Source organism: Octopus bimaculoides, chromosome 6 (genome assembly GCF_046866305.1).
Source record: "Octopus bimaculoides isolate indiv1 chromosome 6, ASM4686630v1, whole genome shotgun sequence".
Taxonomy (NCBI): Eukaryota; Metazoa; Mollusca; class Cephalopoda; order Octopoda; family Octopodidae; genus Octopus; species Octopus bimaculoides.
In genome coordinates, this window is record NC_142933.1 from 35,347,312 (window position 1) to 35,419,400 (window position 72,089).

Below are 72,089 nucleotides of genomic sequence, written 5' to 3' on the forward strand. Positions count from 1 at the left end.
ATATATATATATATATATATATGTATGTATATATATATATATATATGTATGTATATATATATATATATATATGTATGTATATATATATATATATATGTATGTATATATATATATATATATATGTATGTATATATATATATATATATATATGTATGTATATATATATATATATATGTATGTATATATATATATATATATGTATGTATATATATATATATATATGTATGTATATATATATATATATATATATATATATGTATGTATATATATATATATATATATATATATATATGTATATATATATATATATGTATATATATATATATATATATATATATATATATATATATATATATATGTATATATATATATATATGTATATATATATATATATGTATATATATATATATATATGTATATATATATATATGTATATATATATATATATATATGTATATATATATATATATATGTATATATATATATATGTATATATATATATATATATGTATATATATATATATATGTATATATATATATATGTATATATATATATATATATATATATATATGTATATATATATGTATGTATATATATATATATATGTATATATATATGTATGTATATATATATATATATATATATATATATGTATGTATATATATATATATATATATATATATATATATATGTATGTATATATATATATGTATGTATATATATATATATATATATATGTATGTATATATATATATATATATATGTATGTATATATATATATATATGTATGTATATATATATATATATATGTATATATATATATATATATATGTATGTATATATATGTATATATATGTATATATATATACATGTATATATATGTATGTATATATATATATCATCATCATCATCGTTTAACGTCCGCTTTCCATGCTAGCATGGGTTTGACGACTTGACTGAGGACTGGTGAAACCGGATGGCAACACCAGGCTCCAATCTAAATTTGGCAGAGTTTCTACAGCTGGATGCACTTCCTAATGCCAACCACTCAGAGAGTGTAGTAGGTGCTTTTACGTGTCACCTGCACGAAGGCCAGTCAGGCGATACTGGCAACGGCCACGCTCGAAATGGTGTCTTTTATGTGCCACCCGCACAAGCCAGTCCAGGGGCACTGGCAACGATCTCGCTCGAAAATCCTACGGAGGCCAGTCAGACGGTACTGGCAACGGCCACGCTCAAAATGGTGCATCTTATGTGCCAACCGCACAAGAGCCAGTCCAGGGGCACTGGCAACGATCTTACTTGGCTTGTCGGATCTTCTCACGCACAGCACATTTCCAAAGGTCTCGTTCAGTAATTATCACCTCGGTGAGGCCCAATGTACGAAGGTCTTGCCTCACCACCTCTGCCCAGGTCTTCCTGGGCCTACCTCTTCCACGGGTTCCCTCAACTGTTAGGGTGTGGCACTTTTTCACGCAGCTATCCTCATCCATTCTCACCACATGTCCATACCAGCGCAATCGTCTCTCTTGCACACCACAACTGATGCTTCTAATGTTCAGCTTTTCTCTCAAGATACTTACACTCTGACGGGTATTCACATTGACATTACACATCCAATGGAGCATACTAGCTTCATTCCTTGCGAGCTTACGTATGTCCTCAGCAGTTACAGCCCATGTTTCACTGCCATGTAGCATGGCTGTTCGTACACATGCGTCATACAGTCTGCCTTTTACTCTGAGTGAGAGTCCCTTTGTCACCAGCAGGGGTAAGAGCTCTCTAAACTTTTCCCAGGCTATTCTTATTCTAGCAGCTACACTTTCAGCGCACCCACCCCCACTACTAACTTGGTCGCCCAGATAGTGGAAGCTATCGACTACCTCTAGTTTTTCACCCTGGAATGAGATAGAAGTTGTTTCCTGTTTGTTTACAGTCTTTATTGCACCTGAACATCTGCCACAAACAAAAACTAACTTCCTAGTTAACCTGCCTTTGATGTTGCTGCACCTCTTATGTGTCCATAGCTTGCACCGGGTACATCTTATAGAGTTACTACCTACTCCTTTTCTACATACTGAGCAGGGCCATCTACCTGAAGGGGTTTGTGTTTTATCTACCTTCCTACTTATTAGGATTTTGGTTTTAGCTAGGTTGACTCTAAGGCCCTTTGATTCTAGACCTTGCTTCCACACCTGAAACTTCTCCTCTAGTTCTGATAGTGACTCCGCAATTAGGGCAAGGTCATCAGCATAGAGGAGCTCCCAGGGGCAACCTGTCTTGAACTCCTCTGTGATTGCCTGGAGGACTATGATAAATAAGAGGGGGCTGAGGACGGAACCTTGGTGGACCCCTACCTCTACCCGGAATTCATTGCTGTACTCATTTCCAACCCTCACCTTACTGGCAGCATCTCTGTACATGGCTCGCACAGCTCTCACTAACCATTCTTCTATCCCAAGTTTCCTCATTGACCACCAGATAAGGGATCGGGGGACCCTGTCAAAGGCTTTCTCCATGTCAACGAAAGCCAGGTACGGAGGTTTATCCTTGGCTAGGTATTTCTCCTGCAGCTATCTTACTAGAAATAAGGCATCAGTAGTGCTTTTACCTGGCACGAACCCAAACTGCATCTCATCTAAATTGATTCGCTCCCTAATTAGTTGGGTTATGACCCTCTCTGTAACTTTCATAACCTGATCTAACAGCTTGATGCCTCTGTAATTATTTGTATCTAAAGCGTCACCTTTACTTTTGTAGCAGTTGACTATGATGCTGCTACACCAGTCATTGGGTATGACTCCTTCGTATATCACCTGGTTCGTAATACGGGTGACTAGGCTATAGCCAACACTGCCAGATATTTTGAGCATCTCTGCAGGGATTCCTGATGGGCCGGGGGCTTTCCCGGTCTTCATACTCTTAATTGCTTTATCTACCCTGGTACTATCAACTCGGATAGCTGGTCCCTCTATTGGGTCGACATACGGCAGGCTCTCTTCCTCCCATTCATTCTCTTTATTAAGCAATCTATCGTAGTGGCATCTCCAGACCTCTTTCTTTGCATCCTCATTTAGTGCAAGCGTACCATCATCCATGCGAACACATTTCTCTCCTACGACATCACTATTTTCTCTCCTACACTGTTTTGCAACCCGAAATACCTCGAGTCTTTGGTCCTCACGGCGCAGAACATTGGCAAATCTTTTCTCATCTGCTTCCCCTCTGGCTAAATAAACCTGTCGCCTAGCCTCCCTTCTGGCACATTGGTACAATTCCCTGCTACCACCGTTCTTCCAAGCCTGTTTCTTTTGTCTAATAGCCCTGTCTACCTCCTTGTTCCACCACCACGTTACTCTGGGTCGAGAGGGGACTTTACACCAGCCACAGATCTGGTCGGTGGCTTTCAACAGGTTGTCCAGCAGAAATCTCCAATTGTCTTCCACGTTGTATGATGCTATATCCCCTTCTATTTCGTTAAATGCTTCAAATAACTTGTCTCTAAGTCTCTGTCCATTTGCAGGGTCTTTAAGCTTCCACACCCTTCTCCTCCAGGCCGGTCTAATTCTGGGCACCCATTTTGCCTTGATCCCAAAGTCGCTAACTACTAATCTATGTTGTGGGGTACATTCTTCGCCAGGGTAGGTTTTGGCATTTATAAGCCGCCCTCTTTCCCTATTTCTGGCGAAGATGTAGTCGATTTGGCTAGAGTGTCTGCCGGAGCGGTAGGTGACTAGGTGACTGGCAGGTTTCCTGAAGTTGGTATTGCAGACCATAAGATCGGTTGCATCACAGAACTCCAGCAGTCTGGTTCCCTCCTCGTTGCGGGAACCGAAGCCATAGCCTCCATGTATGCCATGGAAGCCTCCAGCACGACCTCCGACATGACCATTGAAGTCTCCAGCCACAAAGAGAAGGTCCCTGTCACTCGTCGATGAGGTAGTTTGCAAGAGGGTGTCATAGAATTGGTCTTTCAGACCATCTGGTAGCCCCGGTTGAGGGGCATAGGCTGAGATGACAGTAGCTAATCTATGATGAAGCACTAGTCTAATCTTAAGTACTCTGTCACTTACTCTAACTACCTCGATTACCTTATCCACCCATTTCTCTGCTAGAAGTATTCCTACGCCCCCGACCCCGTCAGTGTTCCCTGCCCAGAAAATCTTATATATATATATATGAAATTTATAAAGAATATTTTATTGAACTTATATTAAGTGCTCTATTACTTTGAGCAAATAGATATATATATGTTTTTATATTATTAATAAAATTATTAACAATATTCACAGGAAATCAATATTCAAATTTCTGAAAGATATATGTTTTATATGACATATGTGTCATATAAAACATATATCTTTCAGAAATTTGAATATTGATTTCCTGTGATTATTATTAATAATTTTATTAATAATATAAAAACATATATATATATATATATATATATATATATATATACATATATATATGTATGTATATATATATATGTGTATATATATATATATATGTGGCCATTGCCAGTACCGCTTGACTGGCCTTCGTAGGATTTTCGAGCGAGATCGTTGCCAGTGCTCCTGGACTGGCTCTTGTGTGGGTGGCACATAAAATACACCATTTTGAGCGTGGCTGATGCCAGTACCGCCTGACTGGCGTTCGTGCAGGTGACACATAAAAGCACCCACTACACTCTCTGAGTGGTTGGCGTTAGGAAGGGCATCCAGCTGTAGAAACTCTGCCAAATCAGATTGGAGGCTGGTGTTGCCATCCGGTTTCACCAGTCCTCAGTCCAATCGTCCAACCCATGCTAGCATGGAAAGCAGATGTTAAACAATGATGATGATGATATATATATATGTATATATATATCTATATATATATATATATATATATGCGCTCCCTATCCACCACCCCCCACTTCGTTCTCTCTAATTATACATTTACGTCTTGAATTCATGATTGTTTATGTATTTTTTCTCTATCTCACGCGATCTATCGTCTTCGCATCTACTTGCTGAAGTTTTTGCTCCTTAGCCCAAACCTGACTGAAATTTGTCTCTAACTCCCTTTAAAAATTACGATTTAACTCTCATTTCTGTTACCGATCTAAACATTTAATCTCACGTTAAACACTGCTGTGTTTCTTTCAACTTTTTCCTAAAAACCTAACGAATTGACCAGCATGATGTACTGCTGTCGGTTCTCCCTATTGTATTCTATCTCTCTCTCTCTCTCTGAATCACCACTTCTTCCACCATTCCCTCTTTGACTCGCGCGCGAATCCCAAACATATAACCAGCTCGCTTTACAACTCCACCACCATTTCGTACTGGAATCTCTATGCTAATAGAACCCACGACGAAACTCCATTAGCCCGCGGTGCGCCCGCCCTCCCACCCCCTCCACCAGTACCGGAAGTCTTTTTAGATCATCTTCCGCGAACACTGCCTGTGACCTTATACCCCCCCCCTCTTATCGACCTTATAGCGCATAAAGATTGGGTGGTATATGAAGGTTGTAGGTATTGTTTTTGTGTATGAACTCTGCCAAATGCAAGCTTTCTTTTCAGGTTCACGACACTGCTTACCCCCATCCCAGGGTCACACGGGCCCACTCCTCCCACACTGTCAGGATTGGCACTCTCAACGTCGGCACACTGAAAGGTAGGTCTGGTGAGATTGTTGAGATGCTTGAACGGCGACGCGTAGATCTGTGCTGCATCCAAGAAGTAAGATGGAGAGGACGTTCTGCGAGGTTCCTCACAGGCAAAGAACACAGGTACAAGTTTTTCTGGGCAGGGAACACTGACAGAGTCGGGGGCGTAGGAATACTTCTAGTAGAGAAATGGGTTGATAAGGTAATCGAGGTAGTTAGAGTATGTGACAGAGTACTTAAGATTAGACTAGTGCTTCATCATAGGCTAGCTACTGTCATCTCAGCCTATGCCCCTCAACTGGGGCTCCCGGATGGGCTGAAGGACCAATTCTATGACACCCTCTTCGAAACTACCTCGTCGACAAGAGACAGAGACCTTCTCTTTGTGGCTGGTGACTTCAATGGTCATGTCGGACGTCGTGCTGGAGGCTTCCATGGCATACATGGAGGCTATGGCTTCGGTTCCAGCAACGAGGAGGGAACCAGACTGCTGGAGTTCTGTGATGCAACCGATCTTATGGTTTGCAATACCAACTTCAGGAAACCTGCCTGTCACCTAGTCACCTACCAATCCGGCAGACACTCTAGCCAAATCGACTACATCCTCGCCAGAACTAGAGAAAGAGGGAGGCTTATAAATGCCAAAACCCTGCCTGGCGAAGAATGTACACCCCAACACAGATTAGTAGTTAGCGACTTCGAGATCAAGGCAATATGGGTGCCCAGAAGTAGACCGGCCTGGGGGAGAAGGGTATGGAAACTTAAAGACCCTGCAAATGGACAGAGATTTAGAGACAAGTTACTTGAAGCATTTGACGAAATAGAAGGGGATATAGCATCATACAATGTGGAAGACAATTGGAGATTTCTGCGGGACAACCTGTTGAGAGCCACAGACCAGATCTGTGGCTGGTGTAAAGTCCCCTCTCGACCCAGAGTAACGTGGTGGTGGAACAAGGATGTAGACGGAGCTATTAGACAAAAGAAACAGGCTTGGAAGGACTGGAAGAACGGTGGTAGCAGGGAATTGTACCAATCTGCCAGAAGGGAGGCTAGGCGACAGGTTTATTTAGCCAGAGGGGAAGCAGATAAGAAAAGATTTGCCAATGTTCTGCGCCGTGAGGACCAAAGACTCGAGGTATTTCGTGTTGCAAGACAATGTAGGAGAGAGAATAGTGATGTTGTAGGAGAGAAATGTGTTCACATGGATGATGGTACGCTTGCATTAAATGAGGATGCAAAGAAAGAGGTCTGGAGATGCCACTACGATAGATTGCTTAATAAAGAGAATGAATGGGAGAAAGAGAGCCTGCCGTATGTCGACCCAACAGAGGGACCAGCTATCCGAGTTGACAGTACCAGGGTAGATAAAGCAATTAAGAGTATGAAGACCGGGAAAGCCCCCGGCCCATCAGGAATCACTGCAGAGATGCTCAAAATATCTGGCAGTGTTGGCTACAGCCTAGTCACCCGTATTACGAACCAGGTGATACACGAAGGAGTCATACCCAATGACTGGTGTAGCAGCACCATAGTAAACTGCTACAAAGGTAAAGGTGACGCTTTAGACACTAATAATTACAGAGGCATCAAGCTGTTAGATCAGGTTATGAAAGTTACGGAGAGGATCATAGCCCAACTAATTAGGGAGCAAATCAATTTAGATGAGATGCAGTTTGGGTTCGTGCCAGGTAAAAGCACCACTGATGCCATATTTCTAGTGAGACAGCTGCAGGAGAAATATCTAGCCAAGGATAAACCTCTGTACCTGGCCTTCGTTGACATGGAGAAAGCCTTTGACAGGGTCCCCCGATCCCTTATCTGGTGGTCAATGAGGAAACTTGGGATAGAAGAATGGTTAGTGAGAGCTGTGCGAGCCATGTACAGAGATGCTGTCAGTAAGGTGAAGGTTGGAAATGAGTACAGTAATGAATTCCGGGTAGAGGTAGGGGTCCACCAAGGTTCCGTCCTCAGCCCCCTCCTATTTATCATAGTCCTCCAGGCGATCACAGAGGAATTCAAGACAGGTTGCCCCTGGGAGCTCCTCTATGCTGATGACCTTGCACTAATTGCGCAGTCACTATCAGAACTAGAGGAGAAGTTTAAGGTGTGGAAGCAAGGACTAGAATCGAAGGGCCTTAGAGTCAACCTAGCAAAAACCAAAATCCTAATAAGTAGGAAGGTAGATAAAACACAAACCCTTTCAGGTAGATGGCCCTACTCAGTATGCAGTAAACGAGTAGGTAGTAACTCTATAAGATGTACCCGGTGCAAGCTATGGACACATAAGAGGTGCAGCAATATCAAAGGCAGATTAACTACAAAGTTAGTCTTTGTATGTGGCAGATGTTCAGGTGCAATAAACACTCTGAACAAACAGGAAACAACTTCTATCTCATTCCAGGGAGAAAAACTAGAGGTAGTTGATAGCTTCCGCTATCTGGGTGACCAAGTTAGTAGTGGGGGTGGGTGCGCTGAAAGTGTAACTGCTAGAATAAGAATAGCCTGGGCCAAGTTTAGAGAGCTCTTACCTCTGCTGGCGACAAAGGGACTCTCACTCAGGGTAAAAGGCAGACTGTATGACGCGTGTGTACGAACAGCCATGCTACATGGCAGTGAAACATGGGCTGTGACTGCTGAGGACATGCGTAAGCTCGCAAGGAATGAAGCCAGTATGCTCCGCTGGATGTGTAATGTATACCCATCAGAGTGTAAGTATCTTGAGAGAAAAGCTGAACATAAGAAGCGTCAGTAGTGGTGTGCAAGAGAGACGATTGCGCTGGTTTGGACATGTGGTGAGAATGAATGAGGATAGCTGCGTGAAAAAGTGCCACACCCTAACAGTTGAGGGAACCCGTGGAAGAGGTAGGCCCAGGAAGACCTGGGCTGAGGTGGTGAGGCAAGACCTTCGAACATTGGGCCTCACCGAGGCGATGACTACTGACCGAGACCTTTGGAAATGTGCTGTGCGTGAGAAGACCCGGCAAGCCAAGTGAGATCGTTGCCAGTGCCCCTGGACTGGCTCTTGTGCGGGTGGCACATAAAAGACACCATTTCGAGCATGGCCGTTTTCGTGCGGGTGACACGTAAAAGCACCCACTACACTCTCCGAGTGGTTGGCGTTAGGAAGGGCATCCAGCTGTAGAAACTCTGCCAAATTAGATTGGAGCCTGGTGTAGCCATCCGGTTGCACCAGTCCTCAGTCAAGTCGTCCAACCCATGCTAGCATGGAAAGCGGACGTTAAACGATGATGATGATGATGATATATATATATATATATATATATATATATATATATATATATTAATAAATTATAGGGCAGCAAAAAAATTTTTAGAAATCTTATTTACCACCAGTGGTCTAGCGAGAATAAAAATCAGTCAATAGACTATCTCTCAACTCAATTAAAAATACAAAGTCAATGCCTGTGGAATTTGAATCCAAGATGAAACTAAATTTTACATTTAACTCAGTGTCTCAACATCTTTTAAATGTTATTGCAAACATTCCATCAAATAGAAATGACTACACAAGACTGAAGGAAGAAAGTTTGCATTAAATTGTAATCCAATGCTAATTTTCCTGCTTTACAAATTTTACAAAAAAACAACACATTAGAAATTTTTGACTACCACTTGTAGCTAACAACAAACAAAAAGTTTTAAGGAAAATGTTAGTCTAACCAATGCTAAATTTTATTGCTAATGCTTTAAGTATGCTAATTAACCCATTATCATCCACAATGACACGTAATCTAGTGAATAATTGTCATGGTGACACATGTTGTCTTCTGATAACTGCCTTCGTGACATTTTCAATGTTCTTTTTTCCTGAATTTTCAAGAGAAAATTGCATTTTGACATAATTTTGCATAAAAAATTCAGCAGCAAATTAATCTTTATTAGTTAAACTTGGAATATTTTTAAAAAACAGATCCAAATAAGTAAGAAGCTATGGATATAAATTATATTTTCCTTTTTGTTGTCAACTAATTTTTTGTATATAGAACCTTAACCATTTTTTATATCAATTCACTCTGGTATGCCAATAAATGAAAGAAAAACATCTGTTTTAAAGAGTAGATATTCAAATTAAAGCCTTAAAGAGTAATTTTATGTAAGAAGCTCTTGCTATATTATAAGAAATTGCTTGATACAGAAATAAATATAAAAATTAGTTTAACCAAGTATACAAATGCAGAGGTAGAACATTTCAATAAAAATATAGCTGTGAAATAGTTAACATTTCAGTATGTTACCCTTGCAGTAAAAAAAAAAACTGCAAAACTTAATATTTGGAAATTGAATTTATATATATATATATATATACATGTTAAAGTAAACATATCCTGAATGTTTTAAGAATTTTGTTACGGTTTATTATCAGCTTGTTTCTATTGTTCAGGAGTTGTGTACCTGATAGTAGGATCTGGGTTTTCCCCCTGCGTGCACAATCAACAAAGCCTTCTTCCTCCAGTGTATGGAGTTGCATGCTTAGAAATAAGGAGTTCATATACCCATATGGCCCCATATAGATAAATATACATGAAAAAATGGACATATTCTGACTATATTAAGAGCCTTATGGACTCCTCATTTCTAAGCATACAACCCCATACACTAGAAGAAAGCTTTGCTGATTGCACACCCAGGAGGCAATCCAGATCCTATTACTGGACACACAACTTAAAATATTCAGGATATGGCCATGTATCTATACGGACCCACATGGGTATATGGACTCTTTATTAGAAATACATTACATTGCTTGAGAAGACTAATCAAGCAATGTGAAATCATAGTTGTGGTCAATACTGGTGTCACATGACTGGCAGCCATGACAGTGGCACATAAAAAGCTCCCATTACACTCTTGGAATGGTTGGCATTAGGAAGGGCATCCAGCCATAGAAACTATGCCAAATCAGATTGGAACCAGCTTACCAGTTTCAGTCACACCCTTACCAACATGGAAAGCAGATGCTAAAATATGATTATGATATATATATATATGGTCTGACAATCATAATCATTTATTGGTAACTTGTGAGAATGTTCTTTTCACTACAACATTTTTAATTAGCGTTATTAAACTTGTAAAGGTAGAGGTGGATGGCTCCTTGAATGTTTGATGTATACCAATCCAAGATTTTCAGTGACTGTAGAAATTCCAGCTTTCTTAAATGGAATATTTTCCTGTACTGACTTCAATAATGTTGACATTATTTTCAGTAATGTTTAAAAAGGATTGCCCTGAAAATGCAGATCTTGAAACTTTTTAAAATTACATTGTGACTTAATTTTGCAGATTCCTAAATATATCTCTTATCAAAGGAGATCTACATTTTATTTGTAGGAGATCCTTTTTGAGTATCTCTCTTTGATATTTTTCATCTCAATAAAGGTTTTAATGTTGGTCTTAGTTACTGCTAATAATTAGAGTTTTAGCATCATCTTAAACCTGAAACAGTTGTTACAGAAAAAGAAGATAATGCAATAAAAAATTGATACAGATCCTGAGCTAACAGTATGTAAATATTGAAAGAAATATTAAAAATCATCAAAATATATTTGCAAATCGTATAGTTGTTCATATGGGTTTTGCTGCTGTGTACAGCACTGTTCAAATTAAGTAAATGTTAATTGGTTCTGTAGTTATGCTTAATAATTTAAAGATAATTTCATCTAATTAAACAGACCAAGTCAAGCTATGATAGCATGAGAGAGAGATTAAGAACTGACAGTGGAGAAGGATAGTGATAATTTATGTTGCTGAAGTCTGTTCAAGAATCTGATGAGCAAACATCAGCTGACAATTGTATAGCCACTGATGTAAACACTGGTTGTGTCAATTTCCCTTCTCCTTTACGTCTTTGATGAAGGTGTGTGTATCAAGGTTGAATTTGGAATATATGAGGAGAAAATATTTAATGGCTTTTTAATAATACATATTCCAAAAGTCAGATCTATTTATTGCTAATATCCTCAGTCTATTTGATGGATATTCCGGAAGCTTTATCACCTTATTGCTACTGTCATCAGTTTATTTGATATATTCTGTTCTTATTTATTACAAATAAAAAGTTCAGAATTAGCATAGAGGAGATACAATTTGGATTTGTACCAGGTAGGAGCATGACTCATGCTATATTCCTGGTTAGGCAAGTGCAGAAGTATTTAGTCAAAAATAAACCTCTGTACTTGGTTTTTGTTGACATAGAAAATGCCTCTTTTATAGGGTCTCCTGCTCCCTTATCTGGTGGTCAATGCAGAAGCTAAAGATAGATGAGTGGTTAGTGAGAAGTGTACAAGCCACGTACAGAGATGCAGCCAGTAAGGTGAAGGTTGGCAACAAGTATAGCAATGGATTCAGTGTGCAGGTAGGAGTTCATCAAAGTTCAGTTCTCAGTCCCCTTCTTGTTTATCTTAGTCCTCCAGATCTTAACAGAGGAATTCAAGACTGGTTGCTCTTGGGAGCTACTCTACACTTGTTCTTATAGCCAAATTACTACCTGGCCTACAGAAGAAATTGGAAGTAGAAGATAGCTTCTGTTACCTAGGAGACCAAGTGAGCAGAGGAGGAGGAAGTTCTGAAAATGTAGTCACTAGAATAAGAATGGGTTTGACAAAGTTCTGAGAGCTTCTACCTTTGTTGGTAGCTAAGGGCCTGTCCCTCAGAGTGAAAGACAAATTGTATGATGCCTGTGTATGTACAGCTATGTTACATGGCAGTGAAGCATGGGATTTGACCACAGAGGATTTGAGAAGCCTTGAAAGAAATAAAGTTAGCACACTCCACTGGATGTGTTAGCGTACACAAATGACATAGTGTAAATAATTTAAGAAGAAAACTGGGTATAAAAGGCTTCAGATGTTGTGTGCAAGAGAGAAGACTGTGTTGGTTTGGTCATGTGATGTGTATGGATGAGGACAGTTGCATAAAGTGCTGAGCTCTAATTGTGGAGGAAACTTGTGGAAGGGGTAGACCCAGGAAGATGTAGGACAAAGTGGTGAAAACAGATCTTTGGATGTTGGGCTTCATTGAGGAAATGACAAGAGACCAGGAATTGTTGTGATTTGCTGTACTTGAGAAGATGCATCAAGCTAAGTAAAACTGCTGTCATCCATACACACAGGCTTATCCCTTGTAGATACCAGGTGCCACATAAAATGCACTTGTGCCAGTGCTAGGTAAATGCATCTATGCTGGTGGCATGTGAAAAGTACCCAGCATACTCTGTAAAGTGGTTGGCATTAGGAAGGGCATCTAGCTGTAGAAGCCATGTCACAACAGACAAATGGAGCCTCGACAGCTCCCCAGCTGGTCAACCACATGTCAAATTACCCAACCCATGCCAGCATGGAAAACATGTTATATGAAGATGATGATGACTTTCAAATTCAGGCAAGAACATACTATAGAGTAATCAACTGTTGGCATCTGGTGGACAATGTGATGTCAGTGGCTAGGAAACAGAATGGATGGGAATGAGAATAGAATCAACATCTGATACAAAGGAAAAATATGTACTTCTAGATGTGCTACATGAAAAGACTTGTTTTTGATATGCAACCATATTTTTCATATACTTTATGGTTTAAGTTTGAAAAGCTAAATTGATATTCTAAAGCCATCCAAGTAAAACAAATTCCAGAAATTGGTTTGAAACCAAATAAAATTTACTATCAACATAGAATAAAATGGAAGAAAATGTAGGAACTATTCAAATAGAAAAAATTTCCAGTTACGAACCAAGGGAGAATACTCGACCCTTCGTTACTTTTGCACACACTTCAAAAACAAATATTTTCGTCTCTTACCAGCAAAACTAGAGGAAGACGTCCGGCACATTAGGACGGCAAATTAAACATGATCACGATGTAAATAATTCACAAAGGACATTTATATAACATAAAATACAATTTATAACTGAAGGTTCAATATAGCATGTACAAAAACTCATTCTAACGGCTGTTAAGTTAACAAAATGTAGTTCCATCATCTTGACATAACATTTATATATATATGGCTGTATAGTAAGAAGTTTACTTCCCAACCACATAGTCATATAAGTGATATCCTTCATTTCCTATCATCCAGGCAAACATTTGGTCATAGGGAATATTACATTACTAGGAAACAGGCAAGGGTTAGCAACAGGAAGGGCATACAGCTGTAAAAAATCTGCTTCAACAAATGTTGTCCATCCCATGCAAGCATAGCATCCAGCTGTAGAAGCCAACCCACAACAGACTATGGAACCTGGTGTGGCCCCTGGCCTTACCAGTTCCTGTCAAGCTGTCTAACCTATGCCAGCATGGAAAATGGACATTAAATGATGATAATAATATATATACATGCTTGAGATATGGAGAAAGAGCAGCAGCTGTCTTATATAGATATTACCTTAGAACCAAACAAAGAATTTCTTAGTGCAACCACACATCATAAACAAAGTTAGAGATAGGCTCTGGTTGAGTAAACTACAAGATACCACTGCAATAAGACAGCTGCAGATCCTTGGTTACATGGCCCACAAACAGACTCAAGTGGAAGCAAGGTATACTTAAGATCTGGCTGAGGACTGTAGAGGAGAACTCAGCATATGTGTCTGGCCTGGGCACAGACTTGTGGTAGAACTTGCAATCATGTTGGGTGGAAATCTCTTGGTGTCTGACACTCCAGCTAAGCCAATTGCTAATTCTGATTTGTATTGTCTCTATTTGGATTGAATTTTGAATTTGAAAAAAATATGGAATGGTTGGAATACTTTCATTCTTAAAAGAAAACAATTTGTGAATCCATGAAGAGATGCAATGTTCACAACTCAAAGATTTGGAAGAAAAATTCCATCTGTAAAAGATGAAAACACACAAAGCCTGCCATGTTCAAAGATATTGATAGGACAGATTTTGTCTGGTTTACAAACCAAACAGATATAAATATTCCATTTAGTAAGATGCTCATTCAAGAAGCTCAGTATACTAGTAAAAATTTTAAGTCATTCAATTTCAGACAAGTGCCTCGTGGCTAAATCTATTCTGTGATCATTACAGGATAACAGCTTCAGTTATCTATGATGAAAGAACCTTCCAATGCAAAAATCAAAATAAGTAGAAAGAAGGGGAAATAAAGAAACTTATTTCTTCTTACTAATAAAACATATTCAATGCCAATGAGACTGGTGATTTCTCTTGGTTGTTACCTCACTGCACACTGACACCCAAAAGGACACCCTTGCAATGAAAAAGTGCAAACAACTCTTTAACCATTCTTGCTTGCTGCAACACAACAGGAACTAATAAATTATTCCTTTCTACTCTAGGCAGAAGGCCCGAAATTTGGGGGGAGGGGGCCAGTTGATTAGATCGACCCAGTACACAACTGGTACTTAATTTATCGACCCCAAAAGAATGAAAGGCAAAGTTGACCTTGGCAGAATTTGAACTCAGAATGTAAAGACAGACGAAATACCGTTAAGCATTTCCCCGATGTGCTAACGTTTCTGCCAGCTCACTGCCTTGGACTAATAAATTATTAAAAAATGTGAAAATTTGAAGATGCTTCAATAATGTAAAGAATAAATCATGTGTAGTTCAGGAACCCAGTGACAGTTGCAGTTATTTGTGGTACTGAACTTTTAAGAGTTAATAAGATGATGATGATGATGGTTAGAACCAACTTAAATGGACAGGCCAAGATACAAAAGAGGAAGGCTTAGGCCTACTTGGTCAACAAGTAAAGAGAAAGATTATAATAGGGTGGGAACTGAAACAGAAGCAGAGAATATATGGAGGCTCTTTGTGTCAAAAGGCCTTGGAGATAGTAACAATATTTAGTTGTAACCTAACTTTACACTGATGTTATCATATCTGATTTATGAGAATATATTTCTTAACAATTCCTCTATAAAGTCAAATAAATCAATAATAAAATTACTGGTGCATTCACAGTAATATTGCAGAATACATCTTAGGTTTTTAGCCAATGCTGTGAACACCTTGACCCTATATATATAACTTCATGAACAAAGAGGAAACTGGGCTAGTTTCATCGATGACTGAGTACTCTCCCTTCAACAATCCACAGACACACTGCTTACAAACCTAGTTTGTAGGTTTATATACCTTCATGAACAAAGAGGAAATTGAGCTAGTTTCATCGATGACTGAATACTCTCCCTTCAACAATCCACAGACACTGCTTTACAAACCTACTGTTTGTAGGTTTGTAAGCTAAAGTAAATTGAGTAGACCAAATTGTATATTTTACACATCTGCGTAATAACTGGTGCATTAGTAGTGTTTTTGTTTCAATGCTTTACTGTCTCTGCATAGTGTTGCCCCCATCCAAATATATATATATTCTGTAATACAGGGATGGCTTGCATGGCTCTCATAAACCATTCATCTCCACTAAGATTTCTTAATAACCACCAAGCTACAGTGTAGAACTCAAAGGCTTTCTCCAGTCAACAAATGCTTGATGTAGTAGCTTCTCATTCAGCTCTGAATACTTTGAGTACACCATTACAATGGTATTTTAATTATATCAGAAGTAATACATTCAACTACAGTCACTTTCCATATGAATATATACATATATAGTTAAGTGACCTGTTTAGGAGAATGATGTACCACAGATATAGCAGCAATATTGTTTTTCTTCTGTATGAGCATGCTTGTGTTTAGTTAAGTGATCCTTTGAAGAAAATGATTTACCAAAGATATTAGCAATATAGTTTCCTGTAAAAATATATGTGCAGTAAGTCATCATCTTGAGAGAATGAATCACCAATTATTACAGCGATGCTTCATCTCTTGTATGGATAAATCTGTGTCTAGTCAAGTGGTTTATTTGAGAGAATGATTTACTACAGATATCACAGTGATAAGGCTTCTCTCCTGTATGAATACGTTTGTGAGTTGTTAAGGAATCATTTACAGAGAATGATTTACCACAGACATCACAGTGATATGGTTTCTCTCCAGTATGAACACGCCTGTGAGCAGTTAAATGACTTGTTTGAGAGAATGACTTTCCACAGATATCACAACAATATGGTTTTTCTCCTGTGTGAGTACGTTTGTGTCCAGTTACTGCACTTCCAACAGAGAATGATTTACCACAGATGTCACAATGATATGGCTTCTCACCTGTATGAACATGTTTGTGCTTACTTAAGTGACTTGCTTGAGAAAATGATTTACCACAGACATCACAATGATATGGTTTCTCTCCTGTGTGAATGTATTTGTGTGCAATTAAGACATTTCCATGAGAGAATGATTTACCACAGATATCACAGTGATATGGTTTCTCACCAGTATGAACACGCTTGTGAGTGGTTAAATTAGCATTTCTAGAAAATGCCTTACCACAGATGTCACACTGAAATGGGGTTTCTCCTGTGTGAATGCGTTTGTGTTTAGTTAAGTCACCTTTTTCAGAGAAGGATTTACCACAGATATCACAGTGATATGGCTGCTCTCCTGTATGAATACGTGTGTGAATTTTTAACCGAAAACTTACAGAGAATGATTTACCGCAGATATCACAGTGATATGGTTTTTCTCCTGTATGAATACGTTTGTGTTGAGTGAAATGATCATTTCGTGAAAATGACTTATTGCAGATATGACAGTGATATGGCTTCTCTCCTGTATGAATACGTTTGTGATTAATTAAATGGGCATTTTCAGAGAATGATTTACCACAGGTATCACAGTGATAAGGCTTCTCTCCTGTATGAATGCGTGTGTGTCTAATCAACTGACAGTTTTGAATGAATGATTTACCACAGACATCACAGTGATATGGTTTCTCACCTGTATGAGAGCGTTTATGAGTTGTCAAGTGACCTTTTGTAGTAAATGATTTACCACACATATCACAATCATATGGCTTCTCTCCTGTATGAGAGCGTTTGTGTATGGGTATATCGCCATTGCAAGAGAATGCTTTACCACAGATATCACAGTGAAAGGGCTTCTCCCCTGTATGAATACGTTTGTGTTTAGTTAAGTGATCATTTACAGAGAATGATCTGCCACAGATATCACAGTGATATGGCCTCTCTCCTGTATGAATACGTTCATGTTTAGTTAGTTCACCACTTCCATAAAATGACTTAGCACAGAAATTACAACTATATGGCTTTTCCCCCGTATGAATACGTTTATGTTTAGTTAAGTGATTTATTTGAGAGAATGATTTACCACAGAAATCACAGTGAAATGGTTTTTCTCCCGTATGAATACGTTTGTGAATATTAAGATTACATTTTTGAGAGAATGATTTACCACAGCTATTGCAGAGGAATGATGTTTTTGCTCTCTCTTTCAGCAGCTCATCAGAATTGATTTTTTTAGAATCTGTTTTGCATTTAACCTTGTTCTCATATGATATATTTTCCATAATTTTTCTTTTCTTAATGCAATATATACACATTTATATTTTGCTTTTATATCATATTCCTTACAAGTATTTCTTCCAACACATTTCCAGGAATTCTAATCCTTGTCAATATCTGAGGTCACTGCAAATTTATTTGTAATGCAAGTTTAATTAGAATGCAAAATCATTTTGTACATACTCCACTCTTCAAAATGTAAAAATATTTCATTTTAATCTCAGTCCATGGGATATATTTCACAGTGATTCTACCATGGATCTATATGAACAGGGTTGCATCTTTTCTGTATTTCTTCGTTTAGTCTTTAAAATATGATAAATATTGATGATGCATCCAATGTACAAATTTTTTTTATACCAATGTCTTCCGATATTCTGAAATAAGAGAAAGATAGTATAAATGGAGGATGCTTAAAATGTAAAAAATTTAAATTTTATTATGTTTCTATATTAATAAATCCAGGTGAAAGCACAACTGTGTGGTAAGAAGTTTGCTTCCCAACCTCATGATTCTAGGTTCAGGCCTACTCTGTGGCACCTTGGGCATGTCTTCTATAGCCTTAGTCCAACTAAAGCCTTGAGTGGATTTCATAGATGGAAACAGAAAGAAACTTATTGTATATGTATCTATATAAGTTAAAAAGCACCCAGTACACTCTGTAAAGTGGTTGGCTTTAGGGAAGGGCATCCAGCCATAGAAACTATGCCAAAGCAGACAATTGAGTTTAGTGTAGTTATCAGGGTCACCAGCTCCTGTCAAATTGTCCAACCTATGCTAGCATGGAAGAGGGACATTAAATGATATATATATATCTTAGTGTCGCCCTAGTTTAACATCATGTGATAGTTGTGTCACTGTCATACAAGAGGTGTCCTTCATTTCCTATCTTCAGTGAAAACATGTCTGATCATGAGGAAATATTACCCTACCTGGAAACAGGTGAGGATTGGCCACAGAAAGAATATCCAGCTATAGAAAGTCATCCACAACAAATTCCGTCCAATTCGTGCCAGCACTTGAAAGTGAACGTTAAACTGGTGATGATGACAAACTATAGATATAAATATTGTTGTATTTTGAGATGGTCATTCTTTTTTTTTTTTTCTGCCAAATACCTGCACTATATATTCATTCACTTGTTTATTACTGTTCTTATTCTAACTCATGTCCACTGTCCAGAAATCTTTCATCACACATCTGTGACCTCCTCAGCGACACTTTCAGTCCTCGTGTGTGCTCCTGCTCTGCCTATTCCGTTTTGTTCTATGATGTGTATCCTTATATGCGCATGCGTCTGTGTGTGGATGCATGTGTCATTGTTCTTAGTAGCACTATGACCCTCCCCTACCCACTTACCGCTATGGCTACCTTTGAAGCCGACTTTATGTACCATTCTTGTAACTCACTGTTTGTGTTCGCCTATGCTGCTGCCATTGTGGTAAATGTTGTTGCAGCCGCCTGTGAAGTTATCATATGTGCATATATGGGTTCGCTTCCTATGCCTGTTATAGTTTTTTTTTTTAATTTCTCCCCTCCCCCAATTTAAAATTTTGATTTTGTTTACTTTAAAGAGATTGCAGCGAACTGACAAACATATGCAAATCAAAATTAAATAGACAAAAAAACATTAAAGTGAAAAGAATTTGCATTTTACTTGTGTTTGCCTTAAATAATCGTAAATAATAATTAAATGCAAATTAAATATACACCATTTTATGAGAAACAAGCATTAATGTTTAATAATTAATGTTATAAAGTTTAATAAGGGGCTCAAATTCCCCCCCCCCAATTTTAAATTTTGAACTTTTTCATCCATTTACTTATTTGTCTGTTTATCTATTTATCCCTATCCGTTTATTCATAAAATATAATTGGCAACTAAATGTGGCAGTCCTACAGAAGACGATGTTACTGTTGTTTTTAGCCCCAGGAAGACATTCATATCTATCTATCTCTATATGCTTATTGAATTTAAAATTTTGAAAACGTGGTTTCTTGCATATTCGGAATCTCTGTCGTCAAAAACAGGAGAAAAGAATTTCGAAAAATGTTCAAACCCTTCCTTCATACTCTAACTTTTCTTCACCTAGTATAAAGCTGCGTTCTTTTCTATTGTAGGCCCACACAGTCAATGGAGAGCTTAATCTTGCAAGCAACATAGTGAACTCACCAGTGCTGGTGCCATAAAAAATGCAGCCAATACACTCTGTAATGTGGTTGGTATCAGAAAGGACATTCAGCCATAGAGACCATGCCAAAGCAGATATTGGAGCATGATAATCCTCTGACCTGTTGAATCCAATCTAAGACTATCCAACTCATACCAGCATAGAAGAGTATTAACCCTTTAGCATTTCAATTAACCATATCCAGCCCAAATAATGTACCTGTTTTATGTTTAAATTGCAATATCAAACCTACCCTGCAATGAAATTCTAAAAATAAACAATCCTATCACTGAAGTCTCAAAGCTATAGAGATAATACATGATTAACTTTTTTAATGTGAATAAATAAGCATTACATTCTACAGAGTAATCTGAATGCTAAAGAGCTGAAGGATGATGATAATATACACATATATAAAATACATCCTTTAATACATATATTTGCTGTTTAAAATGCATACATAGAAAAATGATTGGATGCTTGTGGTGGTACTGATAGATAAAGAATAAATGCACTGCATCAGGAATTCTGTAATCTAAATATGCTTACATTTTGAGAAAAATGTGGATGGTCATGGTTACAAACATCATCATCATTTAACACTTATCTTCCATGCTCACATGGATTAAATGGAATCCGATGAGTCCAACAAATGCATCATGCTCCAATGTCTACTTTAGCAAGGTTTCTACAGCTGGATACCCTTTCTAATGCCAATCGCTTTACAATGAGTAATGGGGGCTTTTATTCATGGTACCAGCATGAGTGAGATTGCCATGCAGCTTGCAATACTATGAACACCAAGGGCAGTGGCTCTATGCTAGGTGATGAGAGATGGGATCAGAACAGAACAGTTTTCTTGCAGTAGAGGAACTGCAAGGCTACTCATAGTTTAGAAGAGAAGAAGAGTGGAAGTGGTCATGGTGGAGCTGCAAAAGAGATAAAAATAGTGATAATGAGGTGTATGGGTGGACCCTCAAAGTAGAAGAGAGTGGGAGACAGAATTAGGTATGACGATAGGTAAAGATTGCAAGAATATATGGGAGAGTTACGAGATTGGGTATGGGTGAGGGGATAGATATAATGAATAAAGAACAAGTGTTGAGGGATGATAAGGGAGGTAGGGAAGTAGGTGACAAATGCAGACATTGTGTAGGATCTGGAAGGCATGCTCACCAACTTCCATATCACCAGCCGACTAGTTGGATTCCATATGCAATAACCACATTGCCTCAGTGGATGTCACTATAGACCAGGGGTTTTCAAACTGTGGTCCGCAAGGACAAGACAGGGGGCCCGTGGACAGCAAATACTTTTTATGGGCAATTTGATTTTATATATGTTTTTTAATCGAAATCTTTTAATTGACAATAAACCTATTTGTTAAATACTGTTAAATAAATAAATGTAAAAATATGTCATTTTAAGCAAATATTTATGTATAAATTTCATAAGCGTGTATAAGGGGGTCCCTAAGGTAAAGCCTGAAATATAAAGGGGTCTGCAAGTCAAAAAGTTTGAAAACCCCTGCTATAGACGACCAGACCATTGAGGAGGTGGACAGTTTTATCCCTCTTGGGAGAACAGCGATACAAGATGCAGTATTCTCATGAGAAATCTTGAGAAGATCAAAGTTCGGATGAAGCGGACTTTGGGAGAGTGGACATCATTAAGAAGCATCAAGGCCAATATGAGGATCGTCTTCAACGAATACACATTACGTCAGTGATGATGTATGAAGTAAAACGCAAGTACAAAACACCACCATAAGAATACACTCACTGTACAGAACAAGATGGAGTGTATGGTGTCATTCTGCATGATCGGAGGGGGCCACACCTGGATCCGACAACAGAGAGGAATCAATAACAGTGCACTACCATCAAGAATACAAATGGGTCGGTCACATTACACGGTTTAAAGATAATAGTGGGGGGGGGGGGGGGGCGATAGGAGTGACAGAGTAGACACCGTGAGAATGAATTGGATCGCAAGGTAAGCAACAGACAAGATTGCGAGTTACATGGAGACCGCGTGAGCAAGACTGACCAGAGACAGTCCCAGGCTAATATTAGCCACAGAATGAATTGAAAATTATTTCAACATATAACAACTGACAAAATTCATCATCACAGCCGTCAAGAAACTAATATCACTCTCGACAGATTACCTTAGCAGTAAAGTATGAAATAGAAACTAGGAATATTTCGTACTTTAATTTTAAAAAATTTACTTTCGTTTCAATAAACGATAAGAGGCATTATAAATAAATGAAAGAAGTCGAGTGAGTGAAAAAAACAATAAACAAAAATGTACCTCGTATAAATGACAGCAATAACGATGAAGTCAGAGGTGGTGATCAAGAGTGTCAGTTTATAGATATAGTTACTACTCGGTTTGTGTACATCTGTATAGTTAAAAGCAATTGTTTGCGATGCTTTTAATGTTCCATATTCAACAGATTATTTTCTTAACCGATGTCGTCCGATTCATGTGTTCTTACCGCGTGGAGCACAACAGTCAATATCCGGTTGGAATGCGCATGACGAAAATAGAGAGAGCTCGTGTCGAACAAGCGCGCGCACACACACATACGTTTATTTATTTTGCTTTTTAAGTTAATTCTTGCAGATATTCTATATAATTCAGAGCCAGCAATGAAAGTTACGATGTTTCGTATATGAATACGTCTATGTGAAAATGTGATCGAAAATAGAAAATGAGTGTATATGCATATTTCAGGAGTTATTGCTCCTTCTTCAGCACCACATCCAACCCATTAACCATAAACGAATACATTGCTTAAAAATACCATTACGTTTAGCGGTGTAACACTATTGGGTAGACCAATTTACACTTGCAGTTGGTACGTACATTTCCTTTAGCAATCATAATTAACTACTAAAGGTTTATAAGTCAACACTGAAAAGTATTGACGACGTTTCCAGAAAGTGTAACTACTGGAGTCGGCAAAGATCAGCGTAATAAAACGAAAGTAAAATATTGGGTAGTACTTTAGAAAATTCGTCATCAAAATGAAACTGGAAGAATGTTTAGGAACTGAAAGTTGAATTTGAGTGAAAGGAATTATGTCATACATGGGATGTTTTTGGTTTCACACATCAGATCCGATTTTTTTTTTTTTTAGAACATTTTTAGACACGTAGTTTTTCATGCTAATTAGGAAAATCTTATCACTTTTGGAGGAACTGATATTTTGGGGGAAATTTCACCGAATCAGATGCAGCCATTTTTGATACATCAGAAGTTGGAATTGCTATATGTTCCCATAGCAACATTACTGGACCAGCATGAGAGCATCCATAGAATTCTTTCTTTGGTATTCTATTGGATAAGTTTTAAATGTTTAAAATAATCTCTAACAACCCATGTAAAAACACCTTCTAAGGCTTCAGATCAAAACAGTAATTTGACATGAGTTTGTAAAATTAGAAATTCATTATTTTCCTCAACAGCTCCATCTTCACAGATTATTATGAACCTGCAAATGATTTTGCTTCTCAATACCACTTGGCTCATTTTTTGCTTCTTCCTACCACCTGACTCATTTTCAATTAGAGTTCCGTTCACATTCAGGATACCTTATAGCAATATTTTTCATAGAGGAAAAGGCAGGGAGATTAAAAAGGAGGTGGACAAATACCATGCTTAAATCAATTAAGCTCATTTGCATTAAAAAAAAAAGGATTTGTTGAAAACAGAGAAATCCAAAGAATTTTTTGTGGAAAAAAAAAGAAATACAGTGCATATCTTACCCACCTGCAGTATTCTACAGGTTGTGGTGTTGGATTTGTCTAAAGACTTTGCTAGAAATGGTATGGCTTAACATCCATAGTGACTTTGAGGGGTTTTATTTGAATGTCGTTAATGTTTAATAGTGGAATATGGTAATATTACATAGATAGGTAAGCATACAGTAATGTCTAATAGTGATTGTGTTTTCATGATTAGCATGATCTCACTGAAGGATGCTCACTAGGTCTCTTTTCATGAAGTCAGTGTAGGTTTGGCATAAAGTATCTAAGGTTGCATATGAATGACACTTGGGTAAACAAGGTTAGAGAGGACTGAAGAGTGGTATCATATATATATAGATATGTAGGTTTTTGCCAATGTATATATTTGGGGCTAATGCAGTTTCACATCTCTCCTTTAAAAATGCATTTTTTTTAAAAAACATTTTTCAGATTCCTACTTTTAAGATGTCAGAGATTATGAATATACAAAAAAATTAATTTTTAAACACCACCACCACCACTACTACTCCACTTAAAATTTTGAACTTTTTCGAAATTTTTTTCCGCTTATGTTTTAGATGACAGAGATTCCGAATATGCAAGAAACCACTTTTTCAAAATTTTAAATTCAATAAGCATAAGGAGATAGATAGGTATGAATGTCTTCCTGGGGCTAAAAACAACAGTAACATCATCTTCTATAGGACCGCCACATTTAGTTGACAAATATATTTTATGAATAAACTGACAGGGATGCAGACAAATAAATAAATGGATGAAAATGTTCAAAATTTAAAATTGGGCGAGAGGGTGAAATTTGAGCCCCTTATTAAACTCTATAACATTAATTATTGAACATTAATGTTTGCTTCTCATAAAATAGTGTATATTTAATTTACATTAAATTCTTATTCACACAAGTAAAATGCAAATTCTCTTCGCTTTAATGTTTTTGTCTGGATTTAATTTCGATTTGCATATGTTCGTCAATTCGCTACAATCTCTTTAAAGTAAACAAAATCAAAAATGGGGGGGGGGGGGGGGGCAAATTTTTTTTTTTAAATTCGTAATCTCCGACATTTAAAAACATAGGAATCTGGAAAAAAATGCATTTTTCAAGGAGAGGTGCGAAACTGCATTAGTCCCATATATTTTATGTAATGGATGAACTTTCCTTCTTTCCTTATTTTATGCCTGCTTTCCGTGCTGGCATTGATGGGACAACAGATTATTTATAATTGCAAGAGACTGACTGTTATAGCTTTAGAATTTATCAAGAAAGCAAATATCAAAATATTCACCTACCTGTAGAATTCTATTCAACATCAGAATGACATGGATTATCAAAGTTAATGTAGTATTGGTAATACATCAGAAGCCTTCAAATAGTTATAGAAAACTGGAGAAACAGAAAGATTTAAGGCTCAAGCTCTTTTCATATTTCAAGTGTGCTATATAAAGATCCATGGCATCTAAAATCCTATCAGAAAAGGAAATTCAACCAGTTTGAAACTAGATATTTATAAAAAATAACTTGCTATCTGAAACCAAGATAATATATACACAACAAACAAATCAAAGAACAGTTTAGACAACTACCAATGTCATCAACAATCCTCAGATGTCACTTGATCTTGCTTGGTTACATGTCAAGACTTAATAACTATGACATGGTAGAATTTCTGAGCCAACAAAAGAGCCTCTACATCATGATCCAACTTGCTACTATCTTTTGGACAATGTAATCCAGGATGCTCACAGTTGAAATACCTGTTCAATCAGCAATGAACTGGAATTAAAAAAATGACCAATCAATGTATTCTTGGGTCTATTAGGAGAAAAAGCAACAGAATATCGACACCTTCAACTTGTCAATCATTGAAGCAATATGACCGATGGATGTGTAATGTCAGTGTGCATACTAGACAAAGTGTAAGTACCTTGAGAGAAAAGTTGAACCTAAGAAGCATCAGTTGTGGTGTGCAAGAGAGACGATTGCTCTGGTATGGTCATGTAGCGAGAATGGATGAGGATAGCTATGTGAAAAAGTACCACACCCTAGCAGTTGAGGGAACCTGTGGAAGAGGTAGGCCCAGAAAGACCTGGGATGAGGTGGTGAGGTACGACCTTCGAACATTGGGCCTCACCGAGGCGATGACTTCTGACCGAGACCTTTGGAAATATGCTATGCGTGAGAAGACCCGGCAAGCCAAGTGAGACCTAAATCCAAAGCCTCTGCTAGGGGTGTAGCTAGCCCACTTATGCGTACTTTCCTTCATTGGACACTAAACTCCGCTTGCAAAGACCTGTTGAGGCAAGTGAAATCGAAATCGAACTAAATTCAACAACTGGCAGCCATGCCAACGTAGTCTCCTTCAATGGATATGAAACTCGGCTTGCGAAGACCTGTTGGGGCAAGCGAAATCGTGATGTCACCTGTGCCCAGCGTCACCTTCCTGGCACGTGTAAAGACATTCGAACAAGATCGTTGCCAGTGCTGCCAGACTGGCTCGTGTGCAGGTGACATGTAAAATACACCATTTTGAGCATGGCAGTTGCCAGTACCGCCTGACTGACCTTCGTGCTGGTGGCACATAAAAGCACCCACTACACTCTCGGAGTGGTTGGCGTTTAGAAAGGCATCTAGCGGTAGAAACTCTGCCAAATCAGATTGGAGCCTGGTGTAGCCATCTGGTTCACCAGTCCTCAGTCAAATTGTCCAACCCATGCTAGCATGGAAGGCGGACGTTAAACGATGACGATGTTACTAAAACTAAGCTATCAATATGCACTATCAAATAAAACAGAATCCAAAGAAACTGGTTTTGATCTGTGTTGGCAAAACTGAGAAAAGTCTATTGAAAGAGTGCAGTAAAACTGCCATAAAGAGTGGAAAGTCTATTTCAGATGGAGTTTTTCTTCAGAGAAAGCTTGACAGGAGTGAAATTAAAGAAAGGCAGTAGAGTTTTACATCCTCTAGTTTGAGAAACTGGCTGCAACTGATGAGGAACACAAGAAATGAGCTTCATACATAAACAAGAATAGTAGAAAGTGGGTAAGAGGTAGAAGGAAAGAGAAATGAAATGAAGAGCAGCAGTTGAAAGGAGAAAATGCAGCGTGAGAGGAGTTGAAGGATAAGAGATTGTTGAACTAAGAATAGGTGTAGGAGCAGATAGAAAATGTTCATTTAAACCCACTGCTGACGTGGTAGCAAGTTCGAATATATAATGTTGGTCCTTCCATTTCTTTCAGCATATGGTCCTAGGGTGTATGAAGATGCAGCGAGCTAAGTGAGTAATGAAATGGCCTGTGTTCGAGTGGGTGGCAACAGGATGACCAGGCATACATAGTAGCATACTTTGAATGTGCACCCAAAAATAATTGGCAAGGCGCATCGCATTTCCTCAATACAGAGTAATGTAGAGTTTACAGATCATACTTTAAGGTTGGAAGATGTGCAACAGAAGTTCTGGGTAATGTGATACCATGACTAAGGCCCAGTGATGGTTGTAGTGTTGTAGGAGCAAGTGTTGCACTATCAGCAAGCATACTTAAAAGTGCCTGGTTGTGTGGGGCCAGGCAATATGGATCTTCTTACAAAAAGGTTGGTGAGATTCCTATATTGTTTTGAAAGTAAGGAGTGGTGGCACAGGGCTCAGAAAGTAGAATTTAGAAGTTGTGGATGAGTTTGTTTTTCAATGGAAGGTCAGAGAGTAGAGTCTGGTCTGAAGGTGGAGAGCAGTGGCATGGTCAGTTGCTCAGGCTGGCCAGAGTACAGGGCCCACAACTGTTCCAGAATACCATTGACTGAGGAAGAAATGTTCCATGCTCTAACTGCCTTAGGTATAAGCATACTGTTAAAATACTTTACAAATGTAAAATTTATGTGGTAAATAAGTTTAGAAAAGATAATTTGAACTCTCCAGAAAATATCAACCAACAAATATTATATTTATCAGATTTTAATAAACATATTAATGTGAAAATTTTGTCACAATTTTATGTCAAAAAGATTTCTAAAGTTGTCTTTTTTACTCCTATTCATAGAAAATGTTCTCAATATTTTCCTTCTGTATATATTCACGTCTGACAAGGCATTTGGAGAGACTAATTCTCCACAAATTTCACATTTACAAGGCATTACCCTTGTTTTCCAGTCGTGATTAATGAGATTGTGTTTCTATAAGAAGCTCTAGTTATGTAGCTGTGGATTACAAGACTAGAACTCAGAGATTGAGTTCCAATAAATAATTTTAACACAATTTCTACTGAAAATTGTTTTGTGTTTGTATTCAGCTGTAGATTACAAGTGTAGAATTATTTAACACTGAATGATTCCCTACATATTTTAAATTGCTGTACTTATCTTTATTATCATCTTTTTTTATTTTCGGTAAATTTTAACTATTACACCTGTCTTGCTTTAAAGGTGAAATTTGTTTTTGCTATGGTTTTTTTTAATGTATTTTGAGTGAATCTAACTACCAAAAAGGAATTCGTTCCTTAGGCAAACTACCTCTTGTAGGCAACAATATGAGAACAATTTGTAGGCAACAATATGAGAATTCAAAGAGAATGAATTCCGACATATTCATTCACCATGATAGATGCTCAATGTTAGTAAACTTTGAGTTTTAACACTTACAAGAGAAAATTTCTCATGTTTCTCAATTTAAAGTTTTCCTACCAATGTGCATTTGTTCGTGCCTTTTTAAGTAATCATTAGATACAAAAGATTTCTCACACATTTTACAGTGGTAGGGTTTTTCTCCGGTGTGGCTACGTTTGTGGATTGTAAGCTTAAAATTTTCAATGAAAGATTTCCCGCATATTTCACAGCGGAAAGGTTTTTCTCCAGTGTGACTACGTTTGTGGATAACAAGTTTCGAATTATTAGTGAAGGATTTCCTGCATATTTCACAGTTGAACGGCTTTTCTCCAGTGTGTATTCGTTTGTGTTTTGTTAAATCACTATTATCGACAAAAGATTTTCCACAGATTTCACAGGGGTACGGTTTTTCTCCTGTATGTATTCTTTTATGCCTTTTTAAGTGATTGTTATTTATAAACGATTTCCCACAAATTTCACAGTGAAACAGCTTCTCGCCAGTGTGACTACGTATGTGAATAACAAGATGAGAATTCTGAGTGAAAGATGCCCCGCATATTTCACAGTGGAAGGGTTTTTTCCCCGTGTGTATTATTTTGTGCATTGTCAAGTTACTGTTAGAGACAAATGATTTCCCACATATTTCGCATTGATAAAGTTTTTCTCCAGTGTGTATTATTTTATGAACCACAAGATGAGAATTCTGAGTAAAAGATTTTCCACACACGTCACAGTGAAACGGTTTCTCTCCAGTGTGTATCCTTTTATGTGTTGTTAATTTACTATTATCCAGAAACGATTTGCCGCATATTTCACATTGAAAAGGATTTTCTCCAGTATGACTACGTTTGTGGGCAACAAGACACGAATTCTGAATAAAAGATTCCCCACATATTTCACAATAGTAAGGTTTTTCTCCAGTATGTATTCTTTTATGCCTCGTCAAACAACTGTTATTGACAAAATATTTTCCACATATTTCACATTGGTATGGCTTTTCCTTATTGTGTATTTCTTTGTGTGTGAAGAGTTCTTGTTCCGAGGAGAATGTTTTCCTACATATCTCACAACGATATTCACTAACATTTCCGTGTAATGATCTTTGTTTAGTAAATGTTTCACTACGTAAAGGTTTCTCATTGCTGTGTGTCTGTGTAACTGAATCTATATTGTTTAAAGTGTCCAAGTGATTAACGTCTTCCATGTTGATTTTCGAGGAATTCTTAACAAACTGAGAAATATGAAAATAATCTATTATGCTTCATCGATATGGAGGGACAGTGCTTATTTGATTTATAAGAGTAATCACTACATACGAAACATTTACATAAACAGCACTATGCTCGTAATATAAGATTGGCGGTGTTACTCACAATGTTTCCCTAGTCTAAATGACAACGGTGTTGTAAATTAGATGTCCCTAACATAATCCAATACATTCAGAAACGCCTTCACTCATATTAATTTGCTTCTTCGATTCAATCGGATATATGGTAATAATAATAATAATAATAATAATCTTTTTTTATTAACCGCTGAAGGTTCATATAAAAGATTGGTGACGGTACAGAAAAATACAATTCAAATAAAATGGGATTGAAACTTGTAAATAACAATAATAAAGAAAATTTTAACAATTAATATCACTAAAAAGGGAGACTTCCAAGGGCTTTTGTGGAAACCCCACAAACCCACGATCCCTTTGATCTCTAGACCAAGTGCCCTCTCTTCTTCATCTACCCTCGATCTTGAGGTGCATGCTTAGAGTAGGTCTGTTCCCATGGGCCAGTCACACTATATTCACCCACCTCTTAACAAAATTGCTGGTGGGTAACACTTCCCTCTCTACCCTCACATTCAAGTCAAACTTGAAAAAGTTGATGAGGGCTTGGCCAAACAGGAGAGTGTGTCTTCAGCCCTTTTCATCTGGTCCACCACACAACCTCTTCCACTAAAGACAAGAAACACTGCCTGTCCTTTCTGGCCAAAGAAAGGTGGCAGGGCAATCTTCACGATGGACTCAGCTGATAGCCGGATCCATCCTACATGCAGCAGCAGATGTTTGACATAAACCCACAAGTTAGGAATGCTTGGGCACCAGACGAGGGTGTGCAGAACAATTTCGTCGCTCTGTGTGCATCTTGGGCAAGCCCGACTGATGGTACTTCCATGCCTGTAGTGTTTATCCTGAACTGGCTATGCCCCCTAGTTATATTTATGTTATATTCATTTGTTGGTATGTAGCATTTTGAAGATTTAAAAAGAAAAGAATATCCTCATTGTCAAACATTACAGTAGATACTCAGAGAAAATTTATTGGAAATTTTATTGTAACACAAAGGCTCCAAATCCACCATGCATAACTTTGTGACAGTTGTCTGATTTCTTTTTTGATTTTTTTCTACCACTGTCAGTGAATTGAAGATGCTTATACTGTAATTGATAAATCTCACATTTGCAATAATAATCAAATAATTAATAACAATTAATAATTGCATAAAATAATGCATACTTTCATTTAGATGAGAGGTTTCCAGAAAAGGAGTTAAAGGAATGAGAATCTTAAAATATCCATGCTATTGTGAATGCAAGCAATTTTGTAGTTACAGTTTTTTGTAGTTGGGAGAAAAAATAATTCAAAAGTATAGATTGTCCTTTATTGAAATTGGAAACATTTACTCTGTTTCCTAGATTAGGGTAAGGCAGGGACGCTAACAGGTGTTACTGCTCTGGATCAGAGTAGATCTGGGGACAATAGAGGTAAAGAAGTGACTCCACACTCCTTAAAGCCCTGGAACTCCTGTACCAGGACCCCACTGCTAGATGCAGTTTAAAGTCATACCCAGGACACATTTAGAGCCAAGTATTTACATATATATATATATGATTAAAATATATATGTTCAAGTAAGGTGGGCCTCATCTCCTATCCCATCTTCACTCTTTGTTTCTTCTCTGTTGGCAGGGGAAGACTATACCTGACAGGTGGAAGCACTCCAATATTGTCACAATCTACAAGTACAAGGAACAGCATGCAGAGTGCAGCAGCTGCAGAAGAATCTCTCTTATCCTCTCACATATTCTCCTCTGACATCTTCTATTTCATTTTGTCAACCTGTTTATGCCTGAGTCCCTGTGTGAACTTCGAACAGAAAGAAGCACTTCTGACATGATATTTGTGGCTTGTCCTCTTCAAAAGTGTCATGAACAGCAGAGAGACGTATGTTATGCCTTCATTGATATAACAAAGGCATTTGACACAGTCATCCATCCTATGTTACGGTGCCTGCTTCAGATGTTTGGCTGTCCACCACTGATTCTCTTGATTGTCCAGAAGTTTCATGATGGTATGCAAGTGAGAGTGACACTTGGTGGTGAAGCCTTGGAACCCACTGATGTTCAGGTGACAGTAATAGAAAGATGCATCCTTACCCATATATGGTTTAACATTTACCTGGTGGCTGTAACTGTTATTTCTATGAAACTGTTCACCAAAGATGGAATTTGTATCTGGTACTTCTATGGTGGCATCTTTAACATTTGCTACCTGAAAGCCACATCAAAAATTCTCTCAACCACAGTGTACAAGATTCAGTATGCTGACAATTCAGCTACACTATCTTATACCTCTTCCTCTCTTCAACCCATGACAAACTCAATGAACAGTGCCTATTCTCAACTTGGTCTTCAAGTGAATCAGCCTATCCATACTCATATCCTTCTCAGTCGTATTCTTATTGATAATGTTTCTCTATTGTAGGTGAACTCCTTAATAATAAGATACTTCATTGGATCAACTTGGCCTCTGCATCATTCAGGAGACTCAGCAAATGAGTCTTTCAGAGCAAGTACAAAGATCTCCATTTATTGAGCTGTCTGTGTATCACCCTCCTGTAAGGGTGTGAATGATGCACCCTTTATCAGTACCAGATTAGACAACTGGAAATGTTCCATTTCAGATCGCTCTAAAGTATCCTCAGTCTCATGCGGAAGGATAAGGTGTCTCATACAAAAATCCTCCTGAGGGCTAGTATCTACAGCATTGAGGCTTGCATCCTTCACTGTCTTCTCTGCTGAGTGGGCCATGTAAATCAAAAATTTAGGTAACTGGCTCCCTAAGATGTTCCTTTTCAGTGAGACTGAGACTGGACATCCAAAACTTTGTGTTCATGATCCTCTCAAGCATTTTATGTGGTGTCCCTTCCAATGGAGTGGAGTCCCTGACTGGAGTTGAGTGCTTTGAAATCAAACACAGAAGAGAGGAGGAGACATCATCAACCCCCTCTGACTGTTGTTCAGTGTCACTTGCAGTGCCCTCAGTGCCATGGGATCTGCCTATCTTGTATTGGTCTTGTCAGTCATCTCCACTCCCATGAGAAACAATGTGCTGGAGGCAGAGGAGGATGAATGTTGTGGATCAATGCTGTCATCACCTTTGATGGGCTTTCATAAGCAAATAAGCAAGATTAGGGTAAATCGCCATAAAAAGGAGCCTGTTTTTTCATTCGTCACCATTTCTCCTTTTGGTTCACACGGTCATTCTTACAAACATTAATATGGTATGTTGGAGTTGTAATCAGTTTCTAAGCATTGGTTCTTCATTGATTGCCATTATGTAAAGATGAAAGAACAGTGATTGAAGTTGTGAAGAAAATATTTATTTACCATTACATTGTATGTACCTTGCCTCAACAGGCAGGTGATAGAATCCAAAAGCATGCGAAGTAGAGGTAGATATCTTAGATTTTCCTTGTATAGCTTGTGATTGTGTAGTAGTAATTACAGATAGAAATAGAGCGATGTTGTAAGAGAAAATAAAGTGAGCCAGTGAGAGTTGCAGAGTTGAGGGAGGTTGGGTCTCATAGTTGCTGATCATAAACTTATGACCATTTGTCTATAGTAGCTGCCTGCTTGTGACCATGATTCTAGCAGTCTGTTTTACTAACTGATGGTAGCTGTCTCTCACTCGAGTTGTCACTCACTGACTGACTTTTGCTTGGGGGTTCTTGTTTTTATAACTATCCAGAAGGATAGACATATCGTTAAGAACAACAGATTTCATTGGTGGTACTTGTTATCTTAAATCTGGCTTTTGGTGGCTTATAAGAGGTTAGAAGCATCAAGTAGCGGGCATCTGGCAAATGTAAACTGCTGTTAAAGTGTTAATTTAAATTTAGCTATCTAGGATTGAATCTACATCATGCCTGCAAAATCCATTCCATAGGCTTTTTTTGTTTGTTTTATATGCAGATGGAGTCTTAATCGTGAACCCCATACACAATGTTATATAGTGTATAATCGTGTTAAGATTAAATGAATTTGGAAAAATGCAAAAAATGCAAGTCATAAAAATGCTGATGATTTGTGTAAATTGAAAGAAATAATTTTTCCAAGTAAATTGCTTTTAATGTTGTCACAAAGGGGATGTAGGGGCAAGTTTTGTTTTGCTCAGTTAGAATCTCAGGTGTTCAAAACATGGAAATTCAATACCCTGAGGTAAAGAATACGTACACCACCCGTTTTCGGTGTAGCAAAAACCCTAACCCTGACTCTAAACACTGGGCGTGCATATTCTTTACTTTTGCCAAAATACGTATTAAACGAATATGAAAAGAAAAATTTGTGCTACCGAACCGAGGGTAGGGGGTGGGGGTGAAGAGAGGACTTTCGGAAAATTCACAAAACCAATTTTTTCCCTCGTAACTTTTAGAAAAATGGATATCTTTTAAGGAAATTTTATATAAATGCCTTTCAAACGGCATTGATTATGATTATAAAGAAATTTGTAGGAAAAAAAAATTTTCCCGAGGGGTGGGGAGAGGACTTTCGGAGAAAGAAATTCATAAAATAATTTTTTTGCTTGAAAGCAATGGAAAAAAGTTTGAAAAAAGAAAATTCTAGATTAATTAATTTTCGTTTGAGCAAAAAAAAAAGGTTTTAAAAAAGATCCCCTGTATCATGGTGAGAGAAAAATTCATAAATACGGGCGTTGAATATGGTTTCACAATGGGAAAAAGTTAACGGCGATTTAGCTGTTGTTTGCAGCACATCTCCCCAAATGCACCAACGCACTCTTCTGAAAAAAAAATGTTCCCCACAAATTTCTTTATAATCGTAATCTATGTCGTTTGAAAGGTCTTTATATAAAGTTTCATTAAAAGATATCCATTTCCCTAAAAGTTATGAGGGTAAAAATCGGATCGTGTGAGTTTTCCGAAAGTCCTCTCCCCACCTCCTCGGAAAAAAATTTTCCTCACAAATTTCTTTATAATCGTAATATATGCCGTTTGAAAGATATTTATATAAAATTTCATTGAAAGATATCAATTTTCCTAAAAGTTAAGAGGGAACAAATCGGATATTGTGAAAGTCCTCTCCTCGCCTCCCCGGTTCGTTAGCGCAAATTTTGTTTTCATATTCGTTTTATACACATTTTTTGACACTTTTTTTTGTTTCGGTAGCCAGGTGTTAAAGTAAACCTTAACTCTTTTAATTGTTCTTGTTTGCATATCTGATAATTTTATAAACATTGTAAAGTAACAATATTAAATCAAATTACGAAATATTCCTCGATATTAGCACATTACTATATATCCCACACCCACCTCTTATTCACATATTAGTATTAATAGTTTCGCACCCCCATCTAATAGTTTCACTTTCGGTAAGTTTTGCTTTTCCATAAAATAATACTGCTTTTGGCGTAGATATGATATTAAGTATTCGCCAAAGTCTAATTGGTCACCGCCTACAAGAAGTCAACGGTTATATCCCTTTGCACAGGAAGTTATATTTAACGCTGTAATTATTGTTACCAAATTATTGGTACACAAGGATTGACGCTAGATGCATTAGTGACTGCAGATAGGCATGATCCAGGTATATATGCTACTAATTATATACAACTGAGTTTATATGGTTGAGCAATATTTTTAATATCTGATATATCAAGTAATATTGTTGATTTCATTTGATGAGAATGTGTACATGTTTATATTTAATTCGAAAAGGTGGGGGATAGTAAAATTAGTATTAAGCTACATCCTGTTGTTTTCTGAGTTCAATTCCCACCTTGGTAATTTTTATAAGTTCATATTTATGAATTTGATACCGGTTCAAGCACTGTAGTGGATTTAATATACTTTATCAAAATGTGTGGCTTTGTGCCAATGTCAGAAGTTAGAGTGTATAATGAGGTAAAATTCGATCCCATGTAACTGTCCAACCTCTTACTGAAGAAAAATACGGAAACTACTTTATTTTTTTGCAACACCTGTTCTTGGGTTTTCAAAAGTAACAAATCAACATTTAAGTTTGGAGAAAGTACTATATACCTTAAGTTAAAGTTAGGACACGAAAATAAGTTTCCCCCCACGCCATTGTTTATGTATTTCACTTCTATTATAATTACTGCATCATCGAAGGGACATAAAACTCTATTGTTTACATACAACCTTTGTCAACTTTTCACATGTAAACAGTGAGTGCTCTATACAAACAAGTTTAAAATTTTTAAAGTTGTTTCCCCTTTGTATTTCGTCATTTATCCGCTAGGTGATAAAAAAAAAAAAGGAAAGAGAAATTGTTAAAAGTTGAGATTTTCGTTGACCTCGTGCTCTTTGACTTTATACTCATGTTTCATATTCCCTCTACATTTATATGTATAATTTAAATAAAATGAGCAAAGAGAAATATGGCAGACTGGCCAGTTGCGTGTATTTGAACAACACAGAAATACAAGTGTATGAAATATCCTACAACATAAATTCTTGATTTATTAAAATTACCTTCTAGAGAATGTATCATAATTACAAAATGAGTAATGGTCAATGGAGTATAGGTAGATGATTATAAGGTAGAAGCAGGTCCCTTACGTAGGGTACATGAGGTTTCTTATATGCCTCAAGATGGTTGAGTGAGCTTGGATGAGAAAGGTAGAAAGAGGAGGTGCGTTCAAAAAGTGTCTGTCTTTATTTTTTCCCGTCAAAACTTATGCTGTGTGGGCAAAATCCTTTGAGTGGGAGATGATACCATACTTCCTGTACATGCGTAAACATTTTCGTGGTGGTTGGCCACATCATTTCTTGGGTGTTACACCTAGAATACAGCCATTTAATGCACACTCTTTGGATATTCGTTTTTACTAAATGAGGATGGATGAGGAGAAGATGGTAAGGCAGCAGAACCAGAAGCAGACCTCAGTTTGTGTGGATGGATGGAATGAGGAAAGCTTTGGTGGTTAGAAGTGTTGAAGTGAGAGAGGTATGAGAGTTTATAAATGATAGGAAAACATGGAGAGTGTTTGTGGATGGATGAATGAATTTGATGTTGCTCAAAGGGGTACAGTACCAGCATATGCTGTTGGGCCCCACTGCTGATATTGGGGGTTGCGTTCTATGCCTTAACCTGAGCACAGAATGGGGCTCGCCTCTTTAAGCTGGGAAATGAATGGAATGCCTGGTGTGTGTCTTGTTGTGGCTACCCTCTCCTAAAAAAATGGGAAGTAGGCCTGGGTATATATAAAAAAATATCATTGGCTCCAGCTTCTATCCAAGCATTGGGTTCGTCAGTTTCTATCCAGTCTCCTTGGCAGATGTTTGTGCCAAATGTGACTTTGGAGTCCAAATTGGTGGTGAAAGAGTCGTAGGCAGAATTTGCACAGGATGGTCGGTGCAGGTCGAGGATGTTGAAGACGCTCCTTTCCTTTCCTGCATTTTACTTCATTCGGTCGTCTGTTCTGCTCGAAGGAGCTGGCTCACTTGTGGATGATAGTCCTTCAGGCTGTCCTATCCATGGCAGTCTGTTCCCATGAGGATGGCTGGATGTTAGTTTGAGCCAAGGTCTGTTTGAGCTGGTCTTTAAAACAGAATTTTGGGCCTCCTCTGGGTCTTGTTCCAATTGCAAGTTCTCCATAGAGCATGGTCCTTGGGAGTCGAAAGGGCTCCATATGCTGGACATGACCTGCCCAGCGGAAGTGATGGTGAAGAATGGTGGCTTCAATGCTTGGTAGAGAGGTGTGGTGAAGAACCTCGTTGTTAGCTCTTGATGCTAATGTTTGTGGGTGGACTGTTCTAGCCTGGTGCAGGTTGGATCAGGGTCTTATTTTTTAATATGTTTACCTGCACGCCAAAGTGTTCATAAACCTTGTTATAAAGATCGGTCATTTATGGTCTTGCTTGGGGTGGCATTGTTGTCGGCATACTGCATCTCATAGACTAAGATGGTGGAGGTACTCATCTTTGCGTGGAGACATGCGAGATTGAAGAGTCCGTCATCCAAGCTATAACACATGCTGATGGAAGGTGAGTCCAGTGGGATTTCGTTGAACATGGTGGCATTGTACAAAGAGAAACAGATTGGTGCCAAGACACATCCTTGCTTAAGACACCCAGTGATGGGAAATGGGTCTGTGAGGGTATTTTGATGGCATACCCTACCCACCTTGCCGTCGTGAAGGGAGCGGACCAGGGCAATGAAGTCTTGCAGACATCCAAACCGAGCAAGGATGGCCCACATTGCAGGATGGGGGACCTTGTCAAAGGCTTTCTTTAGATCCCAGAAGATGAACATTGCAGGCTGTTGTTGTTTTTGACACTTCTGAAGTTGGCAGGCACAGAAGATCATGTCGATTGTGCCTCGAGAAGGTCGAAAACCACACTGGGACTCAGGGAGGACATCTTCTGCAAGGATAAGGAGGCGGTTGAGTAGGATACAAGCAAAGATCTTGCTTGCAGTACTCAGGAGTGAGATACACCCATAGTTGTTGCAATCCTCTTGGTCTGCCTTGTGGAAGTTGTTTGGGAGGGTCTTGCTTTTCCAGATCTTGAGGATAAGGAGCATCAGATGATTTCTCAGCTCAGGTCCTCCATGTGTGAAAAACTCAAATGGGATGTTGTCTGGTCTTGGAGCTCTGCCCGGATTCATGCACTTGAATGCCTTGTTGAACTCATGGGCTGAGGGCAACAGGGACATCCAATGGCAAATGGGGAGCTGTGGGGTGATTTGGAAGAGATTGCCAAGAGTGTGTGAGAGGTTGTTAAGTAAGCTCCCGAAATGGGACTTCCGGCAATCGAGACTCCCCTGGGTGTCAGTTATCGCAGAGCCAGCTGTGTTCTTCAGGCCACCCACTGACGACCTTGTGAGGCCAAAGATCTTGATTGTGGCATAAAAATGGCACAAGTCTCATTGGTCCACATAGTTTTGCATCTCCTCTGCTTTCCTCTGCCACCAGATGTTCTGCATGGTCTGCAGATATAATACTGTCAATGTCAGTGGCGCTGATTTTCGTTGAGAGCCAAATGAGTATGAGCGTGTGACAGGCCTCCCTTTTGCCACTCAACGGAGTACATGTGGCACCTAACATCTCCAAACACCTTATCTTTTTGAAAGAGTTCCATTAGTTTTGTCAACTTCTGTTGAAGATTCTGGCCAGAAGGTCGTGTCTGTCTTTGGCCTTTTGCCCTGGGAATAATTCACTGCTGATTTCTGTCTACTTGAAGTTGCAGGTGAAAGTGATGAAGAGGTTGGGTCTGCCACAGTGGCACACGTATGTCATGGCGTCCTCTGTGCATTTGTACATGTAGTGAGGGTTTCCTGTAAATGTTGACAGAAATATGCACACTTTTCCAAGGTTTTTGGGAGCGACATCAGTGTTAATACCATCTCAAAGGTGAATGTAGTTCTCCAAACACAAGTGCTTTTGGTTTTGCTTAATGTAGCAGAATCTTTCGGACTCCATTTTCATGCACATGTCCACAGTAAATTGTTGGAAAAGGTTTCTTGTATGGTGGAGGTGATTGAAGCAGGCATCGTGGACTATACAATGGTAAACATAGAATTGCTTGCAGGAGACAGTTTTGTTGCTGTTGCACAAAAGAATTCCGAAGTGATATCCATTAGTACCATCTAGAAAAAGAAGAAAGTATTGCATTGCGTCGAAGGACCCGTGGGTCTCACTGATCCTTTCCAGGATCTTGTCCCTACACTGAAGGATAATGTCCCATTTGTTGTGGTGTTCTCTATGAAGAAGCACAGCAATTTCATTGCATGTGAGTGCGTTAAAACGGCCTGCATGGGAGCCAGGTGGCTTCTTGTCAGCATCGATGACAACAGTATATTTTGGTGCAGGGGCAGCTTCCAATGCGTATTTGAAGCTGCAAACATAGCTGTTCTCTTTATGCCTGGTGCAGCCATCTGGTTCGCCAGTCCTCAGTCAAATCGTCCAACCCATGCTAACATGGAAAGCGAATGTTAAACGATGATGATGATGATATTCTTTTATTCTTTTACCCATTTCAATCATTTGATTGTGGCCATGCTGGAGCACCACCTTTAATTGAACAAATCGATCCCAGGACTTATTCTTTGTAAGCCTAGTACTTATTCTATCGGTTTCTTTCGCTGAACCACTAAGTTATGGGGACATAATCACATCAACATAAATATCAAGTGATCTGGGGTAATAAACACAGATACACAAATACGTATACACACACACACACACACATATAAATATGTACGATGGGCTTCTTTCAGTTTCCATATACCAAATCCACTTGCAAGGCTGTTGTAGAAGACACTAACCCAACAAGCCACACAGTGGGACTGAACATGGAACCATGTGGTTGGGAGCAAGCTTCTTACCACACATCCACTCCTCGTGTGTGTGTGTGTGTATATATGTATATATATATATACACACACACACAAGGTGGTAACAGAAAGTTCCCAGACTAGTTCTATAGTGCACCAACAGATGGCAGTACGTGGTTGCATGCACAGTGAGAACTAGCGGTGACCTTATGAGGCAATTGTTGTGTGACATTGCTGTATTTACTTCACAATTTGTGTTTTTGTGATCATGTGTATGCTGTAGTCTGATTTTATGATGGACAGGAAGTTGGGACAAAGAGCCAATGTGAAATTTTGCATTAAACTTGGAAACTCTGCTACAGAGGCATTGAACATACTTCATTAAGCATATAGCGACGAAGCAATGGCATAGGCACTTGAAAAGCAGAACATCCCTAGAAGATGACAAGCGATCTGGAAGACCCTCCATGAGCATCACCCCCAGAAATGTGGAGAAAATTTATCAGCTTGTGCATGAAGATCAACATAGGACAGTCGACAACATTGCTGATGTTGTTGGTTGGTCATATGGGTCTGTGCAGGCAATCTTAATGTCTAAATTGAACATGTGGCATGTCTCTGCCAAGTTTATCCTCTGCCTGCTGACCACCAAGCAGATAGAACATTGCATCAGTCAAGATTTCTGTCAGTGTGCCACTGATGACCCGCCCTTCATGTCGAGGACCATCACCAGTGACAGGAGTTGGGTCTATGGGTACAATTCTGAGATGAAGCAGCAGTCATCACAGTGGAAGAACCCTTCATCTCCCTGACTGAAGAAGGCATGACAGAGCCACAGCTCAATCAAGAGCATGCTCATTTTTTTTGACATCTATGGTATTGTGCATTGAGAATTCACCCTCCAGGGCCAGACCATTGATAGAGAGTTCTACTGCAACGTTTTGAAGTGTTTGAGGGAGGATATTCGGCGAAAGCAACTGGATCTGTGGAGCACGAAGAATTGGATTCTTCATGACAACAATGTACCCTGTCACTAAGCTCTCCAAAAATAAGCAACATAGTATCATTTCTGCACCTACCCTATTTACCAGATTGAGCACCTACAGACTCCCATGTCTTCCCCAAGAGGAAAATGCAACTCGAAGGCTACCATTTTAACACTGTTATGGAGATCCAGAGTGAATCGCCGAAAGTCCTCAACTCACTTATAAGAAATAACTTCCAGGCTGGATTTCAAAAGTGGCAGGAACACTGGGACTGGTGTATTGCCATACAAGGTGACTATTTTGAAAGAGATGATGTTAAAACTTAGGTAAATAAGTTATTTTTTATTAAATATAACTTGTCTGAGAACCTCTTGGTACCACCTCATACTAAGCTACTGTTGATGTGGATAACCAGTCCCTCGATTTGATCCACGTTAAGTGTTATGATATAATATTGATATCTAAATTTTGGCACAAGGTCAGCAATTTTGGGTAAGTGGGTAAGTTGATTACATTGAGCCGAGTGCTCAACTACTACTTATTTTATTGACTTCGAAAGGCAAAGTTGACCTCAGCAGAATTTGAACTCAGAATGTAAAAATGGATGAAATGCCACTTAGCATTTTACCCAGCGCAGTAACAATTCTGCCAGCTAGCTGCCTAGGTTATAATATTCCTTTCTACTATAGGCAAAAGGCCTGAAATTTGGGGTTGTGGGTAGTCAATTACATTGATTTCTGTACCCAACTGGTACTCATTTTATTGACCCTGAAAGGATGAAAGGCAAGCTTGGCAGAATTTGAACTCAGAACACAAAGACGGATAAAATGCCACTATGCATTTTAACTGGCATGCTTATGATTTGGCCAGTTTGCCACCATTGTTATGTTATAATATTAATAACAAATTACAAAATAAATTTCAGTCACTTAGATAAATTTCTGTGTCTAAAAGTTATTAATATAGATATATAGTAAAATTTCCATTGTTGCATTTCTACTTTTAAATATCCTCTACATTGTATACTTTTTCTCTATTTCAGAATATAAGATAATATTGAAAACAATATCTTGGAGTAAAATGATTATTAGATGGAGAAACAGCTTTCCAGTTACATAAAAATATCTCATGGATGATATTTACCAAGTTTACTGAATAAAATTTTTCTGACCGAAAACATGGATCAAATTCTTCAAGGACTGTTTGTTTCTAATCACCCAGATATCCTTAAAGAAAAAATTCTACAAAAAATATTAAAATCACCAAAAACAGCACAAGACACAGTCCCAGTTTTAAATCTTGCAGTAAAATGGTCATTAGATGGAGAAACTGCATTCCAATGTACATCTGGTGTTCGACTTTACGAAAATTGGGCAAGAAACAATGAAGAGATATTTCAAAAATACTTCAACAAAGTTTTAATGAATGATATCTTAATTAATTCACACCAAAATCCAACAGCAGCCATTGTTATCATCGAAAAATCATTACAAATTTTAAAAGGTACTGAATGCTATGCATCATTAGTGAAATATTTCCAGCAGTTAATCACAATATTTTTAAAACAGAACAGTAATTTACAGTGTTTAGCTATAATCTTTTCTTTATTGATAAAACAGCCTAAATGTGTTCCTGTTTATCAACGATATGATTTCTGTTGTGTGATTATTGATATTTTATATGTTACTAGAACACCAAAACAAGGAGTTAATTTTTTACGAGAAGTTAAAACAATAAATACAGCTGGACAAATTTTATTTCAATTATGGGAAAATTGTAACCCTAATAATTCTAATGATGACACAAAGAAAAATTCAGTTCATTATCTGTTTTCCTTAATTTCGCAGCCATTTAACAGTCCTTCTGTCTGTCTTGGAACGTTGAGTCAAATACCAGTTAAATCAGTAGAAGAAATTATTGATTTAATTAATATTGATGTAATTAATAAACCTAGAATCTCCAACACAATTTATCAAATTTTACATTGGCTGGATTGGCCATTTTCTCAACGAGTACATATATGGATAATTGGGATATTTGAAAAATTAGCAGCAGCAGGATTTGATGAAGTTTTAAAAGAAATTGCTCAGGAGACTATTGTTTTCATAGTCAACATGCTGAAACCGATTGCTTCTAGAGAATCTGCAGCTAAGATCTTGGTACATATATATACAAAGATACAGATGAGTCCTGATAGTACCTCTCACATGATAATGTCGTTGGTTGACATCATTCCAATATTAGCAGAGGAAAAAAGCAGCACAGGTTTAGCATGCATTGAAATCTTATTGGCCAATATGGAGTTGGAAATATATTGGCATTCTAAAGAACCATTTATAAAATATAGACAGACTTGTTTCTCAATCAAAGAACTGCAATTAAATAAAGTAAAACCTCTTGCAGCATTATGTAATACTAGTAATTGCAAAAATTTTACTGTTCCTCCTCTTGAAATTAAGAAGACTCTAACACGCAAAACTGGATTGTGCAATGTGAAAAACTCGTGTTATATGAATTCAGCTATTCAGGTGCTCTTTATGTTGGATAATTTTAGACAAGAGGTATTAGGCATGCCAGTGCCCCCTGGTGGAATCATCAGCAAACTACAAGAAGTTTTCTCCTATCTACTATCAAGCCAACGGCCTTCTTTTTACCCATCAGAATTCTATTGCAACGCTAATCCTTCATGGTTTGCAAAATATGAGCAGCAAGACTGTGCAGAGTTTTTGTCACATCTTCTGAATGCTTTTGATGAGGAAGAAAAGAAAAACAGCATGAAAACAGAGTCAGATTTGAGTGATAAAAATAAGGGAGAGATAACTAAATGCGAAATAGTAGATAGTAAATCAAGAACGCTAATTGATAGAAAATTTTTTGGTAAGCTCAGAAACTCTACAAGGTGTCTAAAATGTCAAACTGAAACAAAATACGAAGAAAGATTTTCGTTTTTGCTCCTAGCATTACCATATGATGATGAGGAGGAGGAGGAGGTGAAGGAAGAGAAAAATATAAATGATAAACTCGATATTCGAGACTTAATACAGAATTACTTCACAGTGGAAGAATTGAAGGTTAGTAATCAATTTAAGTGTCCAAACTGTAATGATTATCGTGATGGAATTCGACAAGTTTTCCTCATAGACGCTCCAGAATATTTAAATCTAACTTTATCAAGATTTTCTTATAATAAAAAGAATAAAAAGCGGTCTAAAATTATGGCTTATGTCAATTATCCAAAAGAATTATGTTTAAAATGTTTCACTACAAATGATGAGAGTTTGGTTGTCGAGGAAGATATTAATTATGTACTGTGTTCTGTTGTTATTCATTCTGGTTATAACAGTGATTCCGGGCATTGTATATTGCTATCCCGACATTCGTGTTTAATTAATGAACATTATACAAACTTGAGTAATTTACTAAAAGACAACTGGTATATTTTTAATGATGAATCTGTAACAGAAACAAAGTATAATTTTTCAGATACACTTAAATCATCAAAAAGTGACACTCCTTACTTTTTTATATATAGACGTGTAACAAAAGAGCTATTAGATTCAGGTGAGTTATGCTGTAATCTAGAAGAACTGCTTGAAAAATCTGTAATTCCAGAAAGATTTCAAAATGAAATTTCAAAAGACAATGAAAGGTATTTCAAGGAAAAATTATCACAGGTCAAAGATGAAGACAGCACAAAAAAGAAAAAAGATGACTTTGACTATGATGGCAGTGGGAACAGTGGAGGGACAAATGCTTTTGGCCACTTAGACATCTTTGGGTCTAAGTTTATATACTAAATTACTAAATAATCATTATCATTTCTTCATCATCATTTTAATGTCCACATTTCCATGGTTGCATGGCTTGGATTGAGGTTATTAAGGTGGATTTTCTATGGCCAGATGCCCTTCCTGTTACCAACCCTTACTTGTTTCTAAGCAAGGTAATATTTCCCCATGGCCATACCTGATTTTGCAGAACATTGGAAACAAATGACATTCATTTACAACAATTGTGCACTGTCAAGAAGACAAAAATACACACACACATACACACATTATATATATATATATATATATATATATATATATATATATATATATATATATATATCAAGTAGTTGGGATCTATAAGATCCAGGCAATTAACTTAGCACTCCTGCTCACAGGTTACTTTGGAAGAATACCAATGATACTCTCTGTCTATCAGCCAGTCAATAAAACAAACTGAAAACTTAACTAGTTAATTTATGATTCTTAAGCACACTGTAAATCCATTGTATTTAATAACAATATGCTGCACATTTACTGCAGGGTAAAATATAATAAGTGAATAAATATCACACACACACACACACACACACCTGTCATTTATACAAAGATATGTGATGAAAATGTCTGGTTATGTGGTTTCACAAAGTAATACATTAATATGCAAATAAATAACCATTCTATGGAAATGTACATAACATAATTTGCACAATATTTCTATTCATATTCATTGATCTTGTGTGTGTGTGTGTATACTACGCTTCTTTTCAGTTGTTTCCTTCCATCTCCTAAATCCAGTTACAATGCTTTGATTGGTCCTGGGCTTTAGTAGAAGGCACACACCCAAAGTGTAACACAGTGGGAGTGAACCCAAAACCATGTGGTTGGGAAACAAACCTCTTCATCACACAGACTCCCTTGTGCCTATACAACACATTTTCAGGGGTTTAATAATAAGTATTTAATATACATAGGTTCAAGCATGACTATGTGGTTCATAAGTTTGCTTTGCAAAACTTTCTGAGTTTGGGTGCATTTCCACTGCATGCAGAACATCTTGGGCAATTCTCTTCTGCTATAGCTTCCTCAGGTTTACCAATGCCTTATAAATATGTGAACAGAATGTAGTAGACAGAAATTGTACAGAAACCCATTGTATGTAGAAATTGTGTGTGTGTGTGTGTGCGTGTATCATCATTATTTGAATGTCTATTTTTCCATGCTTGCATGACTTTGGATGAGGCAGATTTTCTAATGCTGGATACCTTTCCTGTGATAAGTTGGTTGTCAGGCACCAGAAACTAAGAAAATAAGTAATTCAGACATGGATGGCTGGGCATGGCAATGTTAACAAGGGTATTGGTGGCATTGGGACACCTACATGCATATTGAGTTTAAACAACTTGTTGATCCTGCTATGGCAAAACAGAATTATTATTATTATTATACAATCTTTTCTACTCTAGGCACAAGGCCCAGAATTATTATTATTAAGGCAGCAAGGTGGCAGAATTGTTAGCATGCCAGGCAAACTGCTTAACAGCATTTCATCCGTCTTTACGTTCTAAGTTCAAATTCTACTGAGGTCAACTTTGCCTTTCATCCTTTCGGGATCGATAAAATAAGTACCAGTCAAGCACTGGAGTCAATGTTATCAACTAGCCCCTCCCACCAAATTTCAGGCCTTGTCCTTATAGTAGAAATGATTATTATTGTTATAAAAGCAGCGAGCCTTATGCCTACTATGGTAGAAGAAATTATATACACACACACACACACACAGTCCTCATTTAATGTCATTGATAGGTGCTTGAGAAGAGCAAATTTAAGTGAAATAACATAAAGCAAAACCAATTTAACCAATGTTCATTGATATAAAGAGAGTTACATTCCTAGTCACAAAAAGATCAACAAAATTGTAAACAAACACTTAAATATTAATACAAATCAATAAGACGGTTGTTTCTTTAAAGAACTTGGACAAAGTCTGTTATCTTGCATTATTTTTCTTATGATTTCATTTCATTTCATTTCAAAGTTTCAGCTCAGAGCTGCGGCCATGCTGATGCACCACCGTGGATTGTATAATTTTTTTTAGAAGTTGAAGTCGCTCATTATTAACCTGTTTGTTCTTAACTTTTTCTCTTTGAAGATCTTTTTTGGTGAAAATTGCCATAGCTTTATCTAAAATAAGGATACTCTCTGACAAATCTTTTAGTAGTTAAAATACCTGGTGGTCTTGCATTTTCACTCACAGTACTGTTCTACTTTCTATGAGGTCCTCATTAGATATTTTTTGGCCATGAGATTCAAGGAACTCCACCCTTTTATATTTTAAGTATTGTCATGCCTTAAAAGAGTTGTATCTCTGTTAAATACATAATAAATGTAGAAAGATTGTGTCTTAAAAGAAAGCCGTGAAATAAAAAAAAATTAATATCATGCATTGTTATCCATCATTATCTGTTTATTGACTTATTTATGTATATTACTGAATTGAAAACAACTGGTTGCAAAGGAAGAAAAAATGGAAAGAAGAAGTAAAGCAAACAAATTCAGTTTGATAGGCATATGTGTTGTGAATTTTTACTTTGGTTTTATAGATTTCCCATCAATGTTATAGCACAATGACCTTAAGTGAGGACTCTGTGTGTATGTATATACTTTTGTGCATGTATGCATATACTTTTGCATATGTATGTATATACTTTTGTTTGTATGTACTTTTGTGTGTGTGTATATATATATATATATATATATATATTTACATACATCAGACTGTGTATCATACTAAATGCAGATACCTCACAGAAAGCCAAATCAACTGCTGTATTCATCCTGAGATAATATTTCTTATAGACATAGTGTTAAAAAACACAAATATAACAGTAGCAGACGAAAATCATCCAGCATCAGTGATGGTATTGCTAGATGCACATTTCTGCCTTTTGGGGCTTTATTAGTAGCAAATACCCACTGGCAGCCACATGCTAAAGCAAAATCCATTGTCACTGACATAGAAAAATAGTGGTTAAAAAATCACTGATATTGCAAGTAGCTGGAGAGCTGAATAAAAGTTTGTCATGTGCAACAGAAGCAGAATGTGTTTAAAGTAGCAATCTGTATATCATACTAAATGCAGATACATCATGGGAAGCCAAATTAACTGCAGTATTCATCCTGAGATAATATCTCCTACAGATGCGCAGTATTATATAACACAAAATTATATTAATAGTGGATGAAAATTGTCCAACAGTGGTGGTGGTGGTATTGCTAAATATGCATTTCTGTCACTTTGCTACTTAAATATTTTTGTGTTATCTAACACTGTATGTCTAGAAGAAATTTTATCTGAGGATGAATACTGCAGTTAGTTTGGCTTTCTGTGATGTATCTGCATTTAACAGTATACATATTGATATTTTAAACTAATACTGCTTCTGTTGTGCATGAATGAATTTTTGAAAGTGAACTAACAATTTGAAAATGCACCTATCAGTCCAATAGAGGGTATTCTAAGTTGACCACCATGCTCTAACACCTTTTTTGTCTCAAGTGAGAATTTTTTCTCTACAACAAACTTCAGTGTAAACCCTTTATAAGTTTAAATATTTCTCAAACATATTTCAACTGGTCTTCAATTTGTTTATTCCCATCATTGTTTTGCACACCAACTCATGATATATGTATATAATATATGTGTATGTATACATATATTTATATATGTGTATTTGTGTGTGTACATGAATGCATATATACATTCATTCATTAAAGTGCTGGAAGGCTAGATTGACAGGTTATTTCCAATGCAACACTCAACTAGGCCTCAAGGCTATCTACCATTTCTCCACCTTTTCAATGCAGTGACTTTTAATATCCACCCCTGTAAATAACTAGCTTGCTATTAAGCATTTATTCCTGTCACATTAATATTCATTGTTTAGTTTTATTTGTTTCTCTCTTTGTCTCTATACTATTTTGTCTTAAATCTATTCTAATTTTATTTTATTTTCATTCTCAATTCTGTGTTCTTTCAGCTTTTAACATTAGCATTTTAAATAGATATATATATATTTTTTTAAAATACCTACTTCATTTTCTCCCATTTATTTAGTTATTTACTTTTCTGTTTTTCATAAGCTCACCTGCCCCTATCAACTCTAAATCCTTTATGTCTTAGCATCTCAGAATGAAAAGTTACCAGCAATTGGTTTCCCTCAGTACTACCTCTCCCATTTCACCCAATTTTGTGTTTTATTGCATGTGTCTGCTTTCTTTACCTATTTCATCCACCAACACCATCATAGGTTTTTTTTAGTCAGTGGCTATCCATTTCTTATCTGCATCATTCTTGGCCCATCACTATCATCATCACTATTATTAATACAACCTCTGTCTTCAGTTTGTCTTCATTATCATTAATGTTGTTCATGTCCTACCTATTCTTACTGTTGTTGGTATTATTATTATTATTATTATTATTATTATTATTAAGGTAGGGAGCTGGCAGAATCATTAGCACACTAGGTGAAATACTTAGCGGTATTTTGTCTGTTACTATATTCTGAGTTCAAATTCTGCTGAGGTCAACTTTGCCTTTCATCCTTTCGGGGTCGATAAAATAAGTACCAGTTATGCACTGGAGTCAATGTAATCAACTTAAAATCTCTTCTCCAAAATTTCAGGCCTTGTGCCTACAATAGAAAGGATTATTATTATTAATATTAGATGTTTATATTTCTACAGCATTATCACTTTCTCATTCTCTTTTTTGAGATATGCTTTCTTTATTGTTATACTCACTTGATCATTATTATTTTGGTTGCTGACAATTTTTTTTTTTTATTAGCCTACCTCACCATTTATGTCTTCTTTTTCTTCTAACTTATCTTTATCTGTTTTGGTATTACTATTGTCTAAGGCCTGTCTGCTATTTCACCATTTTTATTTTTGTTTTTATTTTAAACTTCTTGTTTCCTCCAGATATAATTAAAATACAGTGCTTGACAGACGCACAATGTAAGAGCACACTTTTTGATTCAAGTCTTATGAAATGCCACTCCATTATTTAAAGCCCCAAATATTTCATAACTTTTCACTTGGAACTTTTGCATGCAATGGTGTTAAAAACAGAGTGGTACCGAAACAACTATAACTGATCATTAAAGATGTGATAAACTCTTTCTTTGTCTTCTTATTTGGATTATATATCTATCTGTGTATATATGTAATGTTATAATAAAAGCCACAATTTTTGTTAAATACAGCTACACAGGATTTCCTGGTTGAAACATAAATTTATTTTGCTATTTGTCAAGCTAAAAACAAAACCGTTTGTCAGTTGCTTTTCTAAACAGATAATGTTTAAACAAGGAATGCTGGTAAGGAAGAAGACAAAAAGAAAAACAGGAGGGAAATAATCAGTGTTACAATAAGCAATGTCAAAAGACATAAACAAGATGTTAATGGTTAAACTATGTGTCTAGTGGCCTCTTTTTAAATTCTGTCAAAATGTATTCCTTAAAATGTGGATATACAGAAAAAATCTCATTCCTGGAATTTATGTAATCATGTGAGGTTCTCAAGATATAATACTGAATATCTTTTTGACCTGTTAATATAGGGTCTGGCTTTGGAGATGGTCTTCCAGTTGATGTTGTAGTTGGTTCCTTCGTCTTTAAACCTCCAGATTAAAGCCAAAAGTGTCATTGAACATTTTTTATCATGGTGCCTAAAACTCAAAAGATGATTGTTATAGCTGGATTTAAATTTTCCTTCCACTACTGCAATTTCTGTCCAACTGTTGCCATAATCCACTGAAACCTGTGCTTCATAGACAATGGAATTTATCATTCACTATATAAAGTGTATAAGATGCTTTTCTTATAACACCAAGATTAGTGTGGTCACTCTGTAAGTAGCAAAACTAAAAAAGTCCCTTGGCTAAAAAAGGTAACAGGAGAAAGGGATGACTTTAAAAGAGGTGACAAAGGAAGGCTGAGTATGGTGAGAGAAACAGATTTATTGTTGCGAGAGGTTGATAGTGAAGAAATTAAAAGTGGACACTGTTGGGAAGGGAAAAGGAAAAGAGAAAGAGTAGTGTCAGGGATTAGTGAGAAAGAAAAGGATGATAAACTGGGTTGTGGAGGGGTCTAGTGCTATCCCACATTTAAGGGTGAATATGTGAGAAGAATGGGGCATGAGAGGAAGAAAGATGAGAATCTGAGGAGGTTGTGAGAAGACGAACACTGAAAGAAAGAGGCATAAGCTTATGATGGTGGGCTAAAGAGTGAGAAATGAATGTTGTGGTGGCAGAGAAGCTATGGTGAGAGAAATAGGGACAAAGAGGTGGAGCTGTGAGTGAATGTAATAAGAGGAGTGAGAGAGAGGTAGAAGTTGAGTGTGAATAGCAGATGACATATACAGTGAAAGCAACCCAGGTAAAACAGGCTGTGGGAAGAGGATAGTAAGAGAAAGGAAGGCAGTGAGTGAATACAGCAAGAGTATCCCAGCCACCAACACCCTTCTTATTTGTATTCTCTCTGCTATGATTGCCTGGTTTTCTCCAGTACAGCATATTACCAATTGTGGTCCCTTTCGTGAAACTCAGCATCTTAATATTAGTTTCTGCTACTCTGTTCCATTTCTCATGGTCTTACATTTACATAGGCACTATCCAATTTGCATGCTCAGTGATTTTCTGCAGCTATCATCCTCTTTACACATCATATGCCCATACCAACAGTGTTGTCTCTTGCAAACTATATCTGATTCCTTGTTTCTTAAGTCATTTGTACTATATCATTCAGATATGCTGACATTATACCTTCATTGAAACATGCTCACATTTCTTTCTAGCATTTGCAAATCCTCTGCATTTAAGGCCCAAGTCTCACTACTCTGCAGCACCAGATTTAGCATATAAGAATCAGATAATCTACCCTTCACTATGAGAAGAGGGATCTTTTCTGTTGTTGTCACAGATTTTGAAATTAAGCAAAAAAATTTTTAATTTGGTAAATTGGGGCCATTTTTCACACTGACTCCAATTTTGTGATTTGTTTATTAAGGAAAATTTTTTGAAAAATGTTAGAGGTTTAAATTTTGATCCTTTTTTCCTAATTAAAAAAACAGAATTTGGAAGCTAGTATTTTCTGTGTGATGGCTATCACAAAATGAAACCAAAAGCATTTCACCAACGATGTTTTAATAAGCAAAATTAATCCTTTTAGATTTTCTTCCAACCACTTTTCAGTTCTCAATGGGTTGTTTTCAAATTTCCTACATAGATGTAATCATGCCTGCTGATGATGAATATCACATTCATTTTTTTGTCTTGTTTTGTTTTTTCGAAAAATTACTAATTAACAAGATAAAAGCATTTAAATTTATATATTTCAATGACATGAATCCAGTGTCCTCACAAACAGAAGGCGAAAGAAAGTCATCTGCACAACCACTTGCCTCTTCCAACAGACGCAGGCTCTCGGCATTGTCTCCTACTACATTTCAAGTTTACATAGCCATAGAATTAAGGAAGTGGAGTTGCCATGACCAGAAAGTTTCAACTCACGCTGAGGGCAGTGGTTTAAAATCCATTGGCTAAAATTACGTAACTTTAAATGCTTCTGACTTCTTTATTATAAATACTGCAATATTCGTCATCATCATCATCATCATGCAAAACTAATTTTGGTAGCTAATGCAGAATCGCACCTCTCCCGAAAAAATATGCATTTTTTTGAAAAACTTTTTTCGTATTCCCACGTTTATTAGATGAAAAAAATAATAATATCAAAACATGAAGGTAAAACAAAACAAATAACAGCTTATGCACCGGAAAATACGGTAATTGTAGTGGCAGTGACAAGTTCGCTCGCTGGCTGCAAGTTGATAGTGTACAAGGGATGGAAAGAGTAAGGAATGCACGGTGATGACTAGAAAGGAAGAGAGATAAAAGTGATATCATCTTCACACAACATACGAATAGAACAGAATAGTGACATTTAGTAGAGATGACCCAGTAGTTGTTCCTCTTCAATTACTATTGCAAACAGCAGTAGCTTTCTTCAACCAAATACACGTCGTTGATTGGCTGAAATTACCCAAATACAACAACTTTAACACGAAATAACTTCTAAAACACGAAATTTGGTCAAAAATGTTCAGAGTAAGCCGTATTCTATGTGAGAAATTCTACCAGTATTTGAAGTTTCAAACTGTTAAGTTAAAAAAATTAATTTAAAAATCTGTGATTGAGATAGAATAGATCCTTTATTCTCTGTTTTCGATGACGGAGATTCCGAATATGCAGGAAACCACATTTCAAAATTTTAAATTCAATAAGCGTATAGATATGTGTATAAAGAGAAAGATAGATAAATATATATTCCTGGGGCTAAAAACAATGTAACGGTCCTGTAGAGGACCGCTACATTTAGTTGGCAAATATATTTTATGAATAAACGGATAGGGATAAATGGACAGACAAATAAATAAATGGATAAAAAAGTTCAAAACTTAAAATTGGGGGAGGTGGAAAATTTGAGCCCCTTATTAAACATATTAATGTTTGTTTCTCATAAAGTGGTGCATATTTAATTTACATTTAATTATCATTTACGATTATTTAAGGCAAATTCTTTTCACTTTAATGATTTTGTCTATATTTAATGTCGATTTGCATATGTTCGTCAATTCGCTACAATCCCTTTAAAGTAAACAAAATCAAAAACTTTAAATTGTGGGCAGAGGAGAGTGAAATTTTTAAAAAATATTTTTTTGTTGCATATTCGCAATCTCCGACATTTAAAATGTAGGAATCGGAATTTTTTATTTTAATGCATTTTTCAAGGAGATGCAATTCTTAGCCCCAATTTTTGAAAATTTTCTGATTAAGAGTTGTCATTAGAAGAAAACGAAAAAATCCCTAAAATTGGTGTTTTATTAATTTTTTAACGGGTTATTTAGAGCGAAGAATTTTGGCCTTAGTTGAGGACCTTGAACGAGTTGCTCCTAAATACATCTTAATTGCAATGGTAGCAAATTTTGTGCTACAAATTATGTTCTGTCTATTCATTCTTAATACATTCTGGCGGATTCGAAAGCGAACATCTGGTTGATGTTTTTCGTTGTCGGATTGCTTATAACACAATCGTTTCTCTGGTTCACCGGCGTAAGACTTCCATGCAACACGATTTTGGGGTTTTCGGTATAGAGATGAAAAGTACCCCTCCGGTGTGTCGGAGTTGTTTCCTTTTGGCAAAAAAGTTGAAGATTTTTTTTTTTTGTATTGCTCATGGATGTAATCTCTTTCTCTCCTTTTTCTCGAAATACCAAAATGAATCATGATTTAATGATGGCAGATGAACCAGTGGACATCAATGAAAAACTCACACATATTTCAGAGCAAAATGTTTTAAATCATTCGTAATGTATTTAGAAAAATATAAAAAAGAGAAATAGAGTAACTTCCCCTGACAAACTTTGTTTTGTTTCATCCACATGTATCAAGTTTACATCGAACACACATTAGAAGACCCTAATTAAATATGGATGATTGGTAATTAACCGTGTGAAGAAATAGCTACAACAACATTCACTATGTTGATCTGAAAGTATAAAGTAACGTCTGCGGTAAAATTTAGAATTTCTTTAAAAGCTGTCATTATCCACTTCGACTGAAAATTCTATTTGAATATTTAGTGATATCTTCCTTATATCAACTGTAATCACGTGAGTATTAATTTATATACTGCCATTCTTCACTATATTGTGACATTTTTTATTGGGTCTATAGTAATTGTATATACTTAGTTATGCCTATACTTTGTATATATATATGCACGTATGCACACGACCAGTTTAAATTGCCCGCCTAAAAAACTCCTCGTGCGATATGGTCAGAATATCAACCGCATTGTATGTGTGTGTGTTTACGTACATTCATATATATGTTTATATATGTGTGTTAGAAAGATCAGATTATCTCTTGTACCCTTGTCAAGGGGAGTAGTAACCATTTCTCCTTTAATATATAGGTACTACTAAAGTAGAGTGGTCCCGAACGCGCACCCGCGCTAGCTAGTCGTGAGTGGTCGATCTTTCAAAAAGTGCGCGTGCGCAAATGAATACGTGTTTAGGGTTAGGGTTAGGATCGACCACTCACGACTAGCTAACGCGGACGCGCGACTGCGCGTTCGGGACCACTCTGCTTTAGTAGTACCAATATATATGTATATACGGGGTATTTGGGCTAAATTTGACAGTTTGCATTAAAGGAAAAGAAATCACAATATCCCATCCAAAAAGTATCAACTAGATTATGGATGGGAGATAAGTTTACTTGAAGTAGTCGCTCTCAGCTTCCACTACAGCCTCAAGCTGGCTCTTGAACCTTGTGCATGTATTCCTCATTGCATCCCTGGGAAGATCTTCAAACACTGTGATCTTCGCCACCTGCTTGGCCTTGATGTTGCAGGCAGAGTGGCTGGTGTCTTTCTCAATCATGCCCCATGCATAGTAATCCATGGAATTACAATTGGAGGAATTTGGAAGCCAGAAATTAGGGTTGGTGAAGTCATAGACATTTTCCAACAATCACTTCATGACTCTTTCTGTAGGTATGGCAAGGAGCTGAATCCTGCTGCCACATATATAGCCTTCCAGCAGCAACCCTCTCCAGCCAAGGATTGAGCACAGTCTCCACCAGCTTCACATAGTCATCCAAATTGAGCCTAAGGTCCTGCTCAAAGATGTGGGGATGAATTCTGGCTTGTGAATGCAGTCAGAATGCTTGTTGTGTCTCTTCCTGCTGGCTATAGCTTTATAGTCTCCATTGCATCTGTCCATGTCACATCTTAGAACCTTTATAGTGTTCACAGCACTGAGCAGCAGCCATGATATTAACATTTTGATGCCCAGTGCAAATCATCATGATACAGTTAACTTCCAATATTCAGATGGCTTCCAGTCCTCCATGTCATCTAATTTTTTTTTCAACAAACCGTTGGAAAACAGTTTATAGCAGAGACTCCAGCTAAGAAGATCTGAAGAAGGAATTTTAATTCCGAAATATCATCGGACTATAGAGAACCAAATTACAACAGGTATATAGTCCATTTTTTGTTCTATAGTGCATTGTTGTACCATTCTAAACTTTTTATTCTTTATGACTTTAAACTTTATGCTCTCCAATGCCATTGATTGTTCACCAATACATTAAGCTATTTCTGAAAAAAAAAAAAAGATACAAAAATTTGTGAAATTTAACCCAAACACCCTATACTGTATATGTATATATAGATAGGAAGGAAAATGGTAGAAGCAGAGTTCAAAGTCTATGCCTACAATTAGAAAGTATAAATGTGATATTTTCACTGTTAAATCCATTCTTTGTATGTGTCTTCTGTATCTTATATGGTTTCTCTATTATTTCAGAATATCAGCTGATGTTGAAAGGAAAGAAGTTTTTTCTTCATATACATCATATTATAGACTAAAAGATGTTTTGCAGGACAGACGTAACCCTGTTTATATAAAACTGTAATGAATTACTGTGAAATATTTACTTATAGCCTCTGAGAGATGTTATTGGTAACAATTGTTTTTTTCACAGTTCTCTTTGAAATCTGAACAAAATGATTTTGTCTTCTATTTAAAATTGGATATATTTACAAAGAAGTTGCAACATTTCCTGATACCTACAAAAATCACAGTTGATGGTAATATAATTGTAGAAATATTTGTTTGGAATAAAATATAAAAAGAATACAAATGAATATATATTGTAGTGAAAGAAGGAAAAGAATGGAAAATACACTATATGAAAATGGAATTAATTGTAAACCACAGTATAAAAGTATTGATTTTCCTACTGAGACGCTGAAAGTAACAGGGAAGGCCTTATACCACTGTAATATCTGTAAAAAGTCATTCTCCCTGAAAGGTAACCTAACTACCCATGAACATGTTCATACAGGAGAGAAGCCATATCATTGTGATATCTGTGGTAAATCCTTCTCTCAAAGATCTAGCTTAATTACTCACATACGTATTCATACAGGAGAGAAACCACATCACTGTGACATATGTAGTAAATCATTCTCTGCTAGAATAAATTTAATTACTCACAGGCATATTCATACTGGAGAGAAGCCATATCACTGTGATATCTGTGGTAAGTCTTTCTCTCAAAGTTCTATCTTAACTCGCCACAGACAAATTCATGCACAAAAGAAAACGAATCTTCATGTAACTACCCCAAAACGTATTCATACACTAGATAAATTATATCAAAGTGATATCCATAATAAATCTCTTTCTGAAGTGATAATCTTAACTACTCACAAACATATTCATACAGGATAGAAACAGTATCACAGTGGTATATCTCATAAATCATTCCTTGGAAATGGTGATTTAACTACTCCCAAGCTTATTCCTACAGGAAAGAGACTCTATAGCTGTGATATCTGTTTTAAATCATTCTCTCAAATTTTACCTTAACTAGACACAAATATATTCATACAGGAGAAAAACCATATCATTGTGATATCTGTGGTGAATCATTCTGTTTTAACCATTACTTAACAACGCACAAACGTATTCATACAGGAGAGAAGCCATATTACTGTGATATGTGTTATAAATCATTCTCTCAGGCTAGTATTTTAAGTAGACACAAGCATATTCATATAGGAGGAAAGCCAGCTGATATATGATAAAAACTCGTTAATTTAGCTATACATTTATTTCTTCATATAGAAGAGTTAACACACCACTATCAAAATTCATTCTATCAGAAAAATATAATTTTTAAATGTATTCACAGAAAAAAGAAGTTTTAACACTGAAAGAACAACTTCCCAATATTTTATTTTATATATCTAAATTGGGTGAAATAACTTACCAGTGATATTTTAAATAAAAGCATTATTTCAGTATATTCACACATTACAAACTAACATATTTCCAGAAAGGAGGAATGATACTGTTGATTTGACTGTGTGGCTAAATAGCTGAGAAATGTATTCTCATAAATGGGAAATGATTTCACTGTACAGTTATTGTGTTACAATGAATGCACAAAACATATTTAGTGCATTTATTTCAGCATATTTCAACATTGCCTAATGGCATATGTGTTTTATATGTATTCTGAATTTTATATACATTCTTTCATGTATCTTATGTATATTCTGATTTAAATTTATTATGTATGTACTTCATCTTGAAAAGGATCCTCTTGGTAAATAGTTATATATCAGGTCATTAAGAATGAAATGTCTGATTTTGAACTGAAAGTATATTTTACTTTATCTCAACAAAAGGCAATGCAATTAATTAAACTATGCACCTGAATTATCAACACAATTTTTCCATTTTATCAGTAGCTTATTTATGCCAGCAGTGAAGAATTCTGGAGAGCAAGAGGTTATGAAATCATGAAAGGCTGTTTTTGCATCTTCTTCAGATTTGAAGTTTTTACCTCACAATATGTTGTGTAATGCCTGGAAAACATGATAGTCTGTTGGTGCAAGTTCTGGTGAATATGGTGGATGACAGAGTACTTCCAAGTTCAGTTCCTGTAACTTAAGTAGTGTTCTTTGTGCAACATGTAGTCAAGCATTGTCTTGCAAGAGAATTGGCCTGTCTCTATTGACAAATTTCAATTGCTTAATTGCAAGTTCACTCATCATTTCACTAGGTCTCGTGAAGCTGTAGTGGATGACACCAGTGCTGGACCACCAAATAGACACCATTAGCTTTTTTTGGTGAATATTCTTTTTTGGATCGTGTTTAGGCACTTCGTCTCTATCCAACCACTATGCAGAATGCTTGCTTTGTTGAAACGAATCCATTTTTCATCACACATAACAATACGATGCCAAAATGGTTCTTTTTTTATGCTGTCACAGCAAAGAACAGCAAGTTTCAAGATGATGTGTCATTTGATGCTCGTTCAGTTCATGTGGTACCCACTTGTCCAGCTTCTTTACCTAGCCGATTTGTTTCAGATAGACCAATACAGTTGGAATTGAAGCATCAAACCTTGCTGCTAATTCACACGTAGTTTGAGATGTATCCACTTCCACTACAGTTTCCAGCTCATCATTATCCACCTTGATCTCAGGTCTACCATGGGGCTGATTTTCAAGAGTAAAGTCACCAGACCGGAACTTCTCAAACCATCAACGTACAGTGCACTCATTCGCCACATCTTCACCAAACACCTCATTGGTGTTTCCAGCTGTCTGGGATGCATTGGTTCCACGACAGAACTCATATTCATAAACAACATGAATTTTTTATCTATCCATGGGTTCACAAAAATTGAATTACAAGAGAAAACTTACAATATAATCAGACACCATGAATTGCATTTCAAAAAGTGATGATGTAACTCTTCAATGTTGTAAAACAAAGAATTGTCAGGATGAAACATTAGAATTAATGACTGTCAAACTTTGTGCATAAGAAAATCAGACATTTCATTCTTAATGACTTGATAATTTTATAATTTCTTCTATTTACATCATGATTTCTTCATGACTTTATGGTAATTTGGATATTAATTTGTAAATATCATTGTAACCTTCAGCTTAATACAAAGTAGGTGATAAATTTGTGTCATTATCCATTCTCACAAACTCTCTTTTTGTTTGGGCATTTTTGTTATTATACTCAGTCTTTTTCATCACATTTCTGAGGCTCAAAATCTTTAAATTTTACCTCATCACATTTTATGGATATTCCTGTAAATAATCCAAAATTGAAATAAAGATGATATATTCTTATATTTTTCTCCTTTGATTTTATATGTAGAACATGCAATATGAAATAACTACAAAAAGAACCAGGCACTGTGTGTATTTTGATAGAAGAGAAGCAGAGAGTAAAAGGTTTTCCAGAGTCCTGTGATATGAGGATCAAAAACATATCTGAGAGATACAACCAGGTACATAGGTTACCAAGGAAGTTAACACCATTGTTTGATTTGTTACTGGTAAACATGTAAACCAATATCATCTGTTTTATAATCAAACTGTTGTGGACTAAAGTAACATCACCCTAGGGCTTCAGCTTGACATGTATAGGATGGATTGACACCCTGAAAGCACAAAAGCAATACCTGTTTACAAAGGTGTACGAATTCAGTAAGTCAACTGCTATTAATCAAACTTACAAATGGAACACATTCTATTGATGCTTTTGACTCTGGCATTACTGACTTTCTTAGTAATCTATTCGCTTGGTTGTATCTCTGAGACATATTGGCTTTGCCATCCCTCTGATCAAAGAGACCTGGGTGAAAGAAACCCTTTGATTACTCAAAGGATTACTCAAGGTGGCTTAAATCGTTGTTCCCCCCCCCCCACCACCACCACCACCACAGAAACAATTGAAACATACTGATCAGCCTCAGTATTTTGAGTCTCATTCCCTCCTTAGTGATCACCAGTACAGCTTCAGTATTAACTGATCAGCTGTAGGATTGCTTTCCTAATGTCACATAGCTCTCATCACTGAGAAGAGATGAATTGTCATTATTTAATGTCCTTCCATTCTGGCATGGGTTCGACAGTTTGATAGAAGAGTCTTATAGAAGTGGTCCTTCTGTCAACCTACTTGCAAAAAATATGCAGACACTTTGTGTTTGGATATGTTAAAAATGCCCCTTTTGCCTCTTCTTTAAACTTTAATATAGACCTGTTCTCCCTAACTTTTCTTTCTCTCATGAAAGTGTGGGGCTTGTTTGCTGTTCTCTTTCATATTTATGTTTCTTTTCTCTTTGAAAATAGAAAAACAAAAACTGCTTGGACTTTTGGTTTCAACTCACTATATGCTGTCTCCACACCTATTGTATCATCTGATCACTGCCCTATTACAACTAACCAATGCACCCTGTATGTCCAAACTCTATGGTACTTCGAGGCTATGTACTTGTAGCAAACTCTAGTGAACTTCCTCTCTCAATTATATAACAGACATACAAACTTAGCAGGTAACAGCTAACCTTTGGGCGCTGTTTTGGACCCCATTGTGTCTACCATTCTGATTGGTTGGTATTGGTGCAATTTGTCTCTTACTTTATCATGCGCTAATATGCAACCCAACCAATGGCAGCCTTCAAATAAGTCACATGAGACAGTCTGTTCCAAATCAGCATATGAGCCTACCAGCAGCTATAAAAGCTGACTTCCTTCTAATCTCAACGTCTGTTGGTTTCAGACCTTCTAAGTTTAACTACTGACCACATTGCAGCGACCTCCATCTTCGTCGCCACCACTCATGTCTCTCACCAACGTTGTCAACAACATCTACACAGCACCAACACACTGCACTGGTTCTAATGCATCGCAGTTCATGAGCTTCTCACCAAGCTTAACAGCTAACATTCAACCCATGCAGATGCATGTAGATATATGAATAAATGTCCATCAACCACTTTCATTCAGCTTGTGTATATATACATGTAACCACAATAAACGTATTTAAAGTTATCACATTTGTTCCATGTATTTCTTCATACCGGGTTTACTACCAAACAAGATTACAGCCTTTTGAACAGAGTCACATTAGATGGAACAACAACCTACCCATCTACATACTTTAAGTCGGTTTCACTGCTTTATTCTGACAAGATATGAATCTATGGCTGAAGATAAAAGAAGCTATTTGATCGTTAGTGCAGAATAAAGTTGATAAGCAGAGTAACATTTGAAAACCTTAATCTACCAAATGAATTATTTTTTTGAGTAAAAAGGCCCAACACAATAACTCGCTGTTTACATGTAAAAACAATAGTCAACAAAGATTTGTTTCAAATCAGTAATAATGAATGTAAATAAGTGAATTATATGAACAGTTCTAGGATACAGTAAATATATAAAGTTATCATTGGAAAAAAGCTATTTCATATTTTAACAGTCAAGGGAAATAACCCATTCATTTTCCTATATTATTTGGTATAAATCAAATTGAGTATGCTTATTTCTTAGTATTTGAACTGTTAGAGTTATTTTTGCAATTTATCCAGTACTACACTACACTCTCGGAGTGGTTGGCATTAGGAAGGACATCCAGCTGTAGAAACTATGCCAAATCAGATTGGAACCTGGTGTAGCCATCCGGTTTACCAGTCCTCAGTCAAATTGTCCAACCCATGCTAGCATGGAAAGTGGACGTTAAACGATGATGATGATGATGATGATGATGACAACCCTTAAACAAGTAAATAGTATTTTCCTAAACAATAGATCCACTTATTTTAGTTAATCACTTATTCATGAATATACCATGAATGATGATACCTTTCATGTCACTTCAGCCAATTGACAAGCACTGCATGAAGAACTGTTCTGCTTTTAGACAAATGCACTGTCAACACAAAAGTCACACACTGTTTACATGTAGGAACACCTTAAAATCTATTTGTATGTCTTGAATATAGCCAGCATGTATATTTCATAGAAGACAATGCTCGAAACAGTTCTGAATCCTTGAGAAACCACTTTGACAGCTTTCTTCAAATTATGCCAATGTAATCTGTTTGCCTGAACACTGTTGTATGTAGAGATCCCCATTTACTGTACCTAGACACAAAATAGATGGAACAGGCTCAAGCAAGGAACATGCACTGAGGGTTGGAAAGAAGATGCTGTCTTCAGAAGTGGGGCCATCAGGTGGGTGTACACTGTGCACCCTAATCAGTAGGAATGCTTCTTTCTGCTACACACTGTCAGAGGTCCTACATCATTCACAGACTTTCTAAGACACAATGGGAAGTCTGCACGACCTATAGAGAAGCCTGCATCAAACATGGACATCTAGGAAGGATTCAAAGGCAAACCTCAGCAGAAATTGCTACGTACAATAATACCATTTACAATGAAGCATTACTTGACTTGGACACCCGAGTGCAAGCTATGAAAGGTCAAGGCTATTCCACATTTGATTATTACATAACTGACTTCACAATTTGGGTATTCATAACTTATTGGGAATTCCTAAAAACAAGATCCTGTGTAAGACAGTTTGGTATTCTCAATAAATACTCAAAAACCGTTTTAAGGGCTACATTCTCTGTATTGTTGTTACTGGATTAATGAAACAATTATGAGAACAGAACCAAGGGATAAGCCCTGCAGTGTAAACTATGGACTCATAAGAGGTGCAGTGGAATCACAGGTAGATTAACAGATAAAGTAGTCTTTGTTTGTGGCAGATGTGTAGGAACAAAAAGCACTAAGAGCACACGGGACTTAGATTCTCTCAAATGCCCAAGAGGCTCTCTTGAGGTTGTAGATAGTTTCTGTTACCTAGGTAACCAAATTAGCAATGGTGGAGGATGCTCTGGAAGTATTGTTTCTAGAATAAGAATTGGGTGGAGGAAGTTCAGAGAGCTATTACCTCTGTTGGCAACAAAAGGACTCTCTCAGAGTGAAAGGGAGACTATATGATGCTTGTGTATGAATGGCTATACACCATAGTAGTGAGACATGGGCTCTGAATGCAGAAGACACACGTAGACTGGAGAGAAATGAATGCAGTATGCTCTGTTGGATGTGCAACATCCAACATGTACAGCAAAGTGCAAATGTATTGAGAGAAAAGTTGAGCATAAGAGAAATCAAATGTAGTATGCAAGAGAGAAGACTACGCTGGTTTGGACATGTGATGTATATGAATGAGGACAGCTGCATAAAGAAGTGCCAATCACTGAAAATGGATGGTACCTGTGGAAGAAGGAGACCCGGGAAGATGTGGGGTGAAGTGGTAAGGACCGCTCTCAGGATGTTGGGCCTCACAGAGGAAATGACAATAGAGATGTCTGGTGATATGAAATTCTAGAGAAGACCCGCCCACGTCAGTGAAACTGAGCTCTAGAGGCCCTGTGTGTCCCACCCACACTTAAGAAAACATCTCACGCACTCTACCACAACAAACCAAACTACATCTGTTCTCTTCCTCACATTTCTGCTTCATGTACTTTGATTACCTCTCACTCCCCAATCCTGTCCTCTTGGCCCTGTGCCACTGTATCATTGCTCTCTGCTTGCCCCCAACCTGTGTGATCTACCCACATGCCCTGCCTCATTCTATTATTGATATCTGCTAGCCCCTGACCTGTGTGTTCCACCCACATGTAACTCCTTCATTCACTATGCCTAGCTCTCACTCCTCAATCCTGTCCTCACACCCTTGTTCCTCTATATTATTGCTATCCAGTAGCCCCCCTCCCCACAACTCTATACATACCCAGGTCTTTTGCTACTTACTCGCACTCTTTAATCACACTTCCTACACAATATCCTGCCACTTATATTATGGCATTCACACCTCAAGGGTATGCCCTGGCACTTTCCCCCATCTATATCTCTCTCTTCCTTTACTCAACCATCCCATTTATATTCTGATCCCTGTGAGTATGTCTGGCATTTTGCCACCCTCTCTATTCTGCTGTCTCCCACTCTCTCTCCTCCTGCATTTCCCTCGGGTTGGGCAACAGTGTATTTCCTTTGTGGCAGCACACCTGTTTGTCTTCATTCCTGATCTTTCTTTCTCTGGCCGGGTAACCTTGTACTTCCTCTACAGCAATACACCTGTATCTGTCTCACTATAACCTTTACATCATCCAACACAAGATCACCTCCTCCCCTCTTCAAGGTGTTTTTTTTTTGTCTTACAAGTACTTGGTGACCCTGTCAGTGCAGGTGCTACTTAAAAGCACCCAGTCCACACTGTAAAGTGGTTGGTGTTCGGAAGGGCATCCAGCTGTAACAAACTTGCCAAAACTGACCTCACCTGTGCTTGTGCCACATAAAAAGCACTATTCACCTCGTCTGTGCTTGAGCCATGACAAAAGCACTAAGTCCACTCTGCTAAGTGGTTGATGTTAGGAAGGGCATCCAGCTGTAAAAATCCTGCCAAAACAGTCACAAGATTCAGGTGCAGGCTTTGGCCTGGCCAGCTCTTGTGAAACTGTCCCACCCATGCTAGCATAGAAGGCGGACGTTAACCCTTTAGCATTTAACCGGCCATATGCAGCCAAAAGTATTCTGCTTGTTTTATGTTCAAACTGGCCAGATCTGGTCTCTCACACCAACCCTACAATATCGTTTTAAAAATTAACAGCTACATCATCATCATCATCATCATCATCGTTTAACGTCCGCTTTCCATGCTAGCATGGGTTGGACGATTTGACTGAGGACTGGTGAAACCGGATGGCAACACCAGGCTCCAGTCTAATTTGGCAGAGTTTCTACAGCTGGATGCCCTTCCTAACGCCAACCACTCAGAGAGTGTAGTGGGTGCTTTTACGTGTCACCCGCACAAAAACGGCCACGCTCAAAATGGTGTCTTTTATGTGCCACCCGCACAAGCCAGTCCAGGGGCACTGGCAACGATCTCACTCGAAAATCCTACGGGAGCCAGTCAGGCGGTACTGGCAACGGCCACGCTCAAAATGGTGCATCTCATGTGCCACCCGCACAAGAACCAGTCCAGGGGCACTGGCAACGATCTTACTTGGCTTGCCGGGTCTTCTCACGCACAGCACATTTCCAAAGGTCTCGGTCAGTAGTCATCGCCTCGGTGAGGCCCAATGTACGAAGGTCTTGCCTCACCACCTCAGCCCAGGTCTTCCTGGGCCTACCTCTTCCACAGGTTCCCTCAACTGTTAGGGTGTGGCACTTTTTCACGCAGCTATCCTCATCCATTCTCACCACATGTCCATACCAGCGCAATCGTCTCTCTTGCACGCCACAACTGATGCTTCTAATGTTCAGCTTTTCTCTCAAGATATTTACACTCTGACGGGTATTCACATTGACATTACACATCCAACGGAGCATACTGGCTTCATTCCTTGCGAGCTTACGTATGTCCTCAGCAGTTACAGCCCATGTTTCACTGCCATGTAGCATGGCTGTTCGTACGCATGCGTCATACAGTCTGCCTTTTACTCTGAGTGAGAGTCCCTTTGTCGCCAGCAGGGGTAAGAGCTCTCTAAACTTTGCCCAGGCTATTCTTATTCTAGCAGCTACACTTTCAGCGCACCCACCCCCACTACTAACTTGGTCGCCCAGATAGCGGAAGCTATCGACTACCTCTAGTTTTTCACCCTGGAATGAGATAGAAGTTGTTTCCTGTTTGTTTACAGTCTTTATTGCACCTGAACATCTGCCACAAACAAAAACTAACTTGCTAGTTAACCTGCCTTTGATGTTGCTGCACCTCTTATGTGTCCATAGCTTGCACCGGGTACATCTTATAGAGTTACTACCTACTCCTTTTCTACATACTGAGCAGGGCCATCTACCTGAAGGGGTTTGTGTTTTATCTACCTTCCTACTTATTAGGATTTTGGTTTTAGCTAGGTTGACTCTAAGGCCCTTCAGTTCTAGACCTTGCTTCCACACCTGAAACTTCTCCTCTAGTTCTGATAGTGACTCCGCAATTAGGGCAAGGTCATCAGCATAGAGGAGCTCCCAGGGGCAACCTGTCTTGAACTCCTCTGTGATTGCCTGGAGGACTATGATAAATAAGAGGGGGCTGAGGACGGAACCTTGGTGGACCCCTACCTCTACCCGGAATTCATTGCTGTACTCATTTCCAACCCTCACCTTACTGGCAGCATCTCTGTACATGGCTCGCACAGCTCTCACTAACCATTCTTCTATCCCAAGTTTCCTCATTGACCACCAGATAAGGGATCGGGGGACCCTGTCAAAGGCTTTCTCCATATCAACGAAAGCCAGGTACAGAGGTTTATCCTTAGCTAGGTATTTCTCCTGCAACTGTCTCACTAGAAATAAGGCATCAGTAGTGCTTTTACCTGGCACGAACCCAAACTGCATCTCATCTAAATTGATTCGCTCCCTAATTAGTTGGGCTATGACCCTCTCTGTAACTTTCATAACCTGATCTAACAGCTTGATGCCTCTGTAATTATTTGTATCTAAAGCGTCACCTTTACTTTTGTAGCAGTTGACTATGATGCTGCTACACCAGTCATTGGGTATGACTCCTTCGTGTATCACCTGGTTCGTAATACGGGTGACTAGGCTATAGCCAACACTGCCAGATATTTTGAGCATCTCTGCAGTGATTCCTGATGGGCCGGGGGCTTTCCCGGTCTTCATATTCCTAATTGCTTTATCTACCCTGGTACTTACTACCTCATCAAAATCTCATAGCTACAAGATAATGCATGATTAGTTCAAAACAATGTGGATGAAAAAGCATTAATTTTGGCAGAATAATGCGAACACTAAAGGGTTAAACAATGATGATGATGATGATGATGATGATGGTGGTGATGATGATGATGATGATAACCTTCCAACCCTATATTTTAAATAACCACAACTCTATTGACATTGGTCGGATAAATTACAAATGCGATATTTTTAATAAAAGCCTTATCTCAGAATATTCACATATATTCTGTCTAAAGGAAATTCTAAATTTTATTAGGTATATATTCCATCAAGAGAATAATCTTGTTTTACTCCTCATTTTCTCAATTAGTGATATAGAACAAGATTCAAATTTCTGATTAAAATAGCAACATTTCAATGAAAAATCAGTAATTATGGAATAAAAGTCTTTTAAAATTTTATTTCTGACTTTCAGTTGAATTTTCAAAATTATATTTCATTTCATATTGTTTAAATAGAGTGTTTTATTATTAGTTTCTTAATTTTTTATCTGATGATTATATTTTTTAGTTTTATTTTTAAAATAAGTTTGTAGCAAACTGGTGTACATAAAGGAGGGGTCTAAACTGGAATATTGTGAAACACTAACCTCACCAAAACTTGTCCTAACACAACCATAAACTACAGAATTTGTAGTCATGATCAATGTAAAGGTTGTACATTTTCAAAACTGATCTTCATTAAATGTTGGAAGCTAGATATTATTTTTATTGGAAGTTAAACACTAGATATTTGATGTTATCATACAATAAATCAATGGGATATGTTTGTAATTAAATGAGAATTATGGTAGTCAAGTGAGGGGCAATATAAAGAAAATATATTTCCTCGTTTTGGATGCAGTTAAAATATTTGTACATTTTGTCTTTACATTTGTTTTTCTTTGTTGAAGACATCTCACTACATGGTGTGATCCTTTCCTAACTTTTGTGTTCTGTCTAACAATGCTTTTAACAACAGCTTGTCTACATACCTACCTTTTGTTGACATGCGATATTCTGTATACCTTCTTATTGCTAAGGTATATGACATGCTTTTAATGATGAGATGTTCTTTATACATCCCTATTGTTGTTGATGACATGCTTTTAACAGTGGGATGTGTAACATACGTACATATTGTTAGAAAGTACCTGACCATGTCTGACATGTGAGTCTCCTAGCTAATATGACCACATTAATTTCACCATCATAGAGGTTCTGTGACTAATAAAAGCAATTAATGATATTCCCCAGCCACTAGCAAACAATGTGTAGTGTTATGGGCTGTGATGAGCTGTGTGTTGTGGTGGAGAGGGGTGAGGCAAACAGAGGTGAAGACAGACCGGAAGGGTCAGATTGGAAGTCGGCGACACGCGGTCGAAGGCTAGCACGTGGAGCAGTCAGAAAACAGCGATGTTACGAGAAAGACGTGTTCTGATCAGGAGCGATTGTGTACTCCACTGCGGTCGGCAAGGTAAGGTCCAACGTTTCATTCTGTCCTTTTGCTTCTTGTTGTCTTCTTCCTCCATCTCACCACAAGCTATTTCGGCCGCTGTGCTTGGTTGGGTGACGACAGTCCTCACCAATGAGCGGAGGGTGCGAACCAAAGGGGCTGCGGAGATGCTGGTAAAGCACCGATTGAGAATATTGCGGGAGCTAACCGTTGAGTTCGATCTGGAGCTGAGCGTAATTTTTGTGCCTTCCGAAAAGAACAGGGCAGACGTCCTAACCAGGGTAAAGTGAGCTTGGTTGCAAGTGCCAGAGGATGCGGAGCAGGCTGTGGCTGCAGTATGCTGTCTGAGTGACTCGGAGTTGAGGAGACTGCATACCATGCATCACATGGGAGTGGACAGGACATTGTTCCTCGCCAGGAAAGTTGACTCCGATGTAACGAGGCGGAGCGTGCAGAGAGTGGTTAGCAGCTGTGACAGCCTTGAGGATGGGGTCCTTTGCTACCTTCAAAGGTATTAGCTCCCTGAATTTTAACAACCTATCCTCACTGTGGATACTAGTTTTTCGGCGATCTTTTGAGACCAGTCCGAAATATCGGCCTTTTCCATAAAAAGTGTCTTCGGTGATCTTTACCAAAGATTGGCCTTTTCCGTAAAAAGTGTTGGAGGGAAACGACGTCGTAAAAGCGAAAGAGATACAGAGAGCGCGATTTCTTTTGAAGGGTTTAGGGTTAGGGTTACAGTTAGGCTTTGGGTTAGGGAATTCCGTCCCTAACCATAACCCTAACCCTAACACCTTAGTGAAGATCGTGCGGGTGTTACGGAAAAGGCCGATCTTTGGTAAAGATCGCCAAAGACACTTTTTACGGAAAAGGCCAATATTTCAGACTAGTATGGTAGCAATAAAAAAGACAGAGGAGATAGCTGGTCAGAGTTCATTAGTGATTAAATACCAATCAAACAAGTGGTCCAGGACGAAATATTTATGTTGCTCTGAAGAGAAGGTTCAGTTTTGGTGATCCTGTCCAAGATATGCTGGAAAATATTATCTAGAAATTTTGAGGTTAGATTAGTAAAGGTCACCAATATGAACCAATGTAAAAGTTATGGGGGGATAGAATAACTATAACCTAATATATATAGAAGACCAATATATAATTCAAAGCAGCTTTTAAGCTGCTGATCAGTAAATGTCTTCCTTATATTTTTCCATAAATTTTGTTTTTATGTTTCCTAACTCCAATCTTTGTCAAATCTATCATTCAACACACTTTCTAACTCCATTTGGATTCTCTTTCTTTTTACGGACTCTCAAAATCCCCTGTCAGTCTTTTCGTCCACCTACTACTACTTATCTCGGATCTTTGGGGTTTGACGGGCAACATTTGTTTTCTTAACGAAACACTTTCAAACTTGGGACACTGGTAAATTGTGTCATATAAAACTTCTTCTCTTAACCTTCTTAACAAAAAATTGTACATCGCAAGTTATTTCATGTTAAAGTTGTCGTATTTCTGTAATTTCAACCAATCACTGACGTCTATTCAGCTGAATACAGTTACTGCTGTTCGGTGTCAAGTGTGTTATTCCCTGTTTAATTATATCATTAATCCCTAGTAAGGGTTTAGGGTTTTAGGGTTAGGGTTCAGGTTTTAGGGTTAGGGTTGGGGTTAGGGTTATGGTTATGAGTTAGAGTTAAGGTTATGGCAAAAATAATCATAACCCTAACCGTAATCCTAAAACTAACCCTAACTCTAAAACCCAAACCCTAACCCTAAAACCTTAAAGCTAAAACCAGTACAAACGCACGAACGATGTCATAAATAAGAGTAACACGGGTAGTTGTTGTTGACAAACAACGGGACTAATTTTATTCAAGGGAAAAGATCCCATGACACCGTTACGGCATTAATTGTTTTCACCGCAATAGACGTCAGTGATTGGTTGAAATTACCGAAATACAACAATTTTTTACATAAAATAACTTCGAATACATTTTTTTTTATGTTCTATACCACAAAATATACAAATATTCGAAGTTTGAAAGTGTTTCGGCACCAAAAACACTACAAAAAAAATGTTGCCCGTCAAACCCCAAAGATCCCTTATCTCATTAAGATGTCGAACCCCTTTCAATTTCAATTATTTAATAAACTTAATGTCACTTAGTTTGGGGTACGTTTCTATCAGAGGTTAAACAACAGGAAACTGTGTATCACTCTCTAGTCATTCGAGGTAAGTTCTTTCTCGTGCACTCAATGATATTTACGCTGTGTTGCATTCGCCAAATTTTATAAACATTGCAGTTGTAACATTTACTTACTCTCTCTTAATAATAACGAATTATCTCCTGTAATTTACTTACAAGATTATTTATTAAGCAAAAGGAGAAGAAAATAGTGATATCCTGTGAGAAATATTTGTAAGTTCTGTTCTGTTTAACTAACATCTTTTAAGTATATTATGTCAGGATCATTGATACATTTTAATAAATAAGGGGGGGGGGGAAAGGTTCAGATTACATATAGTCCATCTCTACCGAGAATAGATTTAAAAACAGCTATAAAACAACAATACATATAGTTATTACATAATTAGACAACGTATAAAATTATGAATTTTATTTTTATTTTATCAGAATATTTAATAATTTTAAAGAAACTGGTTGCCAGCAACACAAATTTAGCAAATGTTCTTAGCAGAAATTAAGATGGATAAGTATAAATTTCAAGTATTTTACATACTCACACACACACACACATTTATTTATGCCTTTATTGGCCATATTTCTTTTTCATCCGCAGATCTGTCATTATTATTCGTTGATTTCTGTAAATTTGGTGTAAAACAACTTGATGTGAATATATATATATTGTGTGTGTGTGTATATGTATATGTATAAATTAAAACAATAAGGTAAAGAAATTAGATATTGATTAATATCAATTTAATACCATGGAACTAGTACATTGAAAGAATCAGGAAATTCAGAAAAATTATACGAGATCTCAAAGGATTACTGTATATGTATATATAAAGGAAACCACTAGGTGGACGGCTGTGCCTTCAAAAGTAACAGAGTGATTCAAAGTTGGAAAGTTTCGTGTGTTGTCACTTATCAAACACGAAGCTCTCGGACCCTGAATAACTGTTACCTCTGCTAAATATAAATAAAAATATACATATACTTCGTATTTTCACAGCCTTATGGCTGAAACGTATAACAAGATAACAGAGTGTGCGTGTACACGAGGAGAGAAAGAAGACAAAATAATTTACTTGTAAAAGTATAATTCTTTCGTTAACATGCTTGCTATGCAAGGAACCTGTTTCTTTTTATTCAACCGGTCATCACCGTTTATAGACTCATATTCATAGGCAACCTTACGATTTACCAAAATCATTAATTGCTGCAGTTCAAGTCGGTCTCCGTGTTTTCTTAAAATGTGAGCTAACGACTGAATAAACCAGG

At 37.3% G+C, this 72,089-nt stretch overlaps 6 protein-coding genes and 2 pseudogenes across 8 annotated transcripts in view; 4 read left to right on the plus strand and 4 right to left on the minus strand.

The window, feature by feature from the left end:
• Positions 1-13,563: 13,563 nt before the first annotated feature.
• Positions 13,564-18,196, minus strand: LOC149135011 (uncharacterized). Its single transcript, XM_089353749.1, has one exon. It carries the CDS (start codon positions 18,104-18,106, stop codon positions 16,457-16,459), a length of 1,650 nt encoding a protein of 549 aa, XP_089209875.1. The 5' UTR covers positions 18,107-18,196; the 3' UTR covers positions 13,564-16,456.
• Positions 18,197-18,233: 37 nt separating this feature from the next.
• Positions 18,234-29,996, minus strand: LOC106871461 (uncharacterized). Its single transcript, XM_089353750.1, has 2 exons — positions 25,303-29,996; positions 18,234-18,445 (listed from the first exon to the last, which is right to left on the minus strand). Exon 1 carries the CDS (start codon positions 29,808-29,810, stop codon positions 28,665-28,667), a length of 1,146 nt encoding a protein of 381 aa, XP_089209876.1. The 5' UTR covers positions 29,811-29,996; the 3' UTR covers positions 18,234-18,445; positions 25,303-28,664.
• A 1,730-nt stretch (positions 29,997-31,726) lies between these two features.
• LOC149135012 (uncharacterized) lies at positions 31,727-32,365 on the plus strand. The gene has a single exon (XM_089353459.1). It carries the CDS (start codon positions 31,727-31,729, stop codon positions 32,363-32,365), a length of 639 nt encoding a protein of 212 aa, XP_089209585.1.
• Positions 32,366-35,256: 2,891 nt separating this feature from the next.
• Positions 35,257-45,231, plus strand: LOC106871462 (ubiquitin carboxyl-terminal hydrolase 38). The gene is made up of 2 exons (XM_014917934.3): positions 35,257-35,484; positions 42,226-45,231. The coding sequence occupies exon 2, from the start codon at positions 42,362-42,364 to the stop codon at positions 44,978-44,980; it is 2,619 nt and encodes an 872-aa protein (XP_014773420.2). The 5' UTR covers positions 35,257-35,484; positions 42,226-42,361; the 3' UTR covers positions 44,981-45,231.
• A 9,188-nt stretch (positions 45,232-54,419) lies between these two features.
• On the plus strand, positions 54,420-59,754 carry LOC106871466 (uncharacterized). 2 transcript variants are annotated; one of them, XM_014917939.3, is made up of 2 exons: positions 54,420-54,691; positions 56,396-59,754. In XM_014917939.3, the coding sequence occupies exon 2, from the start codon at positions 56,732-56,734 to the stop codon at positions 57,323-57,325; it is 594 nt and encodes a 197-aa protein (XP_014773425.2). In that variant the 5' UTR covers positions 54,420-54,691; positions 56,396-56,731; the 3' UTR covers positions 57,326-59,754. The 2 variants fall into 2 exon arrangements, with proteins under 2 accessions (XP_014773425.2, XP_014773424.2); XM_014917938.3 differs by lacking the exon at positions 54,420-54,691 and adding an exon at positions 55,119-56,064.
• On the minus strand, positions 54,904-54,997 carry LOC149135013 (U6atac minor spliceosomal RNA; annotated as a pseudogene).
• An 11,103-nt stretch (positions 59,755-70,857) lies between the features above and the next one.
• LOC106871469 (uncharacterized) overlaps positions 70,858-72,089 on the plus strand; it is a 9,088-nt gene continuing 7,856 nt past the window's right edge. The window contains exon 1 of the mRNA XM_014917944.3: positions 70,858-71,039. The gene's annotated coding sequence lies outside the window, so the exon portion shown is untranslated. The remainder of the gene's footprint in view (positions 71,040-72,089) is intronic.
• Positions 71,224-72,089, minus strand: part of LOC106871465 (caspase-3 pseudogene) — a 1,788-nt pseudogene continuing 922 nt past the window's right edge. The window contains exon 1 of the transcript XR_016242223.1: positions 71,224-72,089. This exon is cut by the window's right edge and continues 922 nt beyond it. The product of XR_016242223.1 is annotated as a caspase-3 pseudogene (transcript).

What these genes read in the sequence shown, in the direction of transcription:
- LOC106871466 (XM_014917939.3), top strand. Translation starts at nt 56,732, where the DNA reads ATGAATATATATTGTAGTGAAAGAAGGAAAAGAATGGAAAATACACTA.
- LOC106871462 (XM_014917934.3), top strand. Translation starts at nt 42,362, where the DNA reads ATGGATCAAATTCTTCAAGGACTGTTTGTTTCTAATCACCCAGATATC.
- LOC149135011 (XM_089353749.1), bottom strand. Translation starts at nt 18,106, where the DNA reads ATGTGTATATATTGCATTAAGAAAAGAAAAATTATGGAAAATATATCA.
- LOC149135012 (XM_089353459.1), top strand. Translation starts at nt 31,727, where the DNA reads ATGCCTGAGTCCCTGTGTGAACTTCGAACAGAAAGAAGCACTTCTGAC.
- LOC106871461 (XM_089353750.1), bottom strand. Translation starts at nt 29,810, where the DNA reads ATGGAAGACGTTAATCACTTGGACACTTTAAACAATATAGATTCAGTT.